At 38.7% G+C, this 72089-nt stretch overlaps 1 protein-coding gene across 1 annotated transcript; it reads right to left on the bottom strand.

Moving 5' to 3' along the window:
• Positions 1-43033: 43033 nt before the first annotated feature.
• On the bottom strand, positions 43034-58932 carry LOC111155367 (ALK and LTK ligand 1). The gene is made up of 4 exons (XM_022515512.1): positions 58743-58932; positions 46038-46091; positions 44166-44246; positions 43034-43098 (listed from the first exon to the last, which is right to left on the bottom strand). The coding sequence occupies exons 1-4, from the start codon at positions 58930-58932 to the stop codon at positions 43034-43036; spliced, it is 390 nt and encodes a 129-aa protein (XP_022371220.1).
• Between the last annotated feature and the right edge of the window lie 13157 nt (positions 58933-72089).

Raw genomic sequence — 72089 nt, 5'->3', positions numbered from 1 at the left:
TCCCTGGGTCACACCAAGAGAGAAACTGCCTCTTTGGGGGTGCATTTGGGAGAGGTGGTACTGCTTTTCAGGAGACAAAGGAGCTGCTCTGTTCATTAGCACAGGAGCAGAGATGCTGGCTGAGGGCAGTTAACCTGGATGCTGGCTTTTGTTGTCTTTACCATAAACTCCAAGCCCCTGCATGTTCTTCAGACTGCTCTTTTGGGACAAATTGGCACCAGCCACAGTTCAGCAAGATGTTCCAGCAGAGGATCAGCATGGGTTCACATGGCACTGGATCCCTAAAATTTGGAGTTTTGAAACCCAACCAGTGTGTCTGAGATAAAACACAGGAGCACTGCTGGGTGAGTAGATGGCTCAGACACAGACAGGGTGAATGCAGGGATCTGAGGTATCTCTGGGACGAAGGAAGGGAAATTGTTGGCTCTTCTGTGAGTGTTTCCTGAATAGCAGTGGGTGTGAACTTCCCCCTCCCAGGACAAGACAGCAGACTGATGACATTTTTCCTCTCACTGATCAGCACTGAGGGACTTCAGAGAACAGTATAGGACCAGTGGAAGGTTGAGCTGCTTACGCCAAGCCCCACCCACCCTGCACTCTGCAGCTGCTTCCTAACTAAGGCAAGTGTGTCTGAGAGTCAGAGCAGCAGCAAACCCTTCACCCAGAAGACTAGCACAGACCCCACACAGGTACCAAGTCTACGGACCATAGAGTCCTGCGAAGCTTCAGCTCTAGGGGAAATAGGATCTAGCCTCTTTTTTTTTTTTTTTAATTTCTTTTCAGCGTAACAGAATTCATTGTTTTTGCACCACACCCAGTGCTCCAAGCAATATGTGCCCTCCTTAATACCCACCACCTGGGTCCCCCAACCTCCCACCCCCCACCCCTTCAAAACCCTCAGATTGTTTTTCAGAGTCCATAGTCTCTCATGGTTCACCTCCCCTTCCAATTTCCCTCAACTCCCATCTCCTCTCCATCTCCCTATGGATTTAGCCTCTTTTAACAAGCAAACCAAAACACACCTAGTTAAGACCTTCCACACACTGGACAAATGCAAATGCTCCCCACTTCAGGCAATGAGAAACTATACAGAACTAACCTGAGGGAAAGAACAGCCAAAACACAGCACTGAAGGGCACACTGCATACACCAGAAACACTTCCTAAAGCACCAAGCCCTGGCCAGAATAGATATTTATCTTAATATAGATATTACTCACAGGAGCAGGAAACATAGCAGGCTTTACTAACATGCAGAATACAGAGACCCAAATAAAATGCCAAGATGGAGGAATTCACCCCAAAAGAAAGAGAAAGAAGTCACAGCCAGGGATTTAATCAAAAACACATATAAGTAAGATGCCTAAACCAGAATTTAAAACAACAATCATAAGGATATTAGCTGGGCTTGAGAAAAACATAGAAGACATCAGTGAGTCTCTTACCACAGAGATAAAAGACCTAAAAACTAGTCAGGCTAATATAAAAAATGCTATAACTGAGATGCAAAACCAAGTAGATGTAATGACCAAAAGGATGAAAGAAGCAGAGAAAGGAATAAGTGATATAGAAGAGAAAATTATGGAAAATAATGAAGATAAAAATAAGAGGGAAAGAAAAATTTTGGATCACAGATGTAGATTTAGGGAACGCTGTGACTCCATAAAGCACAATAACATTCATAACATAGGAATCCCAGAAGAAGTGAAGACAGGAAAAGGGGGCAGGTTTATTTGAACAAATTATAACTGAAAATTTGCCTAATCTGGGGAAGGAAATTGACATCCAAGTCCAGGAGATATAGAGAACTTTCATCAAAACCAATAATAACAGGCTAACACCAAGATATAGCATAGTAAAAATTGCAAAATATAGATATAAGGAAAGAATCCTGAAAGCAAAAGGGAAAAAAAAACCTACTTACAAGGGAAGATAAATAAGGTTAGTAGCAGACAACTCCACAGAAACTTGGCAGGCCAGAAGAAAGTGGCATGATATATTCAATTTACTGAATGGGAAAGCTATGCAGCCAAGAATACTTTATCCAGCAAGGCTGTTACCCAGAATAGAAGGTAAGATAAAGAGTTTTCCAGACAAATAAAAATTAAAGTAGTTCATGACCACTAAACCAGTCCTGCAAGAAATCTTAAAGGGGACTGTTTGAATGGGAAAGAAATACCCAAAGCACCAAAGACTAGAAAGGAACAGAGAGGAGCACCTGGGTGACTCAGTTGGTTAAATGACTACCTTTAGCTCAGGTTGGATCCCAGGGTCCTGGGATCAAGTCCACATTGGGGGTGGGGGGTGGGTCCCTCCTCAGTGGGGAGTCTGATCCTCCCTCTTCCTCTGCTCTTCCCCTGGCTTGTGCTCTCTCTCACTCTCTCTCTCAAATAAATAAATAAATAAGTAAAAATCGAAAAAGAGAAAAAAAGAAAAAGAGAGAAGCAGAGAAATACCTCTGGAAACACCAACTTTACAGGTAACATAGATCAATGGAACAGAATAGAAAATCCAGAAATGGACCCACAACTAAATGATCAACTAATCTTAGACAAAGAAGGAAAGAATATCCATGGGAAAAAAGACAGTCTTTTCAACAAATGGTGCTGTGAAAACTGAACAGCTATGTGCAAAAGAATGAAATCAGACCACTTTCTTATACAATACACAAAAATAAATTTAAAATGGATGAAAGATCTAAATGTGAGACAGGAAGTCATTAAAATCTTAGAACAAAACACAGGTAACAACCTCTTTGACCTTGGCCATACCAACTTCTTACTAGACACATCTCTAAAGACTAGGGAAACAAATGCAAAAATTAATTATTGGGACTTCGTCAAGATAAAAGCTTCTGCACAATGAAGAAAACCATCAACAGAACTAAAAGGCAACCTATAGAATGGGAGAATGTATTTGCTAATGACAAATCTGATAAAGAGTGAGTATCCAGGGGCGCCTGGGTGGCTCAGTGGGTTAAGCCTCTGCCTTCAGCTCAGGTCATGATTTCAGGGTCCTGGGATCAAGCCCCGCGTCAGGCTCTCTGCTCAGCAGGGAGCCTGCTTCCCCCTCTCTCTCTGCCTCTCTGCCTACTTGTGGTCTCTGTCTGTCAAATAAATAAATAAAATCTTGAAAAAAAAAAAAGAGTCAGTATCCAAAATCTAAAAAGAATTTATCAAACTCAACACCCCAAAAACCAAATAATCCCATTAAGAAATGCATAGAAGACATGAGTAGATATTTTTCCAAAGAAGATATACAGATGGCTAACAGACACATGAAAAAATGCTCAACACCACTCATTTTCAGGGAAAATAAAATCAAAGCACAATGAGATACCACCTCACACAGGTTAGAATGGCTAAAATTAATAACACAGGCAAGGATGTGGAGAAAGGGGAACCCTCTTACATTGTTAGTGGGAATGTAAACTGGGGCAGACACTCTGAAAAATAGTATGTACATTGCTCAAAAAGTTAAAAAAGAACTACCCTATGACCCAGCAATTACACTACTAGATAGTATTTACTCAAAGGATACAAAAATACTGATTCAAAGGGGCACATGCACCCCAGTGTTTATAGCAACAATATCAACAATAGCCAAATTATGGAAACAGTCCAAATGTCCATCAACTGATGAATGGATAAAGAAGATGTGGTATATAGACACACACACACACACACACACACACACACACTGGAATATTACTTAGACATCAAGAAGAATGAAATCTTGCAACTTGCAACAATGTGGATAGAGCTAGAGTGTATTACGCTAAGCAAAATAAATCAGTCAGAGAAAGACAAATGCCATATTATTTCACTCATATACAGGATTTAAGAAACAAAACAGATGAGCATAGAGAAGGGAAAGGAAAAAAGAGAGAGGGAAAGAAAACCATAAGAGACACTTAACTAGGGGCAAGATGGTGGAGAAATAAGAGACCCTGTTTCAACCAGTCCCCTAAAGTGAGCTAATTATCTACCAAAACACTCTGAACACCCATTAAATCAGCCTGAGATGTAGGATTGTACACTTCTGGATCTCTATGGGGGACAGAAGACGCCAGTCGAGAGATAAAGCAAGTGGGAATTGGACTGGTATCAGAGGATAAACAGAAGGGGGAGGGAGCCACCAGAAGCAACCCATTGAAAAGTACTACCCCAATATGGGAGAGCCCTGTGATTGGGGCCCAGCATTAACTTGGAGTCTGGTTAAAAGCACTCAAAAAGAGCAAAAGAGCTTAAGGGGCAACTGGTGAAACTGGGCAGTCATGGGTACTGGCCTAAGCCCATAGACTCAAGACGGCCACCGCCAGAGACCACCCATGCCAGAGAGTGCAGCAAAGCATCCAGGGCATGGTCCCTGAGCCGCTGGCTTCCCGCTACTTGCACCAGCCCTGGGTCATGTGCCCTCCACATGAGATGGAGTCTGATGTGTGTGCCAATTGGCGCTCTTTAGAACCACAGCCTTTTGCACTCTGCATGCACACTGCATGACAGGGGACTGAACTGTGCTCCCCGCCCGCGCCTGAGAGTTCTCTGTGTGGGCGCTAGTCTGTGGGCACTAGAACTGGTGGAAAGTCTAAACACTCCCAGTCCTGGCTTGAAAATCTCAGCTATCTCTGGTCTATCACAGTCCCGGCAAAGGCAGTCATTGCAAGAGGGCTCCCTGGACCAATATCGCTTGTGCTTTTAGTTGCACAGGGGTACAGAGATAAGCGGGGCGCTTTGTGCAACCCCTGAGGCGGTGGCTGGGGGCATGCGCTGCCTGTGGGAGTTTGCATGGCTCAGCGAATTTTGCAGAGGGGGTGTCTGTGTGTTCTGGACCACCCAGAGGTGAGCAGACTGAGGCTTCTCTCTGAGGTGGAGGTCTGGGTGCAGTTTGCTTTCCACTAAACCTCCAAAAAGCCACAAAAAGCCACCAAAGAACAAAAACTTCCGGAGAACAAAAGCCTGAAAAAACAGTTTCAACAGAGCCCAGGCCCTTGATAGGGAGCAGGAGGACTCAACCCAAGCAAGACTGACTGAAAAACAATGTGGCAGACTCCTACCCAGAAAGCCAGCCGAAAAAATGAGAGGACAACCACCACAGGGTCCCCATAAATCTGTAAATCCCAATCTCAGGGGAAAAGAAGATATTAAGCTCCCAGTATTGCCCTAAAACCTGTATAGGTATTGCCCTAAAATCTGTATATTTTATAGATACAACTTTTATTTTAATTTGTTCTCACTATTCTCATTCTTTTTAATTTTTTCAACCTATTTATCATTACAACGAGAAGTTCAATACAACAAATTCCATAATAACCTTTTAACTTGAACTTTTTTCATACATATACCTCTGTTTTACTTTTCTTTCTTTTTTCTTAAATGTACATATAGATATAAGCTTCAAGATAATCTTCTTTTCCTAATCAATACTACCTCTATATATAAACCAGTTTCAATCTCCCTTTATCTCTGGAAAGTTGAGTCCTTTAACAAAGATATCAAAATACACCTAGGAAAAAATCAAAATAGCCTTCCTTGCCCACATTGAGGATTTATAACAACCCTCCCATCTTTTTCTTCTGTCAGTATTTCTGTGTATTTGTTTTTGTTCTGGTATTATAAAAATCTTATACTGGGGTTCATTTTGGCTGGGTTCTTTTTTTTCTTGTTATTTGCTTTTGTCAGACTTTTCGTTTTTTCTGTTTTTGTTTGTATACCTTTTAAATGTTACCTTTGGGGCATATTCTGATGGGTCTTCTTTCTTTCTTTTCTTTTTTTTCCCCTTGTCTCTTTTTCTCTATCTCTTTTTCTTTTTTCTTTCTTTTTGGTGGTAACTTCCAATTGCTCAGAAGCAGTCCAGGGTGCACCTTGCTTGGATCACGGTTGATATATTCAGCTACACATCCCCTCAACCACCTCTTACCAAAATGACTAGGAGGAGGAACACCCAAAAGAGGAAAAATTCAGAGACTGTGCCCTCTCCATCAGAGCTGTTGGATATGGACATAAACAGTATGTTGGAAAGGGAATTCAGGCTAACAATTATCCAGGCAATGTCTAGGTTGGAGAAAACCATTAATGACAACATGGAATCGATTAGGGCACAAGTGAAAGCTGCCCGGGAAGAAGTTAAAAATGTTATCAATGAGATCCAATCTAATCTAAATTCTCTAACAGCTAGGGTAACTGAAGCAGAAGGTAGAATTAGTGATCTAGAAGACAAACTGATAGAGAAAAAGGATCAGGAGGGGTCCTGGAACAAATAGCTTCAAAGCCATGAAAACAGAATTAGGAAAATAAATGATGCCATGAAACATTCCAATGTCTGAATTATTGGGATCCCCGAGGGGGAGGAGAAAGAAAGAAGACTAGAAGATATAATTGAACAAATTCTCCATGAAAATTTTCCCAATCTGGGGAATGGAACCAGCATTCGTGTCTTAGAGGCAGAAAGGTCTCTCCCCAAGATCATAGAATCTAGAAAGACCTTGAGACACCTGAATGTGAAAATGATGAATCATAATTTTAGACAGTATCTCTTGAAAGCAGCTAGGAGGGAGAGATTCCTTACGTACAGAAGAAGGCCCATCAGAAAAACGTCAGACCTGTCCACAGAAACCTGGCAAGCCATAAAGGGCAAGGAAGACATATTCAGGGCACTAAATGAGAAGAACATGCAGCCAAGAATACTTTATCCGGCAAGGCTGACATTCAAAGTGAATGGAGAGATAAAGAGCTCCCAAGGACGGCAAGGTTTAAAAGAGTATGTGACCACCAAGCCGGCACTACAAGAAATATTAAGGGGGGTTCTATAAAAGAAGAAAGAACCTAAGAGTGTCATAGAACAGAAATTTACAGAGACAATCTATAGAAACAAGGACTTCACAGGCAATATGATGTCAATAAAAACATATCTTTCAATAATCATTCTCAATGTGAACAGCCTAAATGCTCCCATAAAATGTCAGAGGGTTTCAGATTGGATAAAATCACAGGACACATCCATATGTTGTCTACAAGAGACCCATTTTGAGCTTAAGGATACATCCAGACTGAAAGTGAAGGAATGGAGAAGCATGTTTTATGCCAATAGGCCTCAAAAGAAAGCTGGGGTAGCAATTCTCATATCAGATAAATTAAATTTTAGACTAAAGACTATAGTTAGAGATAAAAAAGGACACTACATCATTCTTAAATGGTCTATCCACCAAGAAGATCTAACAATTGTAAATATTTATGCCACCAATACAGGAGCAGCCAACTACATAAGACAACTGTTAGTCAAGATAAAGAGTCATTTTGATATGAATACATTAATCGTAGGGGATCTTAACATGCCACTCTCAGTAATAGATCATCCAAGCATAAAATCAATAAAAAACAAGAGCATTGAATGACACATTGTACCAGACGGACCTCATAGATGTATACAGAACATTCCACCCTTAAAAAACAGAATACTCATTCTTCTCAAGTGCACATGGAACTTTCTCCAGAATAGACCACATACTGGGTCACAAATCAGGGCTCAACTGATACCAGAAGAATGGGATTGTTCCCTGCATATTATCAGACCACAATGCTTTGAAACTGGAACTCACCCATAAGAAAAAGTTTGGAAGGAATTCAAACACTTGGAAACTAAAGACCACCTTGCTTAAGAATGTTTGGATCAACCAGGAAATCAAATAAGAACTAAAACAATTCATGGAAACCAATGAGAATGAAGACATTTCAGTCCAAAACCTATGGGATACAGCAAAGATAGTCCCTAAGGGGGAAATACATAAACAAAAAAAAAAAAAAAAAAAAAAAAAAAAAAAAAATTAAAAATCCAGAATACACCAGCTGTCTTTACACCTTAAAGAACTGGAGAATCAACAACAAATTAAGCCAACCCTCCCACACAAGAAGGGAAATAATCAAGATTAGAGCAGAGATCAATGAGATAGAAACTAGAGATACATTAGAACACATCAATGAAACTAGAAGCTGGTTTTTTGAAAGGATCAATAAGATTGATAAACCATTGGCCAAACTAATCCAAAAGAAAAAAGAGAAGACCAAAATTCATAAAATTATGAATGAAAAGGGAGAGATCACAACTAACACCAAGGAAATAAAAACAATCATCAGAAATTATTATCAACAGTTATATGCCGATAAGTTAAGCAACCTAGAAGAAATGGATGCATTCCTGGAAAACTATAAACTTCCAAAACTGAATCAGGAAGAAATTAACAACCTGAATAGACCAATATCTAGTAACAAGATTGAAGCAGTGATCAAAAACCTCCCAAAAAACAAAGACTAGGACCTGACAGATTCCCTGAAGAATTCTACCAAACAGTCAAAGAAGAAGTAATACCTATTCTCCTGAAGCTGTCTCAAAAAATAGAAACAGAAGGAAAACTTCCAGACTCTTTTTATGAATCCAGCATTACCCTGATCCCCAAACCAAGCAAAGACCCCACCAAAAAGCAGAATTTCAGACCAATATCCCTGATGAATATGGATGCTAAGATTTTCAACAAGATGCTAACTAATAGGATACAATAGTACATTAAAAAGATTATCCACCACAACCAGGTGGGATTTATCCATGGGATGCAAGTGTGGATCAACATTCACAAATCAATCAATGTGATAGAACAAATCAGTAAGAGAAGAGAGAAGAACCAGATGGTCCTCTCAATTGATGCAGAAAAAGCATTTGACAAGATTCAGCATCCGTTCCTCATTAAAACTCTTCAAAGTATAGGGATAGAGGGAACGTTCTTCAACTTCATAAAATCTATGAAAAACCCACAGCGAATATCATCCTCGATGGGAAAATCTGACAGCCTTCCCTTTGAGATCAGGAATATGACAAGGATGCCCACTCTCGCCACTCTTGTTCAACGCAGTACTAGAAGTCCTAGCAACAATAATCAGACAACAAAAAGAAATAAAAGGTATTCAAATTGGCAATGAAGAAGTCAAATTCTCTCTCTTCGCAGATGACATGAAACTTTATACGGAAAACCCAAGAGACTCCACCCCCAAACTACTAGAACTCATACAGCAATTCAGTATAGACATTGTTAAAATGTCTATATGGCCTAGAGAATCTATACTTTCAATGCCATCCCAGTCAAAATTCCACCGGCATTTTTTGAAGAGCTGGGAAAAACAATCCTAAAATTTGTATGGAAACAGAAGAGATCTCGCATTGCTAAGGAAATGTTAAAAAAGAAATACAAAACTGGGGGCATTACATTGCCTGATTTCAAGCCTTATTACAAAGCTGTGACCACCAAGACAGCATGGTACTGGCACAAAAACAGACACATAGACCAGTGGAACAGAGTAAAGAGCCCAGATACAGACCCTCAACTTTATGGTCAACTAATCTGCAACAAATCAGGAAAAAATATACAGTGGAAAAAAGACAGTCTCTTCCATAAATGGTGTTGGGAAAATTGGACAGCTATGTATAAAAGAATGAAACTCAACCATTCTCTTACACCATACACAGAGATAAACTCAAAATGAATAAAACCTCAATATGAGGCAAATCAAAATCCTAAAGAACATAGGCAGTAACCTCTTCGACATCAGCCAGAGCAACTTCTTTCAAGATATATCTCCAAAGGCAAAGGAAAAAAAAAAGCAAAAATGAACTTTTGGGACTTCACCAAGATCAAAATCTTTTGCACAGCAAAGGAAACAGTCAACAAAACAAAGAGGCAGCCACAGAATGGGAGAAGATATTCACAAATGATAGTACAGACAAAGGACTCCTCAAACTCAACACACACAAAACAGGTAATCATGTCAAAAAATGGGCAGAAGACATAAACAGACACTTCTCCAAAGAAGACATACAAATGGCAAACAGACACATGAAAAAATGTTCATCATCACTAGCCATCAGGGAGATTCAAATCAAAACCACACTGAGATACCACTTTACACCAGTTAGAATGGCCAAAATTAGCAAGACAGGAAACAACGTGTGTTGGAGAGGATGTGGAGAAAGGGGAACCCTCTTACACTGTGGGTGGGAATGCTAGTTGGTGCAGCCACTTTGGAAAACAGTGTGGAGATTCCTTAAGAAAGTAAAAATAGAGCTTCCCTATGACCCTGCAATTGCACTACTGGGTATTTACCCCAAAGATACTGATGTAGTGAAAATAAGGGCCATCTGTACCCCAATGTTCAGAGCAGCAACAGCCACAGTCACCAAACTGTGGAAAGAACCAAGATGCCCTTCAACGGACGAATGGATAAAGAAGATATGGTCTATATATATAATGGAGCATTATGCCTTCATCAGAAATGTTGAATACCCAACTTTTGTATCAACATGGATGGGACTGGAAGAGATTATGCTGACTGAAATAAGTCAAGCAGAGAGTTAAGTATCATATGGTTTCGCTTACTTGTGGAGCATAAGGAATAACATGGAGGACACTGGGAGATGGAGAGGAGAAGTGAGTTGAGGGAAATCAGAGGGGGAGACAAACCATGAGAGACAGTGGACTCTGAGAAACTAACTGAGGGGGTTTTTTGGGGGAGGGGGTGTTGGGTGAGCCTGGTGGTGGATATTATGGAGGGCACGTATTACATAGAGCGCTGGGTGTGGTGCATTAACAATGAATACTGGCACCCTGAAAATAAATAAAATAAAATAAAATGAAAAAAAAATAAAACCTAATGATCCTAAAAAAAGAAAAGAGAGAGACACTTAACAATAGAGAACAAACTGAGGGTTGCTGGAGGGGAGGTGAATGGGAGATGAGCTAAATGGGTGATGGGCATTAAGAAGGGCACTTATGATGAGCACTGGCTGTTATATGTAAGTGAGGAATCACTAAATTCTACTCCTGAATCCAATATTACACTACTTATTAATTAAATAGAATTTAAATAAAAAAAATTTTTTAAATGAAGTTTTTATTTCTTTAAGTAATCTCTATACCCAAAATGGTGCTTGAACTCAGGACCCTAAGATCAAAAGTCACATACTCTTCTGACTGAGCCAGCCAGGTGCCCCTAACATTTCACAACTTTTAAAGTTTGTATCTTTGGAAAATGGTTGAAAGCTCTCAAGCTACTTGTTAAAAAGAAAACCAGAGGACCAAAATGGCATCACCTAGGTTAAGACCCCAAGTCAATAAACCAAAACTTAATATCTAACCTGACTATAGTTTCAGGTCCCCAGAAATATACCCTTTAATGGTCACCATAGAAATTTCCTGGTAAGCACTATAAATTACTGATAGACCCCTTCCATTTTCCTTGGGAGGGCAATCTTCCCTCAAATGGACTCTTTGTTAATAATTTCCTTTTTTCCACTTCCTTTCTACCTTTAAAAAAAAATTTCCTTTTCTGTAACCCTTTGGAGCTCCCCTCTATTTGCTGGATGGGATGCTGCCTAATTGATACATTGATTAATAAAGCCAATTACATCTTTAAAATTTATTGCATTTAATTTTTGTTATTTAACATACTCATCTGTTATTTAAGTGCATGGAATTATAAATCAATTGAACAAACATTTTTTTCCATTTGCAGATTTAACACATTTTTGTCAAAATACTATTGCTTTTAGTTTTTCTTTTTCTTTTTTTCTTTCTTTCTTTTTTGTTTGTTTGTTTTGTTTTGTTTGAGAAGGAGGGAGAGGTGGGGGAGGGAAAAAGATAATCTTTTTATTTTTAATTCCTCTTTTTTTTTTTTAAGATTTTATATATTTGGGGCACCTGGATGGCTCAGTGGGTTAAAGCCTCTGCTTTCCGCTCAGGTCATGATCCCAGGGTCCTGGAATCAAGTCTCGCATTGGGCTCTTTGCTCAGCGGGGAGCCTGCTTCCTCCTCTCTCTCTCTGCCTGCTTCTCTGCCTACTTGTGATCTCCCTCTGTCAAATAAATAAATAAAATCCTAAAAAAAAAGATTTTATATATTTATTTGACACAGAGAGAGAAATCACAAGTAAGCAGAGAGGCAGGCAGAGAGAAAGGCAGAAGCAGGCTCCCTCCTGAGCAGAGAGCCCGATGTGGGGCTCAATCCCAGGACCCTGAGAACATGACCTGAGCTGAAGGCAAAGGCTTAACCCACTGAGTTACCCAGGCACCCCCCCCCCCAAAAAAATCTTAAGCCAGCTCCATGCCTGACATCAGGCTCAGTCTCTCCACCCTGAGATCATGACCTGAGTCCAAATCAAGGGTCAGACACTTAACCTAATGAGCCACCCAGGAGCCCCACTTTTAGTTTTTAATTGTAAATTTTAAGAAATATCTGAGTCATTATTTAATTATTTAGTTAAATGATTTCCAGGGGGGAAGTACTTATTTCTTTCTGTTGTGAGATATTAACAAGCTCCTGACAAGTTTCAAATCTCAGTTTCCTAAATTTCAAGAGTCCTGGAGTCTCTGGGTGGGTCAGTTGGTTAAGCATCTGCCTTCAGCTCAGGTCATGATCCTGGAGTACCCGGTTTGAGCCTGTTGTCAGGCTCCCTGCTCAGCAGGGAGTCTGTTTCTCCCTCTGCCTGCTGCTCCCTCTGCCCCTCACCCGCTCTCATGCTCTCTCTCTCGCTCTCTCTCTCTCTCAAATAAATAAATAAATAAAATCTTTAAAAACAAAAGTTGTTGACAAGGACATGACTTCTTCTCGGGTATCAGTGAGGGCTTTCCCAAGAAGATGGCATTTAACCTGTAGGACAAAAGCTGAGTAGCAGTTCATCAGCGAGGGAATTTATTCTAACAGAAGAGAAGGCAAGGGCCATGCTGCAGAGTGATACAAGAAAAGAATAATGTGGTCTTAGAACAAAATGTCTATGTGCTACATAAAGTTGCTAACTGCATAATGCATCCCCCCTCATTTCTTTTCAACCCATACATCCTAAAGGGTTTTATAGGTCAGGATGAAAAAAAAAAAACCAAAAAACTGGCTTAATGTGGGAGGTTTCTTAATGGATGAGAAAAGCGAGACTTACTAATATTATTTAACAAACCCACTTGCTTTGTCAAATCTAAGAGACTTTCAGTTTTTTATAATACTCTTCATTTGTGGACCACTAAGAAAACACCCTTCTGGCTAAATTGTGATGGGCTTTTGGATGTAAGACGCATATCCCAATTTCAGAAATATCGTGCTTTCCATATGCTAGCTGCTGCTATAAGTACCACAGAAGGATTAATGCATTCACATACAAAACAACCCTATAAGAGAGGCACAATGACCACCATCACCATCATCTCCACTTAGGTGATGGAGAGACTGAACTACCATGGGGTTAAGTGGCTTGCCCAGTTCACATAGCTAATACAAATTGTGACCAAGCTAATAAGAGACCAAGATGGGAATGTGTGGTTTGCAGTGAGCACACTCCTTGCTCTCCACTCTGCCATCAGGGCCCCAATGGTGCAGCTGACAAGTAGGCTTGTGTCTTGGGGAACACAGAGAGGAGGTATGGTGGGCAGACTAACCCAAGAGACTTCCCTTGTGGAGGGTGCAGTCAGCTAGGGAATTGGAGAAAGTGAATGGGTCAGTATTTGAGGGTGTGATTGGCAATATGGAGCTGTACTGAGCATTTGCACAGGTACGATTGGTGTGTGCCTAGACACTACTCCTTAAGACCTACTGTCCCCTGCTTGTACAGTGATGTCTTAGTCAGGGCGTTGGCTCCTCCTTCACCTCTACTTCATTGGGGTGTTATGGGCAAGTCTTCACTTCTCTGAGCCCAGATTGCTCATCTAGAAATGCAGACCTACCTTGAAAGCCTCGTTGAGGATGTCCTAAACACTGTGGGTAAAGCACCTAGTGGAAAAAAAAAAAAATTAGGTGACACCTAATGGTAGGTGTCATCCTACCCTAGGTAGGATGTCATTCCTACAGGTAGGGAGTCATCAATAAAGTGTAGCTCATTATTACTTTTGAGAGACCTAGAAGCCAATAGCCCCAGGAATGTGATTTTCCTACTTGTTAATAACACCCTCTAGCTTCAAAATGTTGGCCAGATCAATGAGAACCTGCAGCGCATATCCTGGATCCCGGGAGTGGCTTTCAATATTCACATATAAGCTCAGGGCCAAAAGGAATTTAATCTGGTTAGTTACAACTCTGTGAAGACAGAGTAGATCCCAATGTCAATTTTATTGTCATCTACATTTCCCTAATGAAGTCTTTTGTGTTTTGATTTTCTTGGTGATTTGTTTTGCTGACAAATTCTGCAAAATTTAAAAAAGAATGAACTTCAAATCTCTATGACAAAGAAAAAAAGAAAAGAAAAGAAAAATATTAAGCCTATCTACATGGCTCCCAGAAGTCAGTTTGAATACCTTTATTCTCCTCACTGAATGTAATGAGTCTCTTCAAATCATATGAGAACATGAGTGTGTCTAGCATAGTCTCTAGACATAGTAGGTTTTGGTTTTTTTTTATTGACATGAAAAGGAGTAGAAAGAAAGGAGGGAATACCTGAAGAAATTTCTAGAAATAATTTGCAAGGTTGTGTTTCCCACGGGAGTGGTGGTAATGTATATTTTTCTACATTTTCCTCTTACAATCATTGGCTATTTATTTAGTTACTGCTATTTAAAGTATGTGTTAGGCAGTGTGCAAGGTATTGGGAACACCACAGCTGTGCAGCCCAGCCCTGCACTCCAGGAGCTCAGGGGAATGGAGGTACGGTGAAAGGCCCTCTCATGTACTAAGTGCCATGAGAGAGCTGTTCATGAGCCTTGTCTTGCAGTCTTGCAGGTCACTCTGACAAGGCTGCACCCGAGGGGAGGGAGCACAGTTGGGAGCTGTCATATGAAGAAGGAAGGATCCAGACAGAATTTTTGTTTTGTTCATGCTGTGCTAAAGGCATGGGATCAGGGCTGAAGATAGGAATCCAGTGCCAAGACTGCTGTCTCCCAGAACACCATGTCACACAAGACTCACAAACACACACACACACACACACACATGCTTACAAACACACACGTTTACAACACACGGGCTCACAACACATACACGCTCACAAATACATAAGCACATACATTTAAAAATACGCACACACTCATAAACACCCAACCACAAACATACACAAGCTCACAAACACATACAAACACATGCTCAAAACACACATTCACAAACACACATGCTTCCAAACACCCCACAGCAAGGGCAGCTGGCTACAGAGCTCTGCCAGAACTCCCCCAGTTTTAACACTGACATCCCAAGTCCCAGGGAACCCTTCACTGCCCAGCAAATCTGGAAGGCTGGTCACCACTGTCCACTTGCTCAAAGCTCGGGCCCTTCCTCCAGCTCTGATCAGGCGTCCCTTCCCCCATACCTCCTTCCCCCTAATGCAGAGCATCTCGAGCTTCGAAGTGCACAAAACTGAGGGCATGGAAAAATATGGACTCCTTGACCCACTTGCCAAATGTCCATTAGGTGGGTCTGGAGTGAGGCTAGGGAACTTTATGCCCAGGCAGCCCCCAAATGATGCTGGATCCATCTGTTCTTCGAACAGCACTAACCAGTGCGATGCCTTCTAGGAGCTCATGGTACGGAACAAACTCTCAGGAAGGCATTCCCCAAGTATCATCTGACCAACCCTCGATGCCGGCCCCACAAGCCTCCCAGTAAGCCAAGACCCAGCCAGGGATTTCAGAGAAGGCACAGGAAGAGGGAGATGTGGGAACCCCAGTCTCTCTTATGGCAAATGTTCTTTCAAAATACAATACTTTATGCAACTTGAATGTCCAATGATGCACAAATGAGTAAGCAAAATGCGGTGTGGCCAAACAATAGAATACTACTCAGCCTTAAAAAGGAAGGAAATTCTGTCATGTGCTACAATATGAGTAAGCCTTGAGGACCTTACGCTAAGTAAACTAAGCCAGACACAAAAGGGCAAACATATGATTCCACTTATTTTGATACCTAAAATCGTTAAATTCATTGAGTCCGAGAGCAGATGGGAGATCCTCCAGAGATTCAGGAGACCACTGGTGTTGATGGTCTCACATCTGTTTAAGTATACTTAATGCGAGTGGACTATACCCATAACATGGCTAAAATAGTAAATTTTATGTTGTGTTTATTTATCACAATTCAAAATAAAAGATTTTTTTAAAATGAAATGCCCACACTCAAAGCTTTACTGCCGATGTGACAAACATGCTCTCAGCAGGGCTCTTTTTCACAAAATCCAAAGGCCACCACTCTTTTAAGATTTATTTTTTTATTTGAGAGAGAGTGTACACATTACAAGTGCTGGGGGGGAAGGGCAGAGAGAAGGAGAGAAACTTAAAGCAGAATCTGCGCTGAGCATGGAGCCCAACTCGGGGTTAGATCTCACCACACTGAGATCACGACCTGAGCTGAAACCAAGAGTCAGATGCTTAATCAACTGTGCCACCCAGGCACCCTGCCACCACTCTTTATAGTGACATTATTTTGCAAGAGAATCAACTCTGATTTGATTTCAATAATGAGGCTGACATAAGATAAAATATATTCCATCAAAGCTTTTCCCTTGAAGAAAACTCATCAAGAAAATTTACCTGGTACTGGCTTTTTCTTTTCTCTAATATTGGCAGAAAAAGTCAAACCATCTGCCATCATTAGGTGTTTAGCTCACTTTTATCCCACCTGACAAAAAAGTTCCAAGAATATTGACAGCCTTTTTCAAAGAAATCCATTGGCTGAGAGAAGACTAAGGAGCAGGATTTCATAATGCATGTGAAAAGTCTTAAATGAATAAGGGCAGTAACAAATTATTTTCTTAGGCAATACTGCTGCTTGGTTTCTCATGTTGTTCTTGGATCCTTATCCTTATCACTTCCAGGCTACCTAATGGTACAGTGATCCATCTAAAATCTAAAATCTAAAATCATTTTATTAAATTCTTTTCAGCTTAGATAGAGGTGCCTGGGTGGCTCAGTCAGTTAAGGGTATGACTTAGGCTCAGGTTATGATCCCAGAGTCCTGGGATAGAGTCCCACATCATGTTCCCTGCTCCATAGGGGCCTGCTTCTCCCTCTCCATCTGCCTGCCACTCCCCTTGCTTATGCTGTTTCTCTCTCTCTCTCTCTCTCTGTCAAATAAATAAATAATCTTAAATAAATAAATAAATGTATATGTTTGTTTATTTATAAATTTCTTTCAGCTTAAACTAGAGAGAGAGGATGTAGACGTTCGTAACTAAAAACCCTGAATAACACAGACATAGGCAAAAAGTGATTCCATCACAAATGACCCGATACTGAGGTGATGTATTTAGACCATATTGCAGTGGGCAAGAAGTAGATTACATTAGGAACCCATATATTAGTTGATGTTGTGTAAAATGTATTTAATTCAACAAATGTTATTAGGTGCCTTTATGTAGCAGAGACTGACGAAATTATTATTTCTATCTTTAAATTCCTATTCATTCTATTATTTTTGTAAAATACCATATATAATAGAATTTAAGATCTATAAAATGCATGCATTGCAGTCAGAGCTAGAATATATTATTAAATCATTTTAAGGTTTTGGTTATTGAAGTGAAATTCTAAAGGTATCTAAATGAGTTTAACCCAAATTAGCAGTGATATTTGATATTTACCCTTAGAGAAACTTATTGAGTAATAAATACTAGTTTTCCACATTTGAGATCATTGATATGAGAAAAGGGCCCTTTTACTTTGGGCTTTTGTGGAAGTGCTAAGTAACATTATGAGCCAAGGGATTTAAAGAGGGGTCTCTGAAGGTTATAACCTTATTAGGATTCTGATTTACCTTCTGGGCTATTTCCCTTGCTTCCAAAGCTTGTTTATTAACTTAGAATTCTAATAAGGCCCAAACTTAGGGGCAGAGAGAGCCATCAACTTCATCAGCCGTGCTCCCCTCCATCAGTGCTGGGTTTCAATGAGGAAGATCCTGTCCCATGATCATGTAGAAACCACTTAAAAGTATAAAGTTGAACAAAAATCAAAATGGCTCCATTTTGCTTCAGCAAAACTCTATTTTAAGTAACCTTTTCCTCTCTTCTGCAAACCTCCCTTCCTCCCCTTCTTAGCCTTTTGTTTTAGGAAACCTGGAAGACCCTGAAAAATATTAAGGAAGCTGGCAGCACCCCACAGTTCCTGCTGAAACTGGCTAGATCCTATGTTTCCCTGTAAACCTCCCAGCCTCTTCCCCTGGGAGAGCTCACAGTGTTTTAAAGACCATAGCCTGCTGCAGTCTCCATTGCCTGGCAAAGCAATAAAGCTATTGTTCCTCTTTATCCCAAACTCTGTCATGACATTATATTTTTTCCCCAAAGCACAGAGGTCGGTTTTCAGCAACATCAAAGGGACCTCTGTCGAGCACATTAAAAATTGATACTCACTTTCACAGCTCAGCTCACAAGTATATGACATTTATTTCTGTCTAATTACAAAACAGCACTTTTTTATCAAAATAAATGTGATTGCATTGTCATATCCAACTGACATGAAGAGGTCAATAGAAATGCTCAATTGATGGGAACCCATGTCTGCAACATGACATTCTCTGAGAGCAGATGTGTTGAGTTTGGACATTTCCTCCTTGTACTTCTTTATCCTGATCATCTTCAGAGATAACCTGATGTCAGGTGTCTCTTTATCCCAGGTCTGTTGGTGTTAAGTATCACTATCAATCCTGTTTTGTTGTCATTTCTTAGAAGATGATTTTGGAAGATTATTCTTTTTTTACTTAAATTCAGTTAGCCAGTGTATATGATTATTCTCTTAATAACTTCTAAACCAAGAGTTAACAAATTACAGCCAGACACCAAGCCCCCACCCACTGCCTATTTTTGTATGTAAACTCTTATTGGAAAATATGTATACCCAACTATTTTTCTATGTCTTCAGCTGCTATCTTGCTATAACCTCAGAGTCTGAGTATTTGGGACAGACTGCATGGCTGATAAGACTGAACTATATATAATAGTTGCCCTATGCAGAAAAAATTGACCATGGAAAAAAGTGAAAAGATAACTTACACCAGTATAGGTAAAACATAATATACTATGTTTGCATTTGAGGCAAAGAATATAAAACTTAATGAATTTATATGTTTATTTCTCTTTATTATTTCTCTTTTAACCTCTATATTTCTCAAATATAGTATAACAAAAATGTAAAATTCTGTTAACAGGGAAAAGATTTAATATAATTTATTTGCCACACAGGAAATGGCAAAATGCTATTTGAAGTTAGACTAAAAAGTTCTGTATTGTAAATCTTAGGGCAACAACTCAAGACATTTCTTAAAGAAGACAGACAATAATTCCATAGTGGAAATAAAATGAAATCATAAGTAACTGTGGAGTAATTAACACACAGATCTAAAGGCTGAGAGATTTTTCAGAGAAATGAGTTAAATATTAAAAAAAACTATTATATTTAGGAGTCAGGTGGGGGATGGGTAGGGGATGGGTGAGAAAAGAAAAAAAACTATTATATTTAATCTTTACATAATATTGTCTGAAATAAAACTATTACATTTGCTGTATGAATAAATCTACACAAGTTCATACAGAACACAAGAAGAAATGAAAGCCCAGTGAACTGTTTTCAGACACAGGGGAAATTGAAGGCTGTCTTTTCACAGGAGAAGATAACCTCACAGGTGAGGTTATCTTTTTTTTTTTTTTTCAGTGTTCCAAGATTCATTTTTTATGTACCACACCCAGTGCTCCACGCAATATGTGTCCTTCTTAATACCCACCAGGCTCACCCATCCCCCCACATCCCTTCCCTTTAAAATCCTCAGTTTGTTTCTCAGAGTCAACAGTGTCTCATGCTTCATCTCCCTCTTCGGTTTCCCCCAATTCACTTTACCTTTCCTTCTCCTAATGTCCTCCATGTTATTCCTTATGTTCCACAAGTAAGTGAAACCATATAATAATTGACTTTCTCTGCTTGACTGATTTCACTCAGCATAATCTCCTCCAGTCCTATCCATGTTGATACAAAAGTTGGGTTTTCATCCTTCCTGATTGCTGAGTAATATTCCATAATATTCCAATGGAATGAGTAATATTCCATTCCATTATTCATTGTCATTAGCCATCAGGGAAATTCAACTCAAAACCACATTGAGATGACACCTTACACCAGTTAGAATGGCCAAAATTAACAAGACAGGAAACAACAAATGTTGGAGAGGATGTGAAGAAAGGGGAACCCTCTTACACTGTTGGTGGGAATGCAAGTTGGTGCAGCCCCTTTGGAAAACAGTGTGGAGATTCCTCAGAAAATTAAAAACAGAGCTACCCTATGACCCTGCAATTGCAGTACTGGGTATTTACCCCAAAGATACAGATGTAGTGAAAAGAAGTGGCACATGCACCCCAATGTTCATAGCAGCAATGGCCACAGTCACCAAACTGTGGAAAGAGTCAAGATGCCCTTCAACAGACGAATGGATAAAGAAGAGGTGAGGTTATCTTGAGGCCACCAGAGCTGGAGAGAAGTACTGGTTAACTTACCAGGAATAAAACCAGCAACAGTGACCTCTAGAGCCGAGGTGAGGGATTGACTGCCTTGGGTAGGTACAGACAGCATCACCGTGCAACTGGGGGCAAACGGCACTTCCTGACAGAAATGTAAAATAAACCCAGAGAGAATGTAAACAGAGATATGTTCCAAATTCTTTCAAAGGAAAATTGCTCAAGCTCCTGGGAAACCTAGTCGGTGAATACAGTACTGACCAGTGAGAGCTTGGAACAACTAGAGAATTAAGGATGACCTCTAGCTGTTGCGCTCAGGAAGGGGTTTATGAAAGCAAGCTACTACAGAGGACAGGATTCTAGGCTCACCAGCTAATATTCCAATGGGTGGTGGGCTTTCGCAGGCCAGCAGAAGGTGCCACCAACTGTGATATGTAGGGCTTCATGACAATGGTCTATATTTGAAAGAATCAGTGCACATACAGGGAAGTAGGACATTTGGAGGCTTTGAACCTCTGCAGAGCAGGGACAGTGCCGTATTCACCATGTTCCAAAACACTTTCCGAAACTGACTTGCTCAAAATTCACTCTCAATAAACACCTACTGGATTAAGTTAGATTGGAATCAATCTTTGCCAGTTGTTCTGTGAAAATATCTGAATTCAAAAAAAGCAAGATATATGTCTATATGTCTATATTTAAGGGCAGTAACATTCTCTGAATGACAAAGCTAGAGACAAGTGAACCTTACATCTTCTTTTCATAGTTTGTTGATTCATCCAACAAATATATATCAATTACCTACTTGTGCCTGGTGCATCTGCACTACAGATGAAATAATGAGTGGTCTCTGATCAAATAGACTTACAGTCTTGTCAGGAAAACAGGTAAAATATTAAAATACAAGGATATAATTCATATATTATGACTGAGAAAAAATAATGATAATAAACACACAAGCCTATAGAACCTATAGCTCTAAATAGTCTTTGAAATGCTCTTAAGTACAGATACTTTACCTCTATTCCATAGTATGGTTGAGAATATCTATCTTCTATGAAACCGTTCTGCTTGAGATATATCTTGTGTTTTTCTCAGCTGTCAACTGCTAGGGACTATATCCTGTGTGGTGGAGTTCTCTTGTTGATCATATAAATCGATGATCATAATGATGTTACATCTTTGTAAATTTGTCAGTGTAAATATGTGTGTGTGTTTAGGGACTATTCAGCAAATATGTGCCTTTGCTTCCTCAGGGAGTTTAAAATGTGTAGCAGCATCAGAAATCACCACAAGCTGTGTACAGAGGCTAAAAATGGTATTTGCTTAATTTTGCAGATGCCAAGATTCTGAGCCAAATTATTCTGATTCTGATTCCTGGAGTTTGAAGAAGGATAAACCACCACCTTCCTTTTTATAGACAGAGAAAGGTTCAGATTTCACTCAGGTGGGCCCTATCTGTAGCTTCCTTTGCGTTTAGTGTTGTCTTCGAAGCACTTAAACCCAGGCTGGAGAAGAGGAGCCCACTAATGTCACTTTACATACACTTGTAATCCACCCTGTCCTTTTTTGGCTTGTTATTGGTCCTACCTAGAATGAGGCTAGAACATTCATTCAACCAAGACCTGTGACTTGCCTGCTGTCTGTTACACAGTGGGCTCAGCTTATGAGACACCCATAACTTAAATGCAAACATTTGTATTTCATTCTCAATTAATTTACCAAACCCGATGCCTTCCCACCCTGGAAGGTGCCCGGAACAACAAACCCCATTCTTGCCCAATCTCCCCGTACAAGACGGGCATTGATTTTTGTCAATACAGTGGTCAGTGAATCAGCTGGTCTTTCCAGCCCAGGGAGGATCATGAAGAACCAGCCTCAGAAGTGAGAGGGAAACCAAGAGATCCTTCTGGAGCCTGACAAAACCTTCACGTCCCCCCCACACAAGCAAATCAGCACTAATCTGTAGTTTTAATTCAAACAACATGCTCCTTTTTCAAATCTGATTTGAAGGACAAGACTTCAATTTAAATGATTCTTTGGGTTTGCCCATCTGTCGAATAACGAAAAGTGTAGCATAAGTTGTAATCAATTTCACACTGTGTGGAAAGAAAGTCATAAACCATGGTTCTCCCAATGTGGACTATACATCATGATTGAACAGTTGCAATACCTGAGCAGACTTCCCCCTTGAAAAATGTTAATGGGATGACATAAAATGTACCAAATTCATCAACTTGTTCCTGCCAAAAGTAGTCAGACTAATTATTTTGGTGTTTACAGAAGATTGGATTTTTCAACTTTTTTTCCAACTGTTTCTTTTGATATATACACATGGCCTATGATGAACATTTATGAATCATTTAATGACAAATAATGTTGAATGACCTTCAACCACTGACAAATTTAACTTTTTCTTCTTTAACCACAGTGTGAATGCATTGATGAAGACAGGGAGGGAGATGGTAACAGATTTCTCTATCATAGAGGTAACTGGGTAAATACCTATGTTCTGAAAATGTACAATCTTTCTTAAGCAATCTACTGTGAATCAAAAAGTCTTCTTTCACAAATCTTCCTTATATGAGACCTCAAAAGAGTATATGGAGATATTCCCTTGTCCACAAGATGGAGCTTAATCCCCACTTCCCTTCTCTTGAGGATGTGTTAGATTTAGTGGCTCATTCCCAAATAATGGAGTAGAGAAAGCAGTGGACAGACCTAGGCAACACCTCCTTAATCAAGTGATGAAGGTTCTCGGCATCTGTGTTGTCACATGGTTGTGATAAATTCTTTGATATTACATGATGAGACGAAAACTCTCTGTGGTTGGTCTTCATTCCTAAAGCCCATAATTCTCATCTTATCATGAGAAAAATATCAGGCAAATCCCAACTGGTTTTGCTTGGCCCCTATTCCTCAAGACTGTCCAGGTTATAAAAGATAAGAGAAGAAACAACTGTCACAGACCAGGGGAAACTAGGGACATGACAACTAAATGCAATATAGTATCTTTTCCTGGATCCTGCATCAGGAAGAGGACGTTCATGGGAAACCTAAATATCCTGAAAAATCTAAATAAAGTATGGAATTACCTCAATAGTAATGTACTAATGTCAGTTTCCTAGTTTTGACAAATGCACCACAGTAATGTATGATTTCAGTGATGGGGGAAGCTAGTGGGGGAGAGGGGTACAAGGTCATTTTTTCTATCTTTGCAGCTTGTCCGCAAATCTAAAATTATTTCAAAATAAAAAAAAATTTTAAAAGTCTGCTGTTACAGAAGTTGCATTGGTAATTAAGAAATAGCATAATAATAAGGAAAGTCACATAACGTTAGCTGTTCATGAATAACATTAAGGAAAACACAGAATGAAAATTTAAAGTATGACCAGGTAACTGAACAAAAACAAAGATTATCTGCTTCTTTACTTTTCAGCAGAATTAGAAGGGAATGACACCTCTCTTCATTACAGTACTCTTTATCTATTTTTCCTTCAGTCATACTCCAGTACATTAAATTTTAAAAAAACAAGTTTTTTTTTAATGTTCTTCTTTCTAGATTTTTCTTAATCTCCTCACTGAAGCAGCATGTTGATGTCATGACCATTTCCACTCTCCCCGTGGCTCTTTGGTTTCCCAGTAACGATTCTATCTTATTTCAATAATAGCACCTCGACTGTTTTGGGAGCTGCACTAAGTAGTGTCTAGCAAGACTGTGAATCAGATTGTAAAGCCCCCACCAGCCAAGGCAGGACATATGTTCAAATTTAGGACAGTGCTAATGTCTGCCTAGAATCTGAAATCTGCAGTGAGGGATTTAACATATGCCACTTTGTTATTCCAGGAGCTGGACTCTCATAAGTCTGCTACCTAGACAGCTAAAATTTTCCAGATTCTGTTTTCTAGTCTGGTTCGCCAATCTTGCATGACTAAAGGAGGTCTCCTGCATTCCCCAAACAAAATTATCTCCCCCCACCCACTCCAGGCCTATTAGAGGGACAGCCATTCACACTGTTCCTCAGGAATGTTCTGGAACGTGTGCACATTTTAAGTTAATACATGGAAGTTCAGTGACTAAGTTGTTCAGCTGAGCAGCCAGATGAAATCACACTGCATTTAGCATTTACCATTAATGTCAAAATATTCTCTTCTCTGTGTTAAATCATCACTGTAAAACTACCTGCTAACAATTCAGAATTCTTTTTCTCTTTTGTTAGGCCTTGTATAGTTAAGAATAGCTGGTCAAGGGCACATGGGTGGCTCAGTCAGTTAAGCATCTGCTTTCAGCTCAGGTCATGATCCCAGGGTACTGGGATTGAGTCCAGCCTCAGGCTCCCAGCTCAGTGGGGAGCCTGCTTCTCCCTCTCTCCCTCTCCCCTGCTCATGATCTTTCTTATGCTCTCTCTCTCTTCCAAATAAATAAATAAAATCTTTAAAAAAAAAAAAAAAGAATAGCTGATCAACTGGAGAAATTTGAGCTCTGAGTATTTGATAATATTAAGGAATAATTACTAATTTTTTAGAAGTAATAATGATATTATGGTCATGATAATTTTTTATAAAGAGTCAAGTCTTTGGAAATGTATATTAAAGCATTTATTCTTTAAATAAATTACTGAAATTTGCTTCAAAATGATTTAGGAACAGAGAAAAGTGGGTGAGGGCAGAAAAAACATGTCAATAATTATCTACTCTGGGTGGTGAATATATAGGTGAATATATAGTCAATATACAGGTGTTTTCTATTCTATGTTATTTCTCTACTTTTGTATGTTTGGGAGCTTTCCATAATTTAAAAAAAATGATAAAACAGTGGTAGATCACCTGAATTTTACCCTATTATTATTATAGTTACTATTAATAGCAGAGTTTTGTGAGGTTTGTTTGCTAAGTTGAATTGAAAGATGATAAAAATGGTACATACCAAGACTTCCTACTCCTTATATCCTCTGAGGTACTTACTGATCACAGACAAGCTTGCCAGGAATGCCAAGTATTCTAAGGGAAGAAAGAGAAAGTTTAAATGACTTTTCACTTCCTCCTCCTAAGGGATACTTTTTTTTTTAACTTCCTGCTAGCTGTGAAAGTCTAGATCCAAGTCTAAATTTCTAATTTGATGATATGACATAAGGGTTAGGAAACAAGTCCACTTATGGGAAAGGCAACCAAGAACTCAGATGTCATCACAGGCATTTTGGTCCTAAATTAATTTGTATAAACAATACCTTTTAGGAAATCAGTTTGACATAAACATTTACATTTTAGTAAATTCAATTTAGAGAACAGCTAATTGGGAGCTGCTATTGTTGCTTTGTTTTGATTTTTTATTTTTGAACCTAGGAGAAGTATTTTCCTGCTCTTTTTGTTATGCAAAGAAGGAAGATTAAAACGGCACCTATGGCCATGGCATTAAGATTAGCCAGACTCCTAGAAAAGATGCACTGCTTAAGAATTATCATCCCCAGGGGTGCCTGAGTGGCTCAGTGGGTTAAAGCCTCTGCCTTTGGCTCAGGTTGTGATCCCAGGGTCCTGGGATTGAGCCCCTCATCAGGCTCTCTGCTCAGCGGGGAGTCTGCTTCCCTTCCTCTCTCTCTGCCTACCTCTCTGCCTACTTGTGATCTCTGTCTATCAAAAAAAAAAAAAAGAAAGAAAGAAAAGAATTATCATCCCCCAAAATTCTATTTAGTACTGGAATCCCAGAATGCTAAGCAGGAGTTTGTCTCATCTATATCTTGCCACCTTTTACCCCAATTCAGAACCTCGGTTTGATGTCTGTTCTATCCTCCCCTTTGTCTGCTCTCAATGTTTTAAGATTTCAGGGTTATAATTAATGAGTGGGGTAAGTGCATTGAAATAATTGCCCACTTTATGGACCTAAAGCTTCCTCTCACACCAAGGACTCTGTTAGGGAGACCAGTGAATTCCTCACACACAGATGCCACAGCATGGGCTCATGTGTGCACATTTTTAATTTCTAATTGTTTTTCATTTCTATTATCTGAGTCTTTTCTTTTCTTTCTGAAAAACCAAGCTATGCATTTTAAAGAATTCTGGTAATTTTTTATCCCAGTAATTACTTCTAGGCATGGTGCGGAGGGTGGGGGGGTGTCGCAGGGGTAATTACATTAGCTTATCCACTCTCCTTCTAGCATTCATGGTCTAATGAAGTTGCATGTCTTGCTCCTTGACTAGGATCTCCTTGAAGCCAAGAATTACTTTGTTTTTATTCTTTTCATTACTGGCTTACAACAGGAAGCTAGCATAGGGTTGTTGCCCAGTAATATACATGTCAAATGAAGCAGTAAATTGATTTTTTTTTGGTGACATAGGAAATGTTAATCATATTTTTTTTTAATTGTGAGCCATACACAAAAAAGGAGAGCTTGAATTGATCACATCATTCCAAAAGATTCATTGCTCAAGGATTATGTCTCCCATGAATTCCAAATTTGATATCAGCATCGGAATCAGAAAATGCTAAGCAAAATCGATCTCTGTTACACCTAGCCTCTTTTGCCTCAAATTAAAATATTTAAGAATAATTTCAAGAATAATGAATACCATTTACTGGCTACCCACTTCAAGTAAAAGAAAATTTAAAAACTTTAAAGCCATCTTATCCAATTGTATGCCCTTCCTTTCTACTTCCCCCCTCCATGCTCCCGAGGTATTTTGACTTTTAAAATTTTCTTTATGGTTTTACCACTGAAATGTCCCTACATAAAATATTATTCAGTCTTGAAAACCTGAACGTATCCATGTAAAGACAAGCCAATACTTCTCATACTATATAAAATTGCCTTATAGAATAAAAATTTAGGATCTCTGGATAATAGTGTGGAATGAGCTACCTTGTGATCTTGTAAGACCCCTTTCTGGCAAACTCATGAGTGAAACCTGAGTATAGGACTACAGGCATTTGACAAGGCTGCAGTATAGACCAGCTACTGATGTCTAGGAGAAATGTGGTTAGATCCAGTGAGTTGTTTAGTGTGACCTGATTTGAAGCTCACATTGATCTACCAACATCTCTCAGAAATAAATCAAAATAGAACTTCCATGAGGTGAAATGAATATCTTAACTGATCCAAGCAAGAGAGCATTCAGAGGATTATAGGAACTTTATTAAGACAAGCCAAAGACTGATAAAAGTCTTGGCCCGATAGAACTGGGTATTGTGTCTTCAGATTTAAAAAAAAAAAAAAAAAAAAGGGACACAATGGGGTGCCTGAGTGGCTCAGTCTGTTGGGCATCCAACTTGATTTCGGCTCAGGTTGTGATCTCGGGGTTGTGGGATCAAGCCCCCATGTCAGGCTCCATGTTCAGTGTGGAGCCTACTGAAGGTTCTCTCTCTCCCCACCCCCTTTCCTCCCCCCAACTCATGCTCTTTCTCTTTCTCTCAAGAAAAGAAAATGGAAAAAAAGGCACAATGGCTCCTGAGATCCCAATAAAAACACAGGATTCTGTCTTTTGAGTCACTTGGTCTAATCTACATTAGTCACCCTGTTTTTGGTGCCCAGTTATAATCCTGGGATCTCCATTTACTATCATTCCAGGGATTCCAAGGCCCCCTCATCTGTGTTGGATACTATGTTTCTTGTATGAAATGCTTTCTTCTTCCTACTCTTAACTGTTGTTTTTTGGTGGGTCACATCTTCCAATAGATTTTGAGGAAAAGAGCATGGCAGTAAATTTTTGAAAACTTGAATGATTGAAAACGTATTTGCTTCATAAGGAATGAATTTGAGGGAGGAGATAATTTTCTTCAGAATTTCAAAGATACTGCAGTGCCTGGGTGGCTCAGTCAGTTAAATGTCTGAATCTTGCTTTCAGCTCAGGTCATGATTTCAGGATCATGGGATAGAAACCCACATCTGGTTCACACTCAGTGTGGAATCTACCTCAGACTCTCTCTCTCTCTCTTCCTTTACCCCTTCTCCCTCCCTCTCTCTCTCATAAATAATAAATCTCTTTTTTTTTTAAAGGGATTTTCAAAAATACATTTCCATTTTCCCCTTACTTCAATATTCTGTTGAGAAATCCAAACTCATCCTGATCCTTTATAGATGACCTGAATTGTTATATTCTCTTCAGAAGGTCAGAAAAACATCTGCTCTATACTCAGTGTTCAGAATTTTCGTAATGATACCTTGGTCTAATGTAATTTTTGTGCTGGAAACTCAGAGAAGTTTCCAATATAAAAACTCATGTCCTTCCATTAGAGATATTTTCTGAGTTATCTTATTGATGATTGCCACTCCTGCCATTTTTTTTTCCATTCTTTCTTTCTGAAACTCCTATTATTTGGATGTTAGACAGCTTAGATACATCCTCAGATTTCCTTATGTATATGACTTATTTCTACCTCTTTCTCTTCCTTACTCTTTTTTGTCTTATTTTACTTTCTATATCATTTTAGGTTTTGCAATAGGATCTCTGCCACATATTCTTTTTCCCCTAAGGCTTTAAAAAGTATAAAGCTATTCCTGGCTTGTGGGCTGTATAAAAATAAGATACAGGCAAGATTTAGCCTGCAAGCTATAGTCTACTGGCCCCTGATCTAGACAACATCTTTAATATGAAAGTAGGGAGAAATAAATATGACAGTAAATAGACCTTAGCCCCATAGGGTTAATGAGGTTAAGACTAACAGAAAACTTAGTGCTTTGCCAGGGACTTTTTTCTCTCTAAACAGCTTTTGTGTCTTTTCAGACCCCATTAACAAATCCATTTGCTATCTCTGCAGAGACCCAGACTGACAGAAATGAAGGTCACCAATATGGCTCCAGCCTCAAACAAGCAAAACCTTGCATTCCTTACTCCAGATAACAAACCCAAGACCCCATCCATTTTACACCAGCTCTCGGAGCATGTGCACACCCCTCTCCTTGTCCTAAGATGAACTTCTAAAGTCAGGGGCTGAATTTTGCCTCATTTTAATGTTAAGTCTTTGCACCAAAGTGAACATGGGATGTTACATATATGTTTGCTCAATGTACATGCTCCATCTTTCCTCACAAATAGTCAAAAGCTTCCCCAACTTTTTCACCAATATGTATGTAACTCCAATCCCTGTAATTATAAAAACTTGCTCAATTCAGCATTCAGGAGGATGAGACAGATTTGAGACAGCCTCCCATCTCTTCATTTGGCTAGCTCTTGAAAAAGCCCATTCTTTGCTGTGCATCAGGCAGATGAACTATACAATTATACAGTCCTCTCCCTTTAAGTTCTGGTAATTAATTGTTCCCTTCCCTCATTTTTTCATTTTAAGAATAACTATTATCCAGAAGGTGCAAGGTCCCTAATTACTGCACTGTCACTTGTGGTTCTTCTGCAACTGTGCGTTATAAACAGTCCCTTTGTATCAGATTATCTTATTTTGAGTATGCATTCCTATTGGCATCCCAATAAATATAGTTTAAGTAATACCCACCGCTGGTACAAAAATCTGTATTCATTTCCTATTACTGCTGCAACAAATGACCATGAACTTAGTAGCTTAAAACAGCATAAATTCACTCTCTTACCGTTCCTAAAGTCAGAAGTCTAAAATCGAGGTGTCACAGGGCTACATTACTTCTGGAGGCTTCAGGGTAGACTACATTCCTTTGTTCTTTTTAGCCTCTGGAGGCCACCTGCATTCCGTGGCCTATGTCCCTTCTTGGTGTCACAACCCAGTCTCCTGCTTTCATGATCATATCTCCTACTACTCACTCTGATCCTTCTGTCTTCTTATTTAAGGGCTATAGTGATTACTTTAGACCCACCCAGATACTCAAGGATAATCTCCCCATCTCTAGATCCTTTACTTAATGACATTTACAAAATAACTTCACGGCGACACCTAGATTAATGTTGGATTGATTAACTGAGGACCATGCCTTAGATTACATAGTGTCAGAAAACAGACTCTCAGCACAGGATTCTGGAATTGGGTGGGACTTGGTCATATATTTGAAGGATGCAAGGATTATTTTCTTCGCCAAGCAAAAATGGGATGCAGGTGATCTGCAACATGTAAAAGCATCAGGATTAGCCACTGTTGGCAGCATTATATGGTGTGCAGATGGAGGACAAGTTACTAGAATATCAAGTGTGTGAGGTACTGTAGACACAGCACTGATGATAAAGATTATGGATCCATGCTGCTTCTCCTGACAGCCAGAGAGCACAGTGGAGAAAAATGGAAATTAACCAATATAAACACAAATTCAAATCTGAACATGAACATGAATACAAGAATACAATTAAAAGCTCTCATGAAGAAGAACCAGAAAGTTCTTGTGGTGACTTTAACTGGGTCCCTTAATCCACAGTCACAGAGTAGAGACAGCTAATAAATAACTAAGCCAGAGTCCAATTGCAATATTAGCAGAATTACAGCTCCAAGCAAATGCTTGCCCCTTACAGGTCATTTTGTTAAAATAAAGACCTTGCTTAGAAGAAGCAGGACTCTGAATCATAGAATGGAGACATTTAAGTAGAAATGGATGAAATTAAAAACTCATCTTCCAAATGCACTGAACTCCCCTGTCACCCTCCACCCTCCTCCACTCTGAGGAAATCAGTCCTCCTCTACATTCAAGTCTTTAAATGATATATCTGTAAAAGCTGCTTTGCAAACTCATATGGATTCTTCTCCGGACACACCCCACTGTCTCTCACTGCCTCCAGGCCTTATGAGTTATATTCCCAAATATCAGAGTTAGAGAGGAATGAGGCCTACTCTAGAAAGAGGTAATATATACACCAATAGATTAAGGATTTTGCCAGACTTACTTACAGAGCCTGGGGCATACATGGAAGGGTATTTTTAAAATGTAGCAATCAAGTCTGTCTGAGTTCATTGACATGGATTCAAAGTCACCTAGGATCTGGGATTTACTGGATTGGTTTGAGCCCCTGTGAATAATATTAAAAGCTTATTCAGTTGACTAATTGAAGCTTGAACTTAGCAATGACTTATAGTTAATGATGTAATGTCCTCAAAATATGAGGACATCATTAGAACGCTGAATAGAAGGAATTTGACGGTTCTTATAAATAAATATTTCACATGATTCTCTTAGGGGCAATCTGCTAGCCATCCTTATAAGAGGCCTGAAAAAGGGCAGCCACAGACCATCTGGAGTAGCAATCTCAATCTTCAGAGACATCCTAAGTATCTGAAATCATATATCCAATCAACCAATAGCTTAAAGCTTCCCATTCCATCCACATCTAACCCATTTTACCAACTTCTTCTTGAGAAAACATGCTTAGAACCATGATATTCTCATTCCTTGGCTTCAGGACCCACACCATGGTAAGATAGGACCAAAATCCTTGGAACAAGAAATTCTAGCCTTTAAGTACCACCACCAGTAGTTGCCCATGCTTGATTCAGTAAGACATGTAGCTGGGGGCATATTTCTGGTATCTCACTCCACAGATCTTTCTAGACGCAACATAGACTTACAACATAGAACCAAAAAGCTCCAGAGAAACTCTGGTTCTGTGTGACTTGGCAAATTACAGGGGATGGGGAGAAAGGAGGTAACAAGCTCCAAGCTCCATACAGCTTTTTCAAACAATGAATCTCACTTCGTGCCTCTCCTGCGTATTCCAATATAATCTGATCTACTCCTATTCATAGACTGTCTCCTAAAAATCTAAAGTAAAGCCTCCATAAATCTCCTCTGCTCTCCGTTCATTTCCCAGACTCCAAGTTTATGTCTCTGCTATATCTTAGACTCATATCTAAGATTTGCTGCATGCTTTTGCCATTTCTGATTATGACTTTGTCTTTCCTTCTCCTTCTTTCCTTCCTTTCTTTTCTTTTCCTTTTCTTTCTTTCTTCTTTCTTCTTTCTTTTTCCTCTCTCCCTCTCCTCTCTCTTTGTAAATTATGCTGTATGTCCAGGCTGATTCATGAGCAACCTTTCCTCTCAGGTCTAACCTACAGACACCAGGATGTGTGCTCCATCCCATGGATGATGACACACCCACTGGGCATATTCTGACCCAACTGGAAGGACTCAGACTAAGTTAGTAATGCTATATAGTCCAAAGAGTATCAGGCTTAGAATCAGAAAACACAGGAATAAATCTTAATTCTGCCAGGTGATGTCTGTACACACTTGAGGAAGTTATTAAAAAATCCCTGAGCTTCAGTTCCCTTTTCTCTAGAATGCGGCTGAACACTGGTAAGACCTACCTCATAATTGAATTTCATAAGAATTAATAAGATGAGAAACTACTCAATATGATGTTTTTATATACAGTGTACATTCAAAAAGAAATGGTTACTGTCTCTGTATTTCACTCCAACATACAGGAAATAGTTTCCATTAGAACGCAGATCCAGAATCTTTCATTTATTGATACTTTCATATTTAAAGTCATTCCACAAATGCTTTGAAGCTGTTGAACTAATTTTAATTTTGGAAGTTGCTGTTTTAATAACAGTGACATAACTCCAGATGATGATGTAGGAAGATTATAAGTCTCTACAGCAAACCAAGGACAGCCCATGAATCATTTAAGGTTCTTTGCACACTGATGATAAATCAGTGATGCAGTGGAATTAGTAAGATAAACAGAATTCAGCTCCTTCCTTCTTATCCCTATTACAGCTTCTCGTCTTGGCATGTAACTCAAGCAAATAGATTAAAGAAATGTTCGGTATTTCACAGGAGTGAGAAGTTCTGACATGCTGTTGGAAATGTGTCACCACTTAGAGGAGAAATAGCCAGGGAACAGCGGTTTTATTTCCAGGAAAAGCTCACTCTTTAACGTCAACACATGATCCTATCTGGGCCAATCAGCTCCTCCCTACAAAAAATTTTGACTTTTGAATGGGAAAACATAGAAATTGAGCATTTTAAGAGTTTGATCTTATCAATGGCAGTATTCTTAAGGTAGATTCCATAAATTCTTACTATTAAGGTCGCAGGATCCTGGATTCCTATTCTTTCCAAGGTGAAAGTTTGAACCCATAATTGACCCTCATATCCTTCCATAAATTGTGTCTTTTTGATTCATCTAAATCAGGTTGTTTCTGTTAGTTAGAACCTCATTAATTTTGAACACATACAGAAACATATTTGTTAAAATAAACTAAACATTGATTTCTGTAAAAATATTTTGCTGCAAAACTACAACATTGTTTTATCTGTTTGGGCATTAAAATCCACCAGGGGGCAGAAAGGATTTCAGCTGAATTTTCTCCAATGCATGTAAAGCAAACCATACCACTCAGTTCAGGTTGAATTTTAAATGGACAGCTATTCCTATTTTAATCCAATAGAATATTCATTATTAGAAGAAATCGATTTCTGAAAAAAATTGAGCCTTAGTTAGACATGTTTTCAAGCTTTCTAAGTAAAATTTTAGAAATAACTTATGTAGATAAAACTACTTCAAAATAAAATAGGACATATCTCTAATATATTTATGAAGGCCACATTATCACCAGATAAAGTAGGTTTTTTTTGGTTTTTTTTGTACTAAAAACTTTTGCTAAAGTAAATCAGGATACAATTATGTAAAAAAATGCAGAAAAAATACAAATCAACTTTCAATGATTGTGTTGGGCAAGAAAATTACACATAATTTGTCTTGATTTTTCTATTCAGATTTTTCTGAAATGTATTTAAGTTATTTTAAATTATTCAACAATAAAGAATTAAACTTGTTTTAAAATACAGAATCCGTAGAGAAGTTCCTAAATTTTAAGGGCAGCCCCAAATAAAATATAGATTGTCCTATAAGAAAAAACATCATTAATGATAAATTTATAATGAGGAAATACTCTTTAATGCCTTCAAATTAATTTCTAGGGTTTCTAGGGTTTTGAAGTCTTCTTGCTATCTATTTCTTTAGTCTGTATCTTTGTTGAAGAAAAGTCAATATATTTATCAAACTTATAAGCCCTTGGGATTTCTGTCCACTTGATAGTAGGGACTAGAATATGTGGGGAGAAAAGTGTAAATCTTTCCAGAGAAGGTAAAATCTACTCTGAGATTGAAAAGATAAAGGTGCAACCAGGCAGGGTAGTGGGGTAATAAAACACTGAATTTAAAAAGAAAAATCAATAAATATTCATTACAGTTAAAGTAATTTTTAAAGACAAGTTTCTAATAAATTCTGAAGGAAGTTTACTTTTATTTTCTAAAGTGGAACATTTAATCATCAGTCTAGATACACAACTTTCAGGAGCTGCCCTTTACACATCTAGAGCTTTCTCTTCCATCTCAGTTCGGAGAATGCATTTATTTGCTACCTGCCCGAGTATGAACCAGAGGTGATGCCGCTATGAGCATGATAGGGATTCAGTCAGGCTTCTGCTGATGTATACTATCTGTCAAGAATCTGTTTGGGTTTCCCAACTGATGTTTTTTGGTCTAGAGAATGGTTTGGAACAAATTATAGTATTTGCTTTGCCCAAAGGAAATGGCAAAGTTTCAGAAGTACTTTACTGATCCATTATTTGCATATTACTTTCAACATAAAATTGCTAAGAATAACAAGAGATGGTTCAAAAGAAAATCCATCTCTCAGTTTTAAGAGATAATCATAGAACACAAAGGTTTTGTAACAAAATTCAACAAACTATAGCTAAGTTGAGAACTGATTGTTGTTTTTTTCTTTTTTCTTTTCTTTTTCTAACACCTATGCTGTCTCATGGAAATGACTTGTGTTAGTCCTGGAATCATGTGGGGAGAGCAAGCCTAGGACCAGTAGTGTCCAGCCAGAAGTTCACAGCAATATTTTAGCGACCTGATGATGATGAACACCTAAGACCATAATGGTGAGTGCAATGCATACTATATACATACTATACATCAGGTGTATTTCACTTGTTTATTTAGCAATATGTTGTGCTGGGTATGTTCTGATACTTTGCTAAGTGTCACCTTCTACCTCCTACAAAGCCTCCTACTGATTTCTGTGTGTCTCGATAATTAAACAGGACCCAACCTCTCACATGTTACCCAAAACTTCTTGGGCCTTGCATTCCCCTCCAACCCTGCCTTCTCTCACATTTTGGCCAGATGCTTTGAGATTTTTGGAGAATAATCTAGATTTCAGGCCCTCCACTTCCTTACTCCCATTATGTCACAACCCACTACCCTAAAACCTTTGTTCCCAAACTTACTGAAGTTGCTAGCATCAGTGACATCTCCATTCCCCAAAGGCTGCTCCTTAGGACCTGAGGCCCTTTTTTTTTTTTTGCATCTCATGCTATAATTTGCTCTCAGAGGCTTCAGTTAAATCAGTGGTTCTTAACTTAGCTGGGTGTCATGGACCTTTCTACAATTTAATGAAAGCCATGGATCTTTTCTGGAGAAAAATGAAGCATTGATAATATAAAATATATTATATATACAAATTACAGGTATATATACCTATGTGTGTGTATTCCATTCACTTTCAGAAGAGATTCACAGATTACCTGGTGACATACCACTAGCCTGAGACTAAGAACTTCTCATCTGAATTCTGATGGCTTCTTTGCAAATCCTCTATGTCTTCTCTACCTGGATGCCCCTCAGGCCCTTCAACGGCTACTTGTCCCTATGTAGTTTCACTCCCTCCCCTCAAGTCTATTTTCTATCATCCTCTGTTTCTATACTTCTATTGACACCAGATAGCACATAAATATCAAAGACAGATTTTCCTCAAGGTTGGAGCCTGTCTGAGGTCACTTTACAGGAAGTGGATCTTGCCTTTGAACAGAAATTTCACTTGGCAGTTAGGGGATGTTCTAGCATTCTGGACACCTACTCATTATGACTAAGAAACTTAAGAAGTTTTTTTGTTTTGGTTTTGGTTTTTTTAAGCTTTTATTTATTTATTTGACAGAGATCACAAGTAGGCAGAGAGGGAGGCAGAGAGAGAGTGAGGAGGAAGCAGGCTCCCCACTGAGCAGAGAGTCTGGGATCATGACCTGAGCGGAAGGCAGAGGCTTTAACCCACTGAGCCAATCAGGTGCCCCTCAAGAAGTTTTTTTTTTTTTAATTATTATTTGTTTTCCTTTTTGTTTCATGATAGAACTGAAGAAACCTTCCTGGACACACCTCCTTCTCAGAGGAGGGATTAGCCCCATTGTTAAGGGTTAATCTCCCAACCTTTCATGGACTCTGCTTCCTATTACGACTATTCATCAGAGATGCTCTTGGTCACCGTAACAGTTGCTGTTCCACAACACTCACAAGTATGAAGAAGTAACTGCTCTATTAAACTGAGGAAGAAAGGTGCAAGGATGATATCATCTGGTACTAATTCACTGACCATTCACTCTAACAAATTTTTAATACCAAGCTCCTGAGATGTGCAAGAAAAAAAGGGAATATTTTGCTGACCAGATGCAGATAGATGGACAGAATAGTTTTTGTTTTTTAAGATTTTATTTATTTATTTGACAGACAAGTAGACAGAGTGACAGGCAGAGAGAGAGGAGAAAGCAGGCTCCCTGTCGAGCAGAGAGCCCGATGTGGGGCTTGATCCCAGGACCCTGGGATCACGACCCAAGCCGAAGGCAGAGGCTTTAACCCACTGAGCCACCCAGGTGTCCCTAGAATAGTTTTTATACCTCAAATTGTTCCTCCTTTATCTCCTTCTCCCCTCCATCCACCTTTCTGCCCATTATTGGCACAGGCTGAAGAAGCTGAAGACTGTCACTATTGTCAAAGATCAAGAGGCATCTCAGGGTACACTGAGAGATGTGGACATATGGTTGCCTTGCCTGGGGTTCCACAGCATGGATCCCAGGAGAAATTTCTAGGAACAGGGTATTGGGGACTGTTAGGGCAAAGACAAGGTAAAACTCAAACTGATAGTAAATCTCCTTTGGGACCAGATAAAGAGGGAGCCAAGATTCTTCAAAGAGGATAAGAGGAAATCAAACTGAAGAAACTCCCAAGTTAAAAGGTCCATCGGATGCCAAAAAAATAGCAGTTCATGAGCCAAACAGGGCTCAAAATTGTTTATTTGGCTGGCACAGTGTGGTAACATTTTTCTAGTTAAATGTCAACATTTAGAAGTTTAGATATTTCACACCAAAGTCCAAATTCCAGCAATCCTAGAAAACTCAAAAGGAGGCTGCTTTCTAACATGGCAGCACTGGCCAGCACTGAAACCCACCACCGCTGTCAGGTTGTGAATACCAGCCACTGTCCCTGTGACCTGTTTGAATCATTTGCTTTAGTCACCTGGCCTTACAGGTACTTGATTTTCCATGCACAAGTTTAAATGCCTCTCCCAGTTCTACTACTGTGTTCATGCCTCTGACTTGGATAAACTGAAGGAGTTACAAAGGGGAAATATGGCAGACAGTCTGTCCTGTGGGTTTTGCCTCAGTGTCTTTCCATGAAGCACAAAACATGAGTTTACTGCATGACTAGACAACCTCTCAATAGTGTTTCATAAATCGTTGTTTGCTTTTTATTATAAATTAAAATATGTTCTTTAATCTTATTAATTGGATTTTGAGATAACTATTCTTCACATAAAGAATGTACTACTATGAGCTGATCACTCTTCTAGGCTCTAGAAATATTTCAGAAGATAGGTGCTTCTCTTTTAGACCCAATTTATTGTGGAGAGATAGATAAGAGAAACAAATATCATTATTACAAAGAGTGATAAAAGATATGAAACAAATTAAACAAGGTAATGTGGGGAAGGGCTGCTTCAGAGAGGGCTAGATGTTCTAATCAATTAATTATTTTTTTAACATACAGAAAAGTGATAAGACACATACACGCACCCCATCCCACCCCACCCCTCAAAATCACACATGCTTCCTGTCTTCTAGATACTCTCAAGGGCTGCATCTTGCCTTTAAAGCAAAGGTTGTACTGGGGCACCTGGGTGGCTCTGTCAATTAAGTGTCCGACTCTTAAGCTTGGCTCAGGTCATGATCTCAGGGGTCATGAAATGGAGCCCTGCATAGAGCTCCATGCTGAGCATGGAGCCTGCTTAAGATTCTCTCTCTCCTCTCCTTCTGCCCAACCCTGGCTCACTCTCTCTCTCTCACTCTCTCTCAAAAAATAAATAAATAAATAAAATTTAAAAATAAATAAATAAATAAAATTTAAAAATAAATAAAATTTAAAAAAGGATGTACAATAGAAAGAGAAGTGGAAGTTCAGGTAATTATGCAGATAGTTCAGAGATTCACTGGACGGTCTTGTGAAACCCGTAGGTGACTAGTTGAGAGCAGCCAGCTTAATTGATCTAGCTCTCAGTATTCTGGAGTAAACACTGTTAACCTACTGTTTTTCACTTAGACAATGAGATTATTTCTGTGATGCGTGGATGTTACTTTGTTACTAAGTAACCATTCGTATTCTACCCTATTCCTCTTTCAACCACCTATTTCCCCATGTGAGAAAATTTTCTCTATGGAGACAAATTAAGGGTTTCTTTATTGACTACTCTCTCAAGCTTTCCCTGTTGAGTTTAATATAATGAGAAAATGAGTATCAAGCAATAAAATAAACATCTTTTTAACTGGAGATATTTTTAATCAATCCCTGCAGGCTTTAAATATATGTATGTGTGTGTATGTGTGTGTGTGTGTGTGTGTCATAGAATACATTTCTGAGGCACAGTAGTCATCTGTGGGAATGCTTAAAATCTAATTTCATAGAACTCCATCTGAAATAATTTATCTTACTGAAATCATACTAATCATGAAGCCTCTTTAGGCTATTTTTTTTTATTTCAGCCACATATGTCTCACCATTAAGTTCTTATTTGTCATTATTCAATAGCCTCTTCACTTTAATAAAAATAACACTCCAGCTCTTAGATGGTTATGAGGAAAAACTACTTCATTTTTCCAAATGTTGTAAAGATTATAATTACTATTTAAGTGCAATGAACTAAAAATATGGTATTCTTCTCATTCTTTACTACATAGCAATATTGTAAAATTTCATTCTGCCCCCTTCCATGTTTTTTTAAACATAATTGTCTTTGCCCATAGGCAAAATAAATAAAACAAAAAATTGAAAATCTAAATTTCACAATATTCCCAAAGCCAAAGGCACTTTTGAGCTTGTTTTTCTGATCAATAAAGGAGTAAGTATGTTTACATATATAGACAGGAGAGACCAAAGGAGCTGCAAAATAAAAGCACCAGCTAGTGCAGATGTACCTGTGTCTGTGATGCCAGCACAAACAATGGGAATAAGTAGAGCAAAATCAATGACTGTACTGTCTGGGCCCTGCTTTGTCTACTTTAAAAAGATGGGGGGCAGTTTACTGGGTGCCTCAGTCAGCTATGTGGCTGACCTTGGCTGAAGTCATGATCTCAGAGTTCTGGGTTTGAGTCCCAAGTAGGGCTCTACACTCAGCGAGGAGTGTACTCATCCCTCTGCCTCTCCTTTTGCCCCTTCCCTTCACCCCCACTTATGCTCTCTCTCTTGAATAAATAAAATCTTAAAAAAATAATAATTAAAAGGATGGGGTTTTCTATCTTTTTTTGTAGGTTTCTCATTTTTTCATTGTTTTTACATGAAACTATTTTAATGTATCAGAATATGTTGTTAAATTCTAAACAGCAAGCACCTATATGGCTTAGCCATACACTGATTACAGTGTCATGAGTTCTACCCCTACACTGGATGTAGAGATTACTTAAAAATTCTAAATAGAGTATCCAGGTAACCCCTATATTCTCCTAACTCCATGACACATTTCTTTCCTTTTTTTTTTATTTAAGACAGCACTACCGGGATGCCTAGGTGGTTCAGTGGGTTAAGCCTCTGCCTTCAGCTCAGGTCATGATCTCAGGGTCCTAGGATCAAGTCCAACATCGGGCTCTCTGCTGAGCAGGGAGCCTGCTTCCACTCTCTCTCTGCCTGTCTCTCTGCCTACTTGTGACCTCTCTGTCAAATAAATAAATTTAAAATAAAAATCTTTAAGACAGCACTACCATATGTTCAAACTTCAAAAAGATAGGAATTTTCTCAGGAGACTGGTTAGCTGTCTAGAAAATACATATTTATACATATATACATATATAGTAATCGTATCTCAATAGTGTAACCTCTGCTACCAATATATTCAATCCAAAGAAAAACGGATTTTTCTTATTTCAGTTTTAATAAAATTCATATTTCAAATTTGTGCAATTAAAGACAAATTCTGAATAAATATATTTAAATATTATTTTAAAAGAGTTACAAAAGTGTACTTCATACATGATTCTTCAACAAACATGTTTCTCAAATCATATACCAAAATTATTTCTCACCAACACTCTCAGACATAATTTACATAGTTAAATATTTAATCCATACTTATATGGAACATAAACCATGTAAGAAAATAATATATATCTAGCAAAAATAAAAGAATAGCACACTTTTAATAGCATATATATACATTGTGTGATTTAAACTTTATTTTTTAAAAATTTCAAATTATTCTATATGTGAAAATAAACCAAGAAAGACTGAACTATATGAAAGGACACAAATAATCAGCTGTTTCTGAGAAGTCTCTTATTTTACTCATCTTAACATGCCATAAAATTAGATGCTTCATCTCTTTGTACAGTTAGTATGATTCCAAGCACTTTTTTCTTCAAATCAAATTTACATTATTAAGAAATGCCTGTCAGGGGGAAAAAGAAAAAATATTATTTATATTCTGATTCTTGATGTACTTAAAAATATACATAGTTTTAATATAGTTATATTTTATTTTATTTTGCTGAAGGAATCTGTGGGCTCAATTTATAATTTAATTCTGAGAATATAAACTAATGAGTGTGGAGGGATAGAAGGGTCAATCAGTACTTTTGGATACTTTAAATTATGACTCCCCCATTAAAGTTTTATGATATCTAAATAAACCAAAAAATGAACTTGGCATCACCTAAGTAACTTATAAATATTCTTAAAATTTGTTAATCTCTAATACTGTATTTCTAATACCTTGTTAAATAATTAGAAACAGATACTACTATAGAAATATATCTTTCTCTGCAATTTCTAAGGGGCATATTTATCAGCTCTGTCTTCTATGAATCTAGTTCTAGGAGAATAACTTTATATGCAGTATTTGGAATTATAGTACAGCACTCATTTTTTGAGAATTTTCATGGTTATTATGTTGTTTTTTGACTTTATGCAAATTCACTCGTTCACATAAAATCTATTAAAACAAAGAAAGATAAATGTGTCTTGATTTAGATCACTTCAATAGCCTAATGAATTTTCTTTATTTATTCATGTTTTACATTATTCAAAAGGTTTGAGATAGATTGAGAGTTATTATTCAAATATCTTGCCTCTGAACATTAAAATGATCTTCTCTTAATCTAAAAAATAAAAAAAGAAAGAAAGAAAGAGAAAATTGGGGGAAGCCTAGGTGGTGCAGTTGGTTAAGCATCCAACTTTTGGTTTCAGATCAGGTCATGATCTAACGGTTGTAAGATCCAGCCCCAAATCAGGCTCCATACTCAATGCAGAATCTGTTTCAGACTCTCTCTCTCCCTCTCTTTCTTCCCCTTCCTGCTGCACTCTCTCTCTAAAATAAATAAATCTTTTAAAAAAGGGAGAGAGAGAGAACTTTTAAAATTCTGAAACTGTGAATATGCAGAATTAAGAGTACCAATTATTATTATTTATTTATAATTGCTTTTTAAATAAGAATAGAAATAGCAAGAAGTCAAGATTGTCTTAGTAATTGGCACAATGAACCTGTGAGATGAGTTAAGTAAATCCCCATGCAGTTACTTGGGTAGATCAAGTTTCATGGGCCAAATCGAGAGATTCATAGATACTTCTATATAAACATTCCATGACTTCCATCTCTACTCTCACAAACTGTGAAAACCTGTTTCTTTAAAGGCACTTGTCCGTGGTGCTGAAACATTGACCCAAAAGTGTGTTGGCTTTGTTCTGCCCCGGGAAAGAACTACTGAGTAGAAGAATCTCTAGGGGGGAGAAATATCTTTCAGTCTCTTGTATAGAGTCTACTTTTGTAAATAAATGTTATATTTTTTTTTAGGTTATCCAAATACTTTATTGTCCTAGGGCTCCTAGGGTAATTTAGTCAGAATGAAAATTCTGACTATTTCACTCTGGCAAAGTATAATTCATCATATTTTTGATCCGCTTTTTCCTTTACTCTTATAATACTTTATTTCTTTTCATATGTACCCTACATAAACCAAAATTTTAGATCCCAGTGCTACTTTTATTATATATTTTGACCAGTTAAGAAAAGGTAGAGCTTTATATAGCTTTGTACATCTAATGTCTATCTGCATAAGGTTTCTGCACAATAATAATATAACCCCAAAAGAGGAAATATTTTTAAAAATCACTCAAGACTAGTAAGGCTGCCAAAAAGTTGTTTATTTTACTTAATTTAATCACTGTTGAGGGCATTTTTAATTAATTCAATAAAGCAGTCTGAACATTTAGACAAAGCTTTAATACTAAGTGAAAAATCTGCAGATTAATTTCATTAGGTGTTGCTAAAATCAGCTGCCTGGCTTTCTAAATTGTTCAAAATTTCTTCAGAAAGCTAGCTGATTAAACTGAATAAGAAAAATAAGTAAATACATACTCATAGGGAAAGTCTTCTAGGTCTGTGAGCACAAGGGACTCACTGCTAATCTTGTTAGCAATCTAGCACATCTCTTGTAATCTACAAAAAACATTTAAGGGAAAATTATGTATACAGTTATTATAAATGTGGGAAAACCATATTATTATTGTCACTAATTGAGAATGAGAGCTAAGATTTAATAAGCACCCAACACAACAAATGCTTAACCTGGGTCTTCTCATTAATTCTCATAACACAATTAGGTAGATGTTACTGTTCCCTCACTTTAAAGACAGATGAAAAACCAGCATCCAAATGTCAAGAATCTCATAACTACTGAGTAGTTTTAGTTCAAAGAGTAAGCTTTCTCCACTATGCTGTGCTACCACTTAGTTTGCTTTGATTCCAGTGTGATTAATTTCCCTTAGTCATTGAACACAAGCAGTTTTTGAAAAAATTATAACAATTCTGATTCAACATCCTGAGTAAAATTAAACATGCTTCAAGATGACCAATCTAGTTAAAAAGAAACAAAACGCTTAAAATCCATGTACCTTAAAAGGGAAGTTTAGGTTTAGAAAGGAATTTAAAAACAGCCAACTGAGTACCACACATACCCAATTTGGCCAGTTTCAATAATAACATTTAAATATTACATTTGAAATTACTAACTTTGGTGACTTAAGTGTCCAAAAGAATTCATTAGAGCCACATTTAAAACACTATGCTATAATTATTCAGAACAATCTGTCACTCATTGTATAAATGATATGAAACTATTTACTTTAAAATAACTGGAGAGGAAATTTTGACTTATTCTTCATGGTCATCTTATTTTCTTTTTCATTTATATGAAGAGCACTTCATGCCAAGGAATTTGAAAAATGAAAAAAGGCTTAAATCCTGTCAAACATTTCAGTCCTTAAGGAAATCTGGCTATTTTCAGATTTGGATATAGTCCCAATTACAATTCAGTCCCATTCTTTGCACTCTCAGCAGCACACACAAGTCTTCATTTAAGTACTGTCAATGTTATAAATAACATCTCATACGTTGTTTAGTCTATCCCCAGACGCAGACAGTTGAACTTTAAAATTACATGCATTTATTGTTGGATAAAGATTTTTTTTAATGGAAAAAAAAAAAAACCTATCCAAACTACTTACAAGCTGGTGTTGAACAATCCCTAGTGTTGTGATAGAGTCGATGAAAATGTTTGCTACATTCAGCTGAAAATGTGACTGGCCCTATTAGGAAAAGAACGTTTATGATAAACATTGGCGTGTTTTCCAAACAAATTTGTTAGCACTTGGTGGGTGGAAATAATACAACTGTAACTTAACATCCTTCCATGCCCTTAAAAGAACTTGTCTGAGAACACTTCTCCTTACCCTAGCTCTGTGGGAGGTAGTAAATTGTAATCTGTGAAAAATCATCTGAATTCATTACCAATTCTCACCACTTCTCATATTGGAAACTTCAGTTTCTGAAGAACTCTTTAGAATAATTAAGACAGGAAGTGCTCTAGATAGAAAAAGAAATTGTACAAACCAAATCAAGTAGATATGAAGAATAAAAAATAAATATCCTCGTTCCCACTTTCTGTTGTTCAGTTTTTTTTATATAATAGGAATTAATGTTCATGTACAGAGACACTAATTCCATTTTCTAATTAATTTGTGTCTTGTTAGTGTGAAGGACTGTAGTAAAGTGAGCAGGGCCTTGAGACTTCCCTTATTTATTGCCACAAACCCAGAGAATCCCCACCAAAACTCTTCCCTACATCTGGAATCTGATGTTTTGGAAGTGGTAGAAGGGCCCACAGTGCTGTGAACAGAGTGACTAGAAACGCTAAACACTGGAAAACTCCTTACACTTGCTAGGGTAGGTCTTGGTTTAAGCTCACAACCATCATTCTGAGATTAATTAAATATGGCCACTGGTTTCTTTAAGTGGGAAAACCATAATTTTCCCAGCTTTTAGGCCTGAGATGTAAAACAGTGAAGGGCAGCTGGGATGGTTAGGAGCAGTCGGGCAATAGCAATGGTGAAGGTAGTCGTGCTTGATTCACAATAATTTAGTGAATTACTAGAACTTGAGCCATAAGATGATTTCTAATGATTCACAAAGTTGATAAAAAGAACAAGAATGTCATAAGAGAGTATTTCATCTGTGCCTAGGACATGGCATATGGGGGCGCGTGGGTGGTGCAGTCAGTTAAGTGTCTGACCCTTGGTTTGAGCTCAGGTAGCAATCTCAGGGTCATGAGATAGAGCCCCCTGTCAGGCTCGGACCTCACTGCAGAGTCTGCTAGTCTACTTAAGACTTTCTTTCCCTCTTCCTCCCCACCCCAGGCTTGTGTTCTCATTCTCTCTCTCTCTCTCAAATAAATAAATAAACCTTAAAAAAAAAAAAAAAGACATGCATATGAAAGTCTGTCTTTCCTCCTTTCAAAATAAACTTCTGATCCCCCATTGGCTGAGAAGCATGACCTGAAGTCCTTAGGATATATATCATTTAGAATTCTTCACAGTATGACTCCAACCTACCTTTCAAATCATACTTTTGTCCAGTGGCCACACACACCCTTACCTAAACTTACTCAACAGTGTATCCACACCATCTACCTGTCCTGCCCCTAAGCTACCATGTTCTCAAAGAATTTCTTCTCACCAGAGTGTTTCTCTCATCCAGGAAAATGTTATTCATCCTTTAGAGCCCAACTTAAATGTGCACCCTACAAGCTTTGCCTGGTAGTTTTTGGCAAAATTATTCACTTTCTGTGTGTCCCTAAAAAAAAAAAAAAAATATATATATATATATATATATATATATATATATATATATATATACACATTTCTATTATTTACCAAGATCTGGTTGATATTACTATTAATGCAATTTAATAGCATTTGTCCACTTTCCTAACTGGACTGTTGAGCTTCTTACAGACATTTATCTTCATATCCCTAATGCCTAACAGTAATTTGCATACATGCTTTTTATTTAATTGTATCACTGATAGATTTTGTGCTTACCTGTGAAATGTTTTATGAATTTGTCTTTTAAATTCAAATCTCTTGGGAATATTTCTGAAAAGAAAAAAATTACAATTTCTTAGGTGCATTTCCACCATTAAAAATATCCTTATAAATAGTCTATAATGACAACCACCTAACACATGGACTCATGGCAGTTCATGCAGTTGATTCCAAACCTGTATCTCTGGCTCTGACCATTCCCTGGAGCTCCAGACCTCCCCCAGAGCTACCTGCTTGCTCTACCACTCTATCTGGGAAACTTACAGACTTCTCAAAAGTGCATAGCCAGAACTGAACATCTGATTTCCCCAAGACCCCGGACCTGTTCCCTGCCCCCATCCTGCCATGTTCCCTGTCTCATACAAGGCATCACTCCTTACTCTTTGCTCAACCCAAATATCAAGAAAGTATGCCTGACTTTCCTCTTTCCTTCTCTACACACCATTACTTAATTTTATATATTCCAATGCCAGCAATTACCCAAGACCCATACACTCTGTTTCTTCTCATTAACACAAGACTCGTCCCAAGCCATCATACTTTTGTGACTATCCCTGTGCTGTAGCTTCCTGATGGGTCTTCTCATTCCTCTAACCCACTCTCCCCACAGCAGCCAGAAAAAATGAGGTGAAATATTCTCCAGCTCATGATACACTCCCACTTTAAGGGGATTTACATTTTTTAAGATTTTATTTAGTTTTAAGAGAGAAATTGAGAGACAGCGTGAGCACAAGTAGGAGGGTTAGGGGGAGAGGGAGGGGTAGAGGGAGAAGCAGACTCCCAGGTGAGCAGGGACCCTGATTTGGGGTGTGATTCCAGGATCCTGGGATCAAGTGCTGAACCAAAGGCAGACACTTAACTGACTGTACTACCCAGGCACCTGGGGTTTTGCATTTTAAGTAAGTGAAAATAAAAAATCAAACTACAGGGGCACCTGGGTGGCTCAGCGGGTTAAAGCCTCTGCCTTCGGCTCAGGTCATGATCCCAGGGTCCTGGGATTGAGCCCCACATCGGGCCCTCTGCTCGGCAGGGAGCTGCTTCCCCCTCTCTCTCTCTCTCTGCCTGCTTCTCTGCCTACTTGTGATCTCTCTCTCTCTGTCAAATAAATAAATAAATAAAATCTTTAAAAAAAAATCAAACTACATCTCACACTTCACTTTGTACTCGCTATAAGTAAAAAACACAATTTATAAAAACAGTTTGGAATATACACAACTCTTTTAGAGGAAAAGAAAACAGAAACAAATAAAATTTTGAACCTAATGTTCATTGGCAGTTACAGATTTAAACTCACAATATCCTTTTTATAGATTGACTCTTGTGCCTGTCAAACATCATATGAGTTTTAATAGGGGCATAATAAGTGAGTCTGAAGGACCACACTGATTTGTGTACCTCATTGAGATAGGTAGTGTAAAATGAAGACATGGGAATTCTAACAGCCCTTTACATCCTAGAGTTAATGAGGAGTTTAAGAGCGCTTCCTTGCATAGGGAGCTCTCTGCTGCTAGCAGCCCAGTTCTGAGTCCAGAGCAGCACTGTTAGGGCAAAGGTGTGCAGCTGGATTGGAGCTCTCCTGCCACTGACAACAAACATCTGTACTTATGAACCATCCAAACTAATCCAGAAAAACAAAGCAATAGGAAGACATAAGTATTTATATAAATATTTTGGTGCTCTCATTAATTATATTCCAGCCTGAACACAGGTCTTTCCCCCAATACCTCTCTGAAACCAAGCATGGAAAATTGGCTCCTGGGAAGTCAGTACTCCACAGTTTATCTGGCAAGGTAGCTCTTCTGGCCCTTTCTGAAAGCTGAGTTAGTTGAGTACAGTTGGAGTTCTATGGCTAAAGCATGTTCGAAGACTATCAATAATTCTAGTTCCAAAAACATTTTCAACTATGATATTTTAAATATTTTTAAATTTAAATTCAATTAATTAACACACAACATTAATTGGTTTCATAGGTAGAGTTCAGTGATTCATCAGTTTTATATATTACCCAGTGCTCATTACATCACATGCCCTCCTTAATGTCCATCACCCAGCTACTCCATCTCTCTATCCCCCTTCCCCTCCAGCAAACCCCAGTTGATTTCCTATGATTAAGAATCTCTTATGGTTTGTCTCCTTCTCTGGTTGTGTCTTGTTTTACTTTTTCCTTTCTTCCTCTATGATCCTCTGTTTTGTTTCTTACATTCCGCGTATCAGTGAGATCATATGATAATTGTGTTTCTCTGATGAGGCCTGGCACAATGATGACACTCAGGAGGACACCCCTCTTCTACGCTCCCATAGCACACTTTCTAACTTCTATAAAGGCAATTGTCAGATTAGCATGATAGTGAACAATGCATGAGTCTGTCTCTACCACAATATTGTGGCTTCTTGAGGAAAGGTACAATGTCTTGTTCATCTGTTACCATCTGCAGGGTGTACAACACTGCTTTGCAGATGGGTCATCTGGCAAATGTTTAAGGAACTAAAAGCTGAGAGGATGATCCTTCAAGTAGGTTATTACCTTCCAAATGAAAACAATCAATGTCTTGCTTGAGCTCAGTATAGGCCACCAAGAAAACCACACTTTAAATACACTTGAATTTTCATTTCAAAGTACAAACACAATTTAGGAACATAAAGCAGACCGACTTAAATGAAACAGAAAAGTGATATTTAAGTTGACATTTAAAGTGATAAGCAAGAGATATCTAGGTAAGAGATGGAAACATCACCTTAGGCCAAAAAAAGAAGAGAAGAGAAGAAAAGAGAAGGGAAGGGAAGGGAAGAGCAGAAAGAAAAGGAAGGAAGGGAGGGAGGGAGGGAGGGAAGAAGGGAAGGAGGGAGGAAGGGAGGAAGGGAGGGAGAAAGGGAGAAAGAAAGAAATCTCTGAGGAGGAAAAGATTACACTGTGTTTCAGGTATTTGAGAACTGTCCAGGATGGCTAAAGGAGGAAAAAGGTGAGGGAGAGAAAAGTCAGCTAAAGCAACAGACAAAGGCTCCAGGGTGGCTCAATTGGTTAAGGATCTGCCCTGGGCTCAAGTCATGATTCCAGGGTCCTGTGATCAAGTCCTGCACTGGGCTCCCTGCTCAGCAGGGAGTCTACTCCTCCCTCTCCCTCTATCACTCCACCCTGGCTCATGCCTGTGCTCTCACTCTCTCTCTCTCTCCCTCATACATAAATACACACCTAAGCAGCAGACATAGATGCCCTTATAGTCCCTTATAAACTTTGTCCTTAATTCTACAAGTGATGAGAAGTCAAAGATTAGACAAGGGGATGACATAGTCAAGATTCACCCTTAAAAGATCATAATGCGGGCGCCTGGGTGGCTCAGTGGGTTAAGCCGCTGCCTTCGGTTCAGGTCATGATCTCAGGGTCCTGGGATCGAGTCCTGCATCAGGCTCTCTGCTCAGCAGAGCCTGCTTCCCTCTCTCTCTCTCTGCCTGCTTCTCTGTCTACTTGTGATCTCTCTCTGTCAAATAAATAAATAAAATCTTTAAAAAAAAAAAAAAGATCATAATGCCCAGTATGGAGAAACAAGATACAGTCAGATAAGTCAAAAGGTTTAAAGATAAGCTATTGTATTTCCAATGAACAGCACTAGTGTCAGGCATCAAATTCTGCCCTATGCCTATTTTCACATATAAAATTTTATTGGAACATAGCCATACTAATTTGGTCACATGTGGTTTATGCCTGCTTTCGTGCTATAATGCAAAATTGAGTGGTTTATGCAGAGATCAGAGTCCACAAAACCAAAATATTTACTATCTGGCATTTCTAGAAAAAGTTTGCCAATGCCTGCTTGGTAGCACACTCCTATTTGTATTAAAACTGTAATGGTGACTGCAGAAAGGCAAGAAGTAGGATTCTGGGGATGGGAGAAAAGAGGTATTTTTCAATACATATTTATTATTAATTTTAACTTTGAACATAAATCTGTATTACTTTTACAATTAAAAAAAAACTAGTTGATTTGGGGGCACCTGGGTGGCTCAGTGGGTTAGGCCTCTGCCTTCAGCTCAGATCATAATCCCAGGGTCCTGGGATCAAGACCTGCATCGGGTGCTCTGCTCAGCGGGGAGCCTGCTTCCCCTCTCTCTCTGCCAGCCTCTCTGCCTACTTGTGATCTCTCTTTCTCTGTCAAGTAAATAAATCAAATCTTAAAAAAAAAAAACCAACAACTAGTTGATTGAAACTGAATTTGTATTTAATGTTAGGATGCACCTGTGATAGTTTTGGATCAACAAAATACTACTTGAGAAATCAAATAGAAGAGAATCACCCCCAAAAATTAGTTGATTGATATCTTATGAAAAATGGTCTTAAAAAGCAATCTCCATTATAGAAATATAAGTCACATATGTAATTTCAAAGTTTTTAGTAGCCACACCTTAAAAAGTAAAAAAGAATAGGTAAAATGTATTTAATAATTTATTTTGCTTAACCCAATATTCTAAATGTTATCATTTCAACATATATTCCCTGCTTTAAAAATATTAAGACATTTCACATTTTTTATACTGTTTTCAAAATCTGAAGTGTATTTAACAATTACGGCACATCTCAACTTGGACAAGCCACACTGCGAATGCTTGATAGCCACATGCATTGAGTAGGCTACCATGTTGTACAGCACAAGTATCAAATGCATGCTTCATTCTTCTGGTATCTAACTACAAGGTATAAAAGATTATATATGTGGATGAATTAAAAACAAAAGGATCTCCTCATAATGCGTGACAAGTATCCCCCAAATTACACTCTCACTCATCTAATTTGTGAAAATTTCTAGTTTTTATTTAACCAAAACAGCTGCCAACTGCCACCATCATCAATTTTAAGTTTACAATAATATTTTTATGAATAAATTTGAAGATTTTATTAATCTTTGATAAATCTTTGATAAATCTTTTATAAATCTTTTATGAAGGTTTGCATACACATGTGTTTATATAAATGCTGACAGGCTTATCTCTCATTCCTACTTCTCTTGTTCAAAATGAGCAGAGATTGTGCTCTTATCTGCAGCATATACATATATTTTTAAAGATTTTATTTATTTATTTGACAGGCAGAGATCACAAGTAGGCAGAGAGGCAGGCAGAGAGAGAGGGGGAAGCAGGCTCCCTGCCAAGCAGAGAGTCCCAGTGCGATGCGGGACTCGATCCCAGGACCCTGGGATCATGACCTGAGCCCAAGGCAGAGGCTTTAACCCACTGAGACACCCAGGCACTCCTGCAGCATATATATTAAAATTGGGACAGTACAGAGAAGATTAGCAAGGATGACAAGCAATTTCATGAAGTGTTTCATATTTTTATTCAGAGAGTGACAAGCACTGTATGATTTCACTCATATGTGAAATTTAAGAAGCAAATTCATGAAGTGTTTCATATTTTTATTCAGTCAGAGTGTGACAAGTACTGTATGACTTCACTCATATGTGAAATTTAAGAAAAAACAAATGAGCAGAAAGGAAAAAAGAGAGAGAGGGAGGCAAACCAAAAAACAGACTCTTCACTATAGAGAACAAACTGATGGCTACCAGAGGGGAGGTAACCCTTCCGGTAATGAGATGGAGAGGAGGTGCTGTGATGAGCATGAGGTGGTGTATGGAAATGTTGGATCACTATATTGCATACCTGAAACTATTATTACACTGTATATTAACTAACTGGAATTTTTTTAGAAATATATTCTTTAGTTAGCATATTGAGGAATACAAAAGGAGTATGTATATATTTTACTTTTTTGACAGTCTGACCACCTTTTTAAAATTTTTTTGTATCCTTTTTAAAATTTAAATTCAACTAATTAACATACAATGTATTATTAGTTTCAAAGGTAGAGTTCAGTGATTTGTCAGTCTTAATATAATACCCAGTGATCACTACATCACATGCCCTCCTTAATGCCCATCACCCAGTTACCCTATCCCCCAACCCTACCCCCTCCTGTAACCCTCAGTTTGTTTCCTATGATTAAGAGTCTCTTATGGTTTGTCTCCCTCTCTGATTTCATCTTGTTTTATTTTTTCCTCCCTTCTATGATCCACTGTTTTGCTTCTTAAATTCCACATATGAATGAGAACATATGATAATTGTCTTTCTCTGATTGACTTATTTCACTTAATATAATACCCTCTAGGTCTATAATGAGATACCATGTCACACAGGTCAGAATGGTGAAAACTAACAAGTCTGGAAAACAGACATTGGCAAGGATGCAGAGAAAGAAGAACCTTTCTATACTGCTGGTGGGAATGCAAGCTTGTGTAGCCACTGTGGAAAACAGTAAGGAGGTTCCTCAAAAAGCTAAAAATAGAGCTACCCTATGAACTAACTGGAATTTTAAAAAATGTTTAAATGAACAGAGATCATGTGGAATAATAAAAAAATCAGAAGACAGAACAACTAGAAAACAAAATAATAGAAAATGTTTAGTGTTCAGTTTTACCTGCATATAACTTAATATCTTACCATAAAGATAATTGCTCCGACTTGATTGATTCTTTACAAAGCCACGTTAATTGATCCTTTGCATCTTATTAGGTACTGAGGGGCATTCCTTCATTTTGTTTTAAGCTGGCATTTTTCAGATAACTAAATTGAAACGTTTGCTATATAGTTCCTTGAATTATCACTTTCTTTATTTAGAGATGACACAACTATTTCTCTTCCTGAATATATAAAAACAGTTCCATTTTCAAAAATAAAAACTAACCTTATTATATCAATGTTCAGAAAATTGCTCTCGGGAAATATCAGTATTTGAAAAATATTGAAATTTATTAAATATTTGAAGAAAAAAGCTGATGACAAACATATTCAAGCAAGCAGTATCTTTAAAAAATACTTTTAGGTTTTTTAAATATACAGTCATGGGGTGCCTAGATGGCTCAGTCAATTAAGTGTCTGCCTTCAGCTCATGTCATGAGCACAGGGTCCCAGGACTGAGTCCACATCAGCCTCTCTGTTGAGCTGGGAGTCTGCTTCTCCCTCTACCTACCCCTGCTCATTCTCTCTCTCATACTTGCTCTCTCTCAAATAAGTAAAATCTTTTTTTAAAAAATACACTGTCATAAAGCATGTACTTTCTTCTGTTCTTGTAAAATTACATGTTCTTATAAAATTACATAAAAAGTATATATTTGTAAATATGTTTTTACATCATGCCTCTTATTAGAGTTTGAGATTTTTAAATAAAGAGATTAACTCTCTTTGTATGTAATCTTTGGGGGGGGCTAATGTTATTTCAGCTGCAAATTATATCATCTGAGTTTTCAGCAAGTTTTCATCTCTTTGCTGGTGGAGGGCCTTGCCTCAATGTTAATGGCTGCTGATGGATCAGGTGGTGTTTGCTGAAGGTTGAGGTGACCGAGTGTGACAATTTCTTAAAATAAGACAACAGTGAAATTTGCCACTTCAACGGATTCTTCCTTTCACAAATGTGTTCTCTGTAGCATGTGATGCTCTTTGATAGTGTTTTAACCACAGTAAAACTTATTTCAAAATTGGATTCAATCTTCTCAAACCCTCCTGCTGCTTTATCAACTCAGCTAATGTAGTATTGTAAATCCTTCATTGTGATTTCAACAATATTCACAACATCTTCATCAGGAGTAGATTCCATCTCAAGAAACCACTTTCTTTGAGAGAGAGAAAGAAGGGGTGGGGTGAGAAAGTTTGGCTAATACTGGTTTACATAAAGCTCCACATACCATAGGTCTTCATAGTTCTTTATTTTTTAAAGATTCAGTTTATTCATTTGAGAAAGAGTGAGAGAGAGCATGAGAGGGGAGAAGGTCAGAGGGAGAAGCAGACTTCCTGTGGAGCTGGGAACCCGATGTGGGACTCAATCCTGGGACTCCAGAATCAAGACCTGAGCCAAAGGCAGTCGCTTAACAAATGGAGTCACCCAGGCACACCCCCCACTTTTTTTTTTTTTTTTTAAGATTCATAGTTCTTGCATAGTGCTTCTCTAACAAGGGATCTAATGGCAATGTTCCCGAGCCTGGCAGACCAAGGAAGACTTTTTTTCACAGATCATCATTCAGACTCATGGGAAAATACAGCTATGGTGCTGTGGGTACATGTGGGGATGAAGGGTGGGCAGAGAGCTATGGAAAGAGAAGTATGGCTAAGGTTGTGGAGACCAGTCAGGAATTGTCTCTGTCTCAAAGAAACTTTCCAGAAGATTCTGATATACCACTTTTCTCCTCCCCACCGTCCTCAATTAAAAATCTCTGGTGATTCCAAAAACTCAATTACACAAGAATCTTCCAAGAGCTTTTTGATGCAGAGGCACGGGCTATACTCAGAGATTTAGGATATCCAAGGTGAACACGATAATTACATTCAAAACTTGCCTCCCAGTTGCTTCCGAGGTATATGGCCTCATTCGAAGAACCACTGCCCTAATAAGGTATTAAGGGCAGCAGATGTTGTGTTGTCTAAACTTGGTCATAAATGCTAAGAAATGAGCTCATGACTCAGAAATGGCACAGATTAAATCATAAGATCTAATCAGCCTTTAAGGGCAAATAAAAAATCAATTCTTTTACTTTTAAAGTTAATTAAAAATTTTTTCCTTTTCAAAATTTCAGTTCCAAAGAAAAAATGTTCTCCTAAAAGTCAATTGTGTCTAATGAATTTAATGGCCTACAGGGCATTAAAAACTGAGTAATCCTCAGTTCCAACTGCAAGAGGCTTATATCCAGATAGTATAATATTATACTATACAAATATAATCTATGTATATATTTTATACATATTATATGCATAAACTAATACAAAGCACAATATGAGGAAAGTTGTAGGAGAAGAAAAATTCTGTCTTGTGTTTAAAGGGGAAAAAAGTCATTACTGAATGAGATAATCAAACCAACGAGGCTGACAATAATTCCAGGTAAATCCTATTTTAATAATATTTTAATTTTATTAATATGTATAAAACTATACACTTTTAAACATGATATAATGTTTTCACTACTATTTCCTGGTAACTTATGTTGACAGAGAAATAGAGTTGTAATAAATGGCTAAACTCCAAGACTTGTTACTTCCCAATTCAGTGATGGATGTTCTTTTTTTTTTTTTTTTTTTTAGATTTTATTTATTTATATGAAAGAGAGAAAGCACAAGCAAGGGGAGCAGCTGAGGGAGACTGTGGGACTCGATCCCAAGACCCTGGGATCATGACCTGAGCCAGAGGCAGCTAGTTAACCGAGTGAACCACCCAGGAGCTTCCAGTGATGTTTTCTTCAATAGCACACACAAGAGGGGAACACAGACTCTGAACCAATGACCTAGCCATCACTTTCTGTCTTCTGCATGGCAACAAAGATCCTAGAAATCTATTCCTGAATGCTTTAGAGCTTATTTCTAGCAGTAAAAGTGAAGTCCAAAGCAGGGGGAAACATAAAGGAATTTTAAAAATCCTAGTTTTTCTTGCCAATTTTATGACTGAAAGGCAGACTCCTAGGACTGTACCATTCCAAGGAAAGAGGAGCCATTGTTTGTGATCCTATCAACTTCCACTCTGAATTTCCCCTTAGTAGCTAGGTGAATGATTTCCTACAACAGTCACTACTCAGAAATACTCTGAAGAGCAGAAGTTCATTCATGTGAGCTCACTCTGGCTCCTCATAATGAGTGTTCTAGTGATAGCACTTCCCAAGTGCTTAGCAAAATATTACACATCACCTTCCCTTCTTGACTTTTCCCGTATTATTGTTTTTTGGTGAAACAAACACCTTCCAGTAACTCTGCAAATAAAATATTTTAAATATTTTACTCATCTGCAAAAAAAACAAGAACAAAAACAAAAACCCACTGTACTTCCTTCTTGGTGATATGCAAAATAAGGAAAATTATTTTTATTATTCTTGCGGAAGAAATTTTACTCAGCTGATAGGTCTGGCTAAGTGAGTAGCTATAATGGTAACAGACTTGAAATAGAAGGGATTTAGGTTGTAACACAGAAGATTCCACTGTTATGCACACCCAAGTTCCATCAGAACTGTGGGGATGGTTGCAAAGTAAATTCAGGATTTCCATATTTTTGAACACGGGACAGAGATACCAGAAAGTAACAGAGCCGAGGAGAGAAGTAACAGAGAATTCGGAGAGATGAGAGAAGCACATTCTTGAGGCTCCAAAGTAGCAGAGGCAAAGAACCGGCTGGTATCTGTAAGGAACAATCTGAATCTGTGTCTGAAACTGTGTGGCTGGTACAGGGTGCCCTCTGAGGTGCCCGGTGAGAACCACAGAAGACAAAGGGGCAAGTCACAATAGGACTGGAACGTCCTGCATCCAAGAGAAGTTAGAGCCTTCTTAGAAAACCAGGAAACACCACTGTAAATCTGTGACTGGGGAGAAAAGATCTGTTAAATGAAATTGGTCTGAAATAATGTGTTAACATTAATATGTCTGTAGTTTGAGACTACAGACCCCCACTCTTTTTCATTCCAAAGTAACATTTCCTTCTCTGAGATGTTAAAATCAAAACCAAATGGAGACCAGCCTTGAAAATTCTCTGAGCAGGGCGCTTGGGTGGCTCAGTCGGTTAAGTATCTACCTTCAGCTAAGGTCATGATCCCAGGGTCCTGGGATCGAGTCCCTCATTGGCCTCCCTGCTCCTTGGGAAGCCTGCTTCTCCCTCTCCCACTCCCCTTGCTTGTGTTCCCTCTCTCGCTGTGTCTCTCTCTGTCAAATAAATAAATAAAATCTTTAAAAAAAAAAGAGAGAAAGAAAGAAAGAAAGAAAAATTCTCTGAGCAGACCAAGCCAATTTTGTCATACAAGCAAAGCTTAATTTAGCTTATTTTGTAAGGCTAACTTGACCTGGGTCATCTCTTGCTTATGCCTCTAAAACTCATAAGCAAAACTTAAACTGTTTGCCAATGTCGATATAAGGTAACTACCAACCAATTCCCAAGCACTTAATTGTAATACTATAACCAATCACTGTGAAGAATAAATGGTCACTGCTTTCTCACTATATAGGCTGCTTTATAACAACATACCCCTCCTTCCATGTTTTGGTTTGTGAGCACCTGGCGTGCAAACTCGTTTTGGTACGTCCCCAATAAACTTTTACTAATCACTATTTTGGCCATTCTTTGGTTTTACTTTAGCTATTTCTGAACTCTTAACAGAGATAAATATTTAGGCTCACAATAATTTCAAGTCCATATACATGAAGGATGTGATACCACTGCTGTAGTCACCCCCAGGGCCTGCCCTCCCCTCCTGAGAGCTCTGGGCTTGCTAGTCACCCTGGAAATCTCTGCCCTGGCCTGGCACCAGAAGCTCAACAACCCACCTCAGCTTCTGAGGCCCTGGCCAACACCTCCCTCTGCTTCCTCTCCGGCTTTACCTGTGCACAGCCTTCCTCCCTCCACACCCAGAATGTGACAGAGCACAGACATCTGGCTGCCTGCTTCAGTAGGTGGTCTCAACCGGGCATGTAATAGGCACTCAGTGAAATTTTGTGGAGGAAATAACTATGTATTTATATCACAACCACTATGGAAGAAAAATGATACTAAGTAATCCCTCTTTGCTTTATTAAAAGTGAAATGTGAGGGACACCTGGGTGGCTCAGTTGGTTAAGCAGCTGCCTTCAGCTCAGGTCATGATCCCAGCGTCCTGGGATCGAGTCCCGCATCAGGCTCCTTGTTCTGTGGGAAGCCTGCTTCTCCCTCTGCCTCTGCCTGCCACTCTGTCTGCCTGTGCTCGCTCGCTCTCTCTCTCTCTCTCTCTCTCTGACAAATAAATAAATAAAATCTTAAAAAAAAAAAAAGTGAAATGTGAGGCAAAAATGTTATGAGGTGACAGCAAGGCAGCCCCAACTGGGCTGGTCCCCGGGCAAGCAGATGGCCCCAAAGAGGGTCACTTCTGCTCCAAGCCTAGTCCGTGGCTCTACCTGGCTCTGTATGGCACAGGCTCTAAACAGAGACAGGTGTTCGAAGCTTCTCTATTCCTTGCTCACTACCTTTCTTCCTGCCTTGGTGTCCTGCACTCTTGACTGCCCCCTCTGACCTCACTGTGCCCTAGGATTTTCGCATTTCCCAATCATACGGGACTTCTCTACCTTGGGGCATCTCAGGACCCCTATATTGGCTAATTTTTTTTCTCCCTCATTTTTCCCTCCTCCCCTCCTTCAGCATCTAAGTAGCCAGGGACCTGAGTGCCCAGAGCTGATTTAGGAGCCCAACCTAGGGAAGGTCTGTGTGAACAAGAGCCACCTCAGCCTGCTCAAAATTGGCGGTTCTTCAACCATCCCCAGAGGCCAACTTGAAGGGGAAAGCAAAGGGGCATTCCTGAGTCTGTTCAGGTTGTGTCTATGTGCTCAGGCAATGCTCACTGAATGCTCAAAACCCAGGAAGACCCGGAATGAGGCACTGTCAGATACAGAACCCGTGCACTCTGCCTGGGCCAGCTGGGGCTGAGCCCCGTGGGTTTCAGCTGCTCCACCAGCCTCCTGAAACGGGCTTCTTCACCAGGGAAGGGACACAGCACGCCAGTTCCTTTGCGAGACGGGGTTTTTTGCTACTTAAATCTCAACAGTGTTAAATCTAATAAACTCATTACCTCTTTTCCTGAAAACCGGTTATCTGCAGAGATGGTCTGTTCTCTGCTCTGCTTAATTCCGCCTTCTTAAAACCCTGCATCAGAGCAAAGGACTGCTTACCGGTGCTCCGTGAGGCGTTGGGTGCCCGGCCGGCTCTAGCCGCGGGGAGGAAAAGCCACGACTTGGGTTCTTGGTCCGCGGCATATGCTCCCCTGCCACTCCGGGGCCTCCCGTGGGCCCCGGGCAGGGGCAAAACCAGAACGAGCAGGAGGAGCGTGGACAGTGGGGCGCCTGGCTTAGCTGGCCGCATGGCTGGGCGCGGAGGACCCGAAAGGGAGCTCCCAGGGGCGGTTCTCGAGGCAGGTGCGTGTGCCCGGACTGGGAAGTCCTCGACCCGGCAGTGGGGCGGTGTACCGGCGGCGTCCGGCTGGAACAGTGCTGGTACTTAGCGGGCGCTGGCTGATACCTGCGCGCCTCGGTGTCTCTGGGCGGGGACGCGGGGAGGAGCGGCGCCTGGGGACTTCAGAGGTGTCCCAGGACACAAAGCGAGTGGCAGCACAAGGGACTTCCCGGCACACCCGAGCCTCGGACTGAGTCCTCGGGGCTCCTTGCCGAATGCCTCTCCCGGCCCAGGACACCGGATCTTGATTCAGATTCTGAGGGTAAACAGAACTCGCAACTTCTAGGTCAGGACGATAGAAAGCAGAGCACGGACTTGGGCCGTGGTGTGCTGAGACGGCGATTCCGGGGGCGGAAAGGTACGGAACTCACTTTCTTCAGCTTGAATCCAGCTGCGCCTGGAGGTGCTGGCTGGAGCGACCAAACCGGGTGCAGGGGGACCAACCTGCCCCGAGCGCAGGGGTACCAACCTGTCCTGAGCGCGGCTTTGCCTGGGCGCGAGATTGCTTTCTCCTGGTTGCAGGGGCGGAGCTGAGGACCCAGGAGGTCAAGGCTGGCCCCGCAGAACACACACGCTAGCCCCTGCGGGGGTTGCTCTGTGATTCCCTGGTTGACTCCTACTACAGATGAAGTCATCCAGATTTACCCCTGCGCCCAAGACCACAGAAGACTACTTTTTTTTTGTTTTGTTTTTGGACATAAAGTATTCTCCAAATGTTTTGTGGATGCTAACAATAGAAAAATGAGATAAGTCCACTTGTTCTAATTAAAATAAAGGGGGCATCTCTGGATAAAATTGTGCTGTGTAAATTACTGTGATTTTAATTATTTCATTAGCCCGATCTATTACTTTATATTAAGTATAATAAGAAATGTTTAAGTTACTCGCTAATCAATTGACTGCTAATTATCTTCTCATATGCAGTGTGATAAAGAGCAGAAAGAAAACCGGAGGGAATAACCACATGAGGTACTGCCCAGTGTTAAATTCTCTTACAAAGAGATCTTGTTAATCACAAACCCTGAAAAACAACCTCAATGTGTTCAAATAATTTTTCTGGACTTGGTATTTCCAACCTGTTCCAGGGAATTGGGGAAACACAGGAAACTTTTCAAGAGCCCTATAAAAATCCTGCTGAAGGAAACTTTATAAAGTTGTTATACTGGTGAAGACTGCTGCTTCCAATCTCTTTACTGTTAAGCACAAGAATCTGGGGGATGAGAATGACTTTCACCATAGGAGACACAGAAAAGCTCTCTTAGAAATATATATATAAAAAGAGTTTGGGAAGACCCTAGTTAGGTAAAATAAGTTCCTCCTTATAGCTTTACTCAAGTGAAATAAGTGAACATGGGAAGTCCATGGACATTGACAAGCATTTCAAAAATTTACTTTAATTAGAAATACAGTAAGTTAGCAGCCACTATGAAAAACAACTGGGAAGATACAAGGTGAAATAATGCTGATAGAAGTGATACAGAAGTAACAATGAGTAATGAACTCCAAATCAACTACCTATCAGGAGAAAGTGGGGGAGGAGGTCCATTTGTTAAAACTGATGAAACTACATTGATAGTGTTGGGTCCGTGGCTCTGGGAATGCAGGAGGAACAATAGAAATGACCCCCAGGCTGCCATCTTCCAGCCCCCTCCCCTCCCTTCCTCAACCCTTGACTCTCCTGCCAAAAGGATGTATGCCCAGGTTATGTCTCCATAGGTAACCTGATTCCTATGCAGGAAACAGAAGTATCAGGACCCCCCACCCCATACCCTCCGATCACCAAATACCCTACATATATGGATGTGAGCCCATGCCCTGCCTTGGCCTGATAAAAGACCCCCGCTGACTCCCACCCAGCACGACTTCCCCGACTCCCCTTTCCAGAGTCGAGGAACCTTGCCGAACCTTGCCCGAGGGTGCCCACCTCCTCCTGGAGCGACTTTCCTGGCTCCCCTTCTCCTGAGCCCTGAAACTTTGCCGGAGAGTGCCTTTAATAAATCTTGCCTTGTGCCTACCTCGCCTGGTGTCGTTTATATCTCGCCTATAAAACCTTGCAGATAGATCATTATCACCAAGAGAGTATGGTTTACATTAATGTTTACTCTTAATGCTATACATTCTATGGGTTGGACAAATATAGCATGACATGTATCTACCATTATAGTATTATATGGAGTAGTTTCACAGCCCTAAAAATCCTCTTGGTCCATCTATTCACCCTTCTCCCCCATCCAACCCTGACAACTATGGATCTTTATACTTTCTCCATAATTTTGCGCTTTCCAGAGTATCATATAGTTGGAATCATACAGTGTGTAACATTTTCAGATTGGCTTTCTTCACTTAGTAACACGCATTTAAGTTTTTTCCAGGTCTGTTCATAATTTGATGGATCATTTCTTCTTAGCATTAAATAATATTCCATTGTCTGGATATATGACAATTTATTTTTCTATTTGCCTACTGAAGAACTTCTTGGTTGCTTCCAGATTTTGATGATTATGAACAAGGGTCTTCTAAACATCTGTCTCCAGGACTTTGTTGAACATAAGTTTTCAATTCCTTGGAGTAAAAGCCAAGAAGCACAATTGCTGGATCATTTAATAAGAGTGTTTTGTAAGAAACCACAATTTTGCATTCCTTCCAACAATGAATGAGGGTTCCTGTTGCTCCACATGCTCTCAAGCATTTTGTGTTGTTAATTTGTTTTTTTTAGTGTGTAAAAGAGGCGGAATGTGTATCAAAGTGTACTTAGACAATAACTGTTTTAAATAACCCAATATTTAACAGTACACATGTTAGAAACAAGTTTTTAAGCCTCAAATCTTTTTTTTTTTATAAATAAATCAAACAGCTTAAGTTTCTCTGAATATTTAACACCAACAAACCCTATTCATTTTTAAAATTACAATCACAAATGTAATATATTTCATTCTCTCAAACATTTGCTTTGGTAGGGGAGAGAGGTGAAAACATTTAAGTTCTACTCTTACACAATTTCAATCATGCAATACAATTATTCAAAATGATTTCTACTCACCATGTTATACATTAGATCTTCAGACTTTTTCATCTTATAGCTGAAAGTCTATACCCTTTTTATCAGCCTTTTGCTATTTGCCTCACCCCCAGCCTCTGGCAACCAGTTTTCTACTCTGTTTCCATGAGTGACTTTTTAAAAAATCCCCAGATACATGATATCATGCGGTATTTGTCTTTCTCTGTCTGGCTTATTTCACTTAGCGTCATGCCATCAGTGACAATCCATGTTGTCACTAACAGCAGGATTCCCTTTGTTCTCATAGATGAATAATATGCCATTGTGTATATCTTCCTTATCCATTTATCTGTTGATAGACACTCAGGATGTTTGCTTATCTTGGCTTTCATGAATAATGCTACAATGAACATGGGAATGCAGCTACCTCTTCAGTATCCTCTTTTCATTTCCTTTAGGTATATACACAGAAGTGAGATTGCTGGATCATATGGTAATTCTGTTTTCCATAGGGGCTGCACCAGTTTACATTCCCACCAATCCACCAAGTGTACCAGTGTTCCCTTTTCGCCATATCCTTACCAACATTTATTATCTCTTGTCTTTTCGATCATAGCCATACTAACATGTGAAGTGATACCTCATTTTGATTTGCACTTCCCTGATGATGAGTGATGTAGAGCAACTTTTTAATTGGTCATTTGTATGTCTTCTTTGGAAAAATATCTGTTTAGTTCCTTTGCTCATTTTTTAATTGGGTTATTTTTTTTTATTGCTGAATTGTGTAAATTCTTTGTATATTCAGGATATTGACCCCTTACCAGTTATGATTTGCCAATATCTTCTCCCATTCAGTAGGTAGCCTTTTCATTCCATTGGTGATATCTTTTGCTTTATAGAAGCTGTCTAGTTTGTTGTAGTTCCACTTGTTTATTTTTGCTTTTATTGCCTTTCCTTTGGTGTCAAATCTAAAATATCACTGCCAAGATCAATGTCAAGGAGGATTTTTCCTATGTTTTCTTCTATGAGTTTTATGGTTTCAAGTCTTACATTCAAGTCTTTAATCTATTTTGATTTGACTTTTGTGTATAATGGGAGGTAGGAGTCCAGTTTTGTTCTGCTGCATGTGGCTGTCCAGTTTTCCCAACACTGTTTTTTGAGAATACTGCCCCTGCCCCATTGTATATTCCTGGCTCCTTTGTTACAAATTAATTGACAATATATTATTAATGATTATTTCTGGGATCCCTATTCTGTTCCATTGATCTATGTGTCTGTTTTTATGCCACTACCATATTACGTTGATTACTATAGCTTTTGTAGTATAGTTTGAAATCAGGGAGCCTGATACCTTCAGCTTTGTTCTTCTTTCTCAAGAATGTTTTGGCTATTCAGACTCAACCATTTTTAAAATAAAGAATTTTAAAAAGCATAAAAATTGAAAAACTCATTGCTACACTTTCCCAAAATTGTTAATAATATAAATGTAAGTTTTGAAAAATCACTACCTCTCTACACATTTTGTATCTTCTTGTATAACAAAGTTATTTTTCCTGACTAAGGCGAATAGAAGTCATACTTCAGATCAGCTAAGATGATTGATTCAGCAATATCCGTAAGAAATTCAGAATCTCAATTCAACTATGAATTCAGGGAAGAGACAAGGATTGTAACACAGAAAATTGGAAGAAAATTCAAGACAATTAAACTGCAGAGTGGGTTATGGAACCAGGCTACTTTTTATTATAGTAATAAAAACTTCTAGGCCCATTTCTCTTTAGAACTTACCGTATTACATTTCACTCTTAGCTTTTTTTTTCCTTTTTAACCATGATCTCTTACACAACTTTTTTTCTTTTTTAAAAAGATTTTATTTATTTATTTATTTGATAGAGATCACAAGTAGGCAGAGAGGCAAGCAGAGAGAGAGGAAGGGAAGCAAGCTCCCTGCTGAACAGAAAGCCCGAGGAGCAGCTCCATCCTAGGACCCTGGAATCATGATCTGAGCTGAAGGCAGAGACTTTAACCTACTGAGCCACCCAGGTACCCCATCTTACACAACTAATAATTTCCCTCACAGATTTTTTCCTGCCTATATTAATGGAATTTTGCAAACATACATATCCCAGGCTACAAGATATTACATAATATTTTAGGTTTGATTGGAAGTTACCTTCATTCCATACACCCATGATTTGAATTGAGTAACATACAATATGTTCTGTCAATATAAATGAAGAATTATGTATGCTTTTGCCTACCTCTTTTGAGTCACATTAAAAATTTATAGTAATTTTCACAAAACTATTCTATTTTTTGATGCTGGAACAAAACAATTTGGTCAGCTGGAACCTTGTAAGTCACCTCCTTTCTCTTTGACACTCTACAACCATCTGTGACGTGTCAAGCATCCTTACTCTCTAGCACCGACAAAGATGTCCAGGCCTGTCTTGATTTCCCTGATTCCTTTCAATCAGGGAGAGACATTGAGTTGGCCACTCTCCAGGAGGTTTTAGTAAGGATGAGTATCAGATTCCTCCATATGACAAAACATGGCAGGTGGGAAGACACACCAACAGGGTATCAAAGATCTAAGTTTTAAAGGTCATGAGTTCATGAGGTTGTTTCCAATTTTAACATTACTAAGTCTTTCTTTAGAATCATTTTTAAAATATGTTTTTAATTTCCCCTTCTTAGCTGCCAGCACTTCAGAGTTTTCCTTAAATGTGTGTATGTATTTGTGATTCAAACAATTATATATAGATCAAAGAAAAGAAAGGTAGGGTGAAAACAGTAAGGCCTCTTATAACTTAAATGAATAAATGATAGGCATATTTATGAACATTTACAACATTTCCTTTAACTGGTTTTAAGAAAACATGGAATTTCTACAAACATGTTTCAGAAATGTTTTTAATTAACAAGTTTGAAGTTAATGAGTTACATTATGGACAGTTAAAGGCTCTATAATAAAACAATCAACAAAAAAACCCTTATCTCTATACAAAATGTCAGGAAAATAAAACAAAGACTCTGTAACCTTATGATAAATGTGACAGCCACTGTTATTTAAAATCATTGAGTTAGACTAAGCAGTCTAACTAACAGAAACAAGGCTTTCTGTTTAGTATGCGGAATGGTAAATATTCTGTATTTCTTATCATCTTAGGAAAGAGAAAATACTTTGCAGCCTAGCATCTAAATAAAGAAAAGATATTCAGGGCTGAGGAGATTGGGAAATTGCTTTCCCTCTGTGTAAGACTCCTTGTCCATACTTCACTTTTAATCGAGGCCAGAAAAGAATTAAAAAGTATATTTGTATGACACATTTCCCCTTGGTGATATAGGCTCCCGATTCCACACTGATTTCTGCTAGGAAAGGTACCAAACTAGGCTTCACGGTGAAGCTACCCTGGATACTTAAAAACACAAGTGATAGTAAGGTACAATCTGAACACATGGGGACTTTAAAGGGGAATATTATTGACTTATTTCAGAATAAGAAATACAATCAGAAAAAGCTTTAATTTACAAATGTCAGTGCACTTCTCTCTTCCATGTTTAGTCTGAGCTCCCTTTACATCACTTTTATGACACTGAATCAGCTAAGTGGCATACTAAGATGATATGAGAGGAAATGGATATTATTTATGATTATCATGCAAGCGCATCATAGTGCATTCTATTCACATTTTTGAGCTGAGATACTCAGACACAAAGAAACAAATTGTTATATTCTTAGGTGAATGTTTGAATCATTACAAACTTTTATAATGTTTATGTCCTATGTTAAGCACACCTAAACGTGCCAAGTGATTGGGTGTAATTCAAAAAATAAAAGACTAGAATTTCAAAGTATTTATTGAATTTTTATTTTATTTTTTTAAAGATTTTATTTATTTGTCAGAGAGACAGTAAGAAGGAACACAAGTAGGGGGAGTGGCAAGCAGAGGGAGAAGCAGGCTCCCTACTGAGCAGGAAGCCCGACGCTGGGCTCAATACCAGGACCCTGGGATCATGATCAGAACTGAAGGCAGACACAACTGATTGAGCCACCCAGGCATCCTCTTAATGAAATTTTAAATGTAAAATGTTATACAAGGCAAAATGAGTTATGAGAAACCCTTCTGATCTTGAAGTGGAAACAAGGTAGTCTATGTTGGACTGTGCTTAAAATAATAAAAATCAGTCATCGTGCATAGTACCAGCAATTTACCAAAGACCAGGGGCTGTTAACTAAAGCAGAACAGAATATAAGTAACAGTCTAATGTTTTAGTTCCAGAAAATGGTCTCCAAAATCAGTCCACTTGGATCCAAATTCCAGCTCTACCACTTCAAAGCTGTGTGACCTTAGGAAGTATCCATCTCCTCACCATCAACAGGAATAATAACCCACTTTAAGTGATTGTTATGTTTAGGTTAGACTTAATTTTGGGCTTCTTTAAAATAAATACAAAGGTAAAAATTTCAGGACAACCAGTGGACAGCTGCCATTTGGTCTCTATTTTAGCCCGCTTAGTTAACTGCTCACAGTTTTCAGTCCTCTGCTGGTGCATTAAATAACATTTTTATTTCTTTGGATAGATCTGGATCTTCTACTTTTGAGGAGGGAGTCACAGAAGGCTTTGACTGCAAGCAGTGTCTGCTTTCAAGAAGGGAGGTGTTCCTATTCTCATAGCATTCATACATCTCAGAAGAGTGCACCTGGCTTACCACTTGAGACAATTAACTGTCAACCCTGTTCATTGTAAACACCACTGGAGCCAGGTTGAAAGCTCTCTTGAGTACCTTGGATTTGCGAACTTTCCTTTCAGGTTACACCTACAGCTTCGCTTCCATATGTGTCCTTTCTGATGGACCTCATACCGCCACCCTTCAGCCAGCGACAAGCTAAATAAGTCCCTCCAAATTCTCCCTTCTGGGACCTCACACTGTACTTAAACACATTAGCAGGTAACTGTTTTGCATATACTGTTTCTCCTAAGATATATCCTAAAATTTCCAGCCTGCAGAAGGACTATTTACTATTCACTTCACTCAGTACTTTGAACAGAGCTCAAAAATGTATTTTGCCACGGGCTGATTCCACAGAGTAAGAGAAATTAGCATCATTCTTGCCAGTGTATTATAAAATGTTACTTTGGATCTAGGACAACCTTAGAATGAGAATCTTATTCACCAATAGGTGGCACTGGTGTTTTAATTTCTAGGCAGATTATTGTAGCAGAAAAGCAGTAAACTCCCAAGAAAGTCTGATTTCATTTTCCATCCCTGCATTGCATTTCCGATTTTCTTTTTTTTTTTAATTTTTTATTTCTTTTCAGCGTAACAGTATTCATTGTTTTTGCACCACACCCAGTGCTCCATTCAATCCCTGCCTTTCCTAATACTCACCACCTGGTTCCCCCAACCTCCCACCCACCCCACCCCACCCCCGCCCCTTCAAAACCCTCAGGTTGTTTTTCAGAGTCCATAGTCTCTCATGGTTCACCTCCCCTTCCAATTTCCCTCAACTCCCTTCTCCTCTCCATCTTCCCATGTCCTCCATATTATTTGTTATGCTCCACAAATAAGTGAAATCATATGATAACTGACTCTCTCTGCTTGACTTATTTCACTCAGCATAATCTCTTCCAGTCCTGTCCATGTTGCCACAAAAGTTGGGTATTCATCCTTTCTGACGGAGGCATAATACTCCATAGTGTATATGGATCACATCTTCCTTATCCATTAGTCCGTTGAAGGGCATCTTGGTTCTTTCCACAGTTTGGCGACCGTGGCCATTGCTGCTATAAACATTGGGGTACAGATGGCCCTTCTTTTCACTACATTTGTATCTTTGGGGTAAATACCCAGTAGTGCAATTGCAGAGTCATAGGGAAGCTCTATTTTTAATTTTTAAAGATTTTATTTATTTACTTGAGAGAGAGCATGAGCCGGGGGGGTGGGCGCGGGGGAGGTGGCAGAGGCAAAAGGCGGCTCCGCACTGAGCAGAGTCCCTGGATGAGAGACTAGATCCCAGAACTCTGGGATCATGACCTGACCTGAAGGCAGAGGCTTACCAGACTGAGCCACCCAGGCACCCTCCTGCATTGTATTTTCTATCAGCCTCCAGTGTCCTCACAATCTTTCTCAGCTCTGTCTGCTTCTGCCCTGAATAACTGCTGCCTGAACACTTGGAACAGCTTCCTTAGCTCTGCTTCACAGTTTTCAACTCTCTTCCAAGCTACCCCTAGAATTTCCACTGAATCACATTCTGGCCGGCTCAGTTGGTAAAGGAGGAGTCTCTTGAGCTCCGGGTTGTGAGTTCAAACCCCATGTTGGGTGGAAATTACTTTAAAAAATAGCTGATCTGATCATGTCAGTTCCAAGCTCAAACCTGAAGGGGCTCCCCACGGCTTACAGTGCCAAATCCAAACAACCAATGGTTTAAGATGGTTTGGTTTCTCAAACTGTCATTGTTTACAACGCTGGTAATTAAAAAAAAAAAAAAAACAACTTTTATTTATCCATTTGAGACAGAAAAAGTGAGCAAGCATAAGTAGGGGAGAGAGGTGGAGGGAGAGGGGGAGAGAGAGAATCCTAAGCAGATTCCCAATGAGCACAGAGCCCAACCTGGGGCTCAATCTCATAACCCTGAGATCATGATCTGAGCTGAAATCAAGAGCTGGATGTTCAACTGACTGAGTCACACAGGTTCTCCAAAATTTAAATACTTTTTAAGGACTATTTCCTTGAAGATGTTTCCTCTACCCTTGGGATATTTAAAACAAGAGGGGAATCTACTCAGTGAAAGAAAAATGTCAAGTGGTTTTGCCTTCATTTTTTAAAATCTGTCACCAAAGGTACATCATTGCTTTGTGAAACATGAACCACAACATTATTGAATGATCACCATTTTCTTTATATCAGTCTATGATCAGCCTGTATGATCTTGGTTGACATCCTGATTTCTGACAGAGACTTGAAAATCTATGTAAGTTCAATAACTTGACACTTCACAGTGATTTATACACGTGGCTATACTAATCCCTTGCATGTTAGTTTTTATAGCTTTCAATCCAGAAGATAAACCTTCTGACCTTGTCAGATGATCTTTTTTGCAGCTTAATATAGGAGTTCCTACTCTTCTCAAACTCTAGTTTTTTAAGAACCACCCAGGGATTTTGTGAAAATGAAGTTTCTTGGTTTCCATTTGAAGAAATTCTGATTTGTAGATCTAAGTGTGAGGCCCAAGGAACTACATTTTTAATAAGCAAAAAAATTCTGTGCAGGGAGACACAAATTTTTAAAATTTTTGTATTTGTTTTATGTTGAAATCATTGTAAACCTACAAAAAAGTTGTAAAAATAGTACAAAGAATTCCCATACACTGCTTATCTGACTTCCTTAATATTAACCATAACATCATACTACCTAAGCAAACCCAGAAAATTAACATTCATACAACCTTTTTCGCTGATATACAGACTGGAGTCACTCTTCATTGGTTGTCCTGCTCACATCTTTCCTAGCTCAGGATACAATCCAGGATTCTGCCTTGCCCTTAGAAGTTGTGTCTCCATACTCCCAATCCAATCCAGGACAGCAACTCAGTCCTTTGTCTTCCATGACCTTGACACTTTTCAGTACTGACCAGTATCTTGTAGAATATACATTAGCTTTAGTTTTTTGATGTCTCCACAAAACCAAATTCTGCTCATCAGTTGTGGCAAGCAGGAAGCACGTGATGTCACTATGTCTCATTACTGCTATTACCTTTGATTGCTTGTCTGCCAAGTATCTCCAAGTAAATTCACTAGTTTTCCCATTGTAATTAATAAGTATCTTATGGGGGCACCTGGGTGGCTCAGTGGGTTAAAACCTCTGCCTTCAGCTCGAGTCATGATCTCAGGGTTCTGGGATGGAGCCCCACGTCAGGCTCTCTGCTCAGCGGGGAGCCTGCTTCCTCCTCTCTCTCTGTCTGCCTTTCCGCCTACTTGTGATCTCTGCCTGTCAAATAAATAAATAAAATCTTAAAGAAATAATAAGTATCTTATGGGGAGATAATTCTTGACCAAATATCTTTCTTCCTATCATATTTTAATTCATTAATTTTAGCAACTATTGATGACTCTTCGTTGCAACAATTATTCTATGTGTTTGTTAAATGTAACTTTTCATTTTTATCAATGTTTTACATATATTTATTGGAAGTATATTTAAGGAAGAAAAGTCCATTCTCCCTCATTTATTTACCTACATATTTATTTATATTTATTCAATTCCTTGTTTGTACTTGAGAAACATTCTACTTTGTGTTTACCCAACATTTAGTGAGTTTCTACAATCAGTTAGGCTTTACTCTAACCTCTGGGACACACAAATGAGTAAGAAATAGTTCTTGCTCTTGGGAACATTCTAGTGTATTTAATCAGACCCAGACAAGTTTGATTAGCATAATTTAATTTCCCCAAGCCTGCTCTGTCAGACTGAGTAGTTAACTGAACTGATGGTATCGTCAGATGTTCTCAGATTTTCATGAACATAAGAATTGTCTAGGAAACCTGTGACACAGGTAGACCCATGCCAAAGAATCTGGCTTGGTATAGCCAGAAAGAGGCTTGGGCCTCTGCATTCGTTACTATGGCTCCTCAGTGATTGAGATACAGGTGATCAAGAACCCCACTTGAGAATGCCTGCTCCAGACACAAGGAGTTCTCATTCACTTTGATGTGGTTTTAATTACAAGTCTTTTCACTTCTTCAAAAGATTCCTTCTTCTAAAGCACTGGGAGAGTTGTTTTATTTAGGATGATCATTTTCCCTGGACACAACAGTTTCTCTGCTCAATGAAGAAAAACATTTATGGAGGATGAAAAAACACTGGTTTTCATTCAAAATTTTATCACCAGGACTTCATTCCTGAGGAGGACCCGAGCTACAGTAAATCAGGAAAGAAAGTCTACTTGAAGTTTTGGTAATGAAAAACTAGTATTTAAAAGCAGCTTCTCTGCTTCCTTGCATGTGAATTTGGGCAACTTAGCTTCCTCAGCAGAAAAAGCAGGTAAACCTGTTATCTGTTGTGCAAATCTCACAAAGGATGGAAGGGGCTCCATTGAGATCTTGATGTAGGAAACCTTTTTTTTGTTTGTTTCAACTACAGTAACTCACATAAATGCTGTTTTGTTATTATGAGTCATAAACAAATTAATTCTTTAGGGAATTAACTTTCATTAGTTAGGGTTCTGTGAAGACAGTGCAGTATTACATTCTACTTAGATTTTTAAAAGCGTAAGTATGATTAGAATAATGGGGCAAATGGCTTTTCTGTCTCAATGGACTATTAATTTACTTGCTGTTTCTAGTTTTATCTTATCCATTCAACAGTTATTTATTCAACATAAATAAAGAATATTTATTTATAATAAATTTTGAGAAATATAGTTTGAAGGATATAGATAGAAATATTATTTATTGCTTAAAAAAGAAATATTATTTATTGCTTAAATAAACCATTTACATGATGGTTTATTTCTTATGAATGGACTTGGTGCCACAAGTTCAATTAATGATTTTTTTCTGTGTGAGAGGAGTGGTTGAACTGAGAACACAGGGGCAGTCTCCTGCTCTCCTGGTGTTGCTAAGCATGTTCAGCTTACTATAAAGTTTGTTTAAATTTCAATCTATCTGCTTAAACAGTCTTAAATATAAAAGAATCTCTAACCCTTTAAGGAAAAAAAGTTACCTGATTTATCTGCTAATCTCCTTGTAAATCTGAGGGTGTTTAGTCTTAAACCTAACTGTCCAAGGGAGAATTTTGACAGTTTTATAAGGGAATTAGTTGCTTTCTGTTTTTTGGCTGGTTTTTTGCCTCTCATCTGTTCAGCATTATTCGGAGGCATCTCGGGGCTGTCCCTACACACTCAGCCCATGGCCAGAGCCTGAGCTGCATTTCTTCCACAGTTTTTGTTTCAGCCTCACCTCTGCCACAAGTAAATCCCAAAGTCACGCCATGGACATTTCTCCTGAGAAGACTTTCCTTCTATGCTCCCTCTCTCACCTGCAATTCTCTTTTGGGTGATTTTAT

Source organism: Enhydra lutris, unplaced genomic scaffold, assembly GCF_002288905.1.
Source record: "Enhydra lutris kenyoni isolate GAN:26980312 unplaced genomic scaffold, ASM228890v2 scaffoldscaffold41, whole genome shotgun sequence".
In the NCBI taxonomy this organism is placed as follows: Eukaryota; Metazoa; Chordata; class Mammalia; order Carnivora; family Mustelidae; genus Enhydra; species Enhydra lutris.
The sequence above is the reverse complement of the archived record's forward strand: the minus strand, read 5'-3'. Positions and strand labels throughout refer to the sequence as shown.

Bases quoted from the DNA above. Each gene is read 5' to 3' on its own strand.
- LOC111155367 (XM_022515512.1), bottom strand. From the start codon at position 58,932: ATGCGGCCAGCTAAGCCAGGCGCCCCACTGTCCACGCTCCTCCTGCTC. The intron at 44,247-46,037 runs GTAAGCACAAAA...TTTTCCTAATAG, and splicing joins ATTCATAAAACATTTCACAG to GGCCAGTCACATTTTCAGCT. The intron at 43,099-44,165 runs GTAAGTAGTTTG...TGTTTTTTGTAG, and splicing joins GGATTGTTCAACACCAGCTT to ATTACAAGAGATGTGCTAGA.